Source organism: Quercus suber, unplaced genomic scaffold (genome assembly GCF_002906115.3).
Source record: "Quercus suber isolate HL8 unplaced genomic scaffold, Cork oak 2.0 scaffold_232, whole genome shotgun sequence".
Classification (NCBI taxonomy): domain Eukaryota; kingdom Viridiplantae; phylum Streptophyta; class Magnoliopsida; order Fagales; family Fagaceae; genus Quercus; species Quercus suber.
In genome coordinates, this window is record NW_027069689.1 from 654,208 (window position 1) to 726,296 (window position 72,089).

A 72,089-nucleotide genomic window follows, 5' to 3' on the forward strand; every position below is an offset into this window, starting at 1 on the left:
TTGGAATATTCACTACATGCATTATGGCCATTAAATCCAACATCTTGCTTATGTATGGCAATATTTTTATTATTATTCTATTTTCACATATTCAAAACAATCTGATCTTATTCAAGTGAGAAAATCTAGTACTACAACTTATCTATCAACTTTTTTGCCACAACTGTTATGTAGTAGAGTGTGAGTGGTAAGAGGAAAAATGGTGGGTCTATGTGTAAATAATAGACAATCACGCAGCTGTCACATTAGAGTTGTGACAAAAATTGTGGAATAATGTGTGGTCTTATTGAAGTAGCCATGATAGAAATTATTATTTGATAATACTATGCTTCCTTGACAAGATGCTTCCTTGACAATGTTTGACCAAGTAAATATTTAAAATAGCTGATAAAACAGATATGCATTTTAAGAATCACTTATCATTAATTTATTAATGATGATGAGCTTTTAGATAGGTAAACAAGATTTATCAAAATGAATTTATACTGTCCATGAGCAAAGTGGTATGCATGACCTTATACATGCACAAATGGGTTTGGTTCAAAAACTCCATCTTGAGTTCTCTTGGTCCCTTTCTCCAAAGAAGGAAAAAAAAAAAAAAAAAAAAAAAACTCTTGGTCCGTATTGGTTAGTGTCTTCCATCTCAAATGATACACTTCAGCAGAACGTATATCTACAGGCAATAATTCTATCCCCATATCTTTGCAATTTATGTTTATTGTTTTCAATTTCTAAAATGCGCTTAATGTTATTTTAAAAATCTGATGAAGCCGAAATAAGATTATCAAAATACTCATAGTTAACCCATCCCAATTTTCAAACCTCCCAAAGGGGCAAAAACCCAGGATATTATTTCATGTATGCACATGTGGTTATATTTAAGGGATTCTCACAAATTTTGTTGTTGAAAATTTAGAGGTCTCAATAAATATCAAATGTTCACTTTGAAATTGAGCTTTCCACTTCAAATCAAGAGGTTTCTGTCTGCATCTTATACAAGTATGAGAAGAGCATTAAATATGTATGATACTTGCCCTTCGATTATATGATTAAAAAAAGTTCAGAAATCTTAATATTTATTCTAATTTAGAATGATTATATGATCAAAAAGTTTTGATTCACAAAAACAAATTCCACAATGTGCACGTATTTTTTACTTTTTGGGGCTAATTAAAAAAGTTAAATGGAAAAGCATACATGAGTTCATTTGAAATGGGTTAAATGTTTTTTCAATCTAACTTGACCTTGTTGGATTGAGAAATTCACACTAACCTTATACAACCCATCATATGTGTAGAAATCAACTCAACCCAACTCACATGAGTTGGGTTTTATTGGGTTGAATTGGTGAGTTAAACATTTGTGCTTCCATCTTTTCTAAAAATATTGGATTTTCATAAACTATTTAATATATATATTATTTTCAATAAATTATTATAATTCAAATTATATGTTTAAATTATATTTCAAATTTCCAAAATCATGAAAATTAACTCTCAAGCTACCAAAATAAAACTAATATAAATGATAAATTGGGTTGAGTTAGATGAATTGTAAAACCTATCAATCTGATGCTTAAAATAAAATTACAACCTAACCCAAGGTGTCGGGTTGGTTTTGGATTGATTGGGTTGGATGTCTATTAAATGCATGTGGTTCGGGCTAAGTAACGGGTCGGGCCGAAAATTGCCGCCCTTTAAAATGGTGAAAACAAAAATAAAGGCCGAGTGTGACAGAGAGTATAATAAGAGCGTGGGAGTGAGGTTTTTGGTTCATAAAAATTCATTTTATCTATCTGTTAACACAAAATGGAGAAGCTGAAGTTGAAGCTGAAATGAAGTTGAACCAATGCAAGCTAAGGCAGCAACAACAACAACAACAACAATAAAGATGTACTTGTAGTTGTTCAAAATTCAAATCCTTCTCCACTCACTAACTCAATCACAGTGAAGAGAAGCCACAATGGCTTTCGTCCAAACCTCTCCGTATAAGGTATCTCTATCTATATATATATATATATATATATTCTCTCTCTCACACACGCTTTGTCTGAGACTTGAAAGAAAATGAAAACTCAAAAAAGGTTAGGGTTGGAGTGTGTAAGAAATTAAGCTTGCGTGCTTTCCTTTCTGTTTTATTTTCCTACGGTTTCTCGGCAGGCAAACAGACAGACGGAGAATTTAAGTGTCGCTATGATTGCGATTTTCATTGTTAGGTTTTTTTAATTGCTTTGATGTGATTACTATGAGAGTGCTTGTTGTGAAATGAAATCAAATGGTTGAGGGTGTTTTGATAATGCGGTGAGTTCGGGCTACGTGTTTGTATTCCAAGATTTTTATAGGAATGAATGTTAGTTGCGTTTCAATGTTATTCGAATTGATTTTGTAAATTCAGTTCTGGATTTTCTCATGTGCTAAATAGTCTTTTGCTCGTGGCGGGCGCGAATTGTTCGATGAAATGTAACAGAGAGACTTGGATAGTATTTGCTTTGTTTGAAGTTTTAGTGTTTCATATTTATTTATTTATTATTTGGTTTGTGGATCGAATTCTTAAGAGTTGAATACAATAAAATAAAGTAACCGATTTTAACTACTTTGTTTTGGAATTTTACTTAGCCAAGGATTTGATTTGCTAGCTGACTTTGATGTTTGATAACTTAGCTGACATATACACATATTATATATATATATATAAAATTTTTATTGCTTTGCTTTATATAAGAGAGCTCTGCCGCTAGTTATTTGGGTTACTCTCTAATTGTGCCACAACAATTGGTATTTGTTTTGTTTGTGCCAGAACCTTTGGATTTGTGTTGGTGCTGCAAATTTGTTTCATAGTTCTCTCCTTAGTTTGTGCTTTGCAGAAATTTGTATTCTGAACCTTTGCTTCATTGGTTTGGTTAGAGATTGTATTTGGCATTTGTGAACCTGTAGAGAAATCTATTTGAGAGTTTTGTGCAAAGTGCAGCACCTAATTTTTTGTATTTGTGAGACTGCTTCTACACATATTTGTATTCTACAAAATTGTTAGTGAAATTTCTTCGTCAGCTGTGGAAGTAAGCTATTGCTGAACCACACAATTCTTGGTGTGTTTGTGTCTATTTTTATTTCTTTTGGGTTGATTTTATTTGTTCCTAATATTTATTTGGAGATCTTTTTATAGTCCAAAATATTTTCACAATCAATCTTGGTAATTTGAGTTTCCGCTATTTTTTAACAGAATTTAGTTAAATCTTCACTGGCCTTTCAAAATGTTCATTCCCTGCTTTTGCTTGTCAACAATACCCATATTTAAATAAAGTAAACTGCAATTAATAAAATAGCAGGAACAATTTTTTCAAACCCTAAGAGGTAGTATAATTGGTTGGGCCAAAACTCATCAAAGAAATAAAGGGAAATATTTTCATTTAATTTAAGTTTTTTAATTGCTCAATGTTTACTCATTGGGTTTCTATTACACTTAAATCAATTTACTATGAGGATAGTATTTTCTAAGTTGCAATTGATAAACTCTGTTGTATGTGTTCAGGTTTTATCGCAAAGAACTTGCTCATCTTTTAGGAAAAGCACTTCCATTAAGTTGTTTTATTTCAGAGGAAGCCCTTCGGCCAAAGCGTTCTCTCTCTTAAACCTGACACACTATACTACTGGTTCTGGTGAATTTTGTTCTTCCTCAAAGCGAAGATCTAGAGGACCTGTAATGGCAGCAAAGAAAGCTTCTGAAGGTGTATAATGCATTGATGATATTGGTGAAAATACATTATTTCAAGATATGCTATATGTCATGCAACTTCTATAAGGAGTTTCTTAATATGCTATTTTTCATTTTCTTTTGAAGGCCAAACATGCAATGCCATTTTCTGATTGTTTTGTTTGGTAAGTATAGGGGCAAAGCAAGAAGATGGCAAATACAAGCACACAGTTGATTTGCCCAAGACAACGTTTGGCATGAGAGCAAACTCATTGGTCAGGGAGCCTGAAATTCAGAAAATATGGGATGACAATCAGGTCTACAAGAGAGTTGTTGAAAGAAATAATAGGGTGAGTTTTGTAGGCCACCTTGGGCTTATATAGTTCTGAGGATGTATTAACTGACTTTTAGCTACTCTGTCAGGGAAATTTTATTCTTCATGATGGTCCTCCATATGCCAATGGCGATCTTCACATGGGGCATGCATTAAATAAGATTTTGAAGGATATAATCAATCGTTATAAGGTACTTCTCTCTCTATATTAAACATCCAATATGTGACCTTAAATTTAGTTGATATTCACTTTGATAATATTAATTCTAGACATGCACAAACACATAGAGAGTCTATTCTTTTCTATGATAATGCACTTGCATTATCTTCTTCTTCTTTTTTTTTTTTTTTTTTTTTTTTTTCTTATAAGAAAAAATTTATTAAAGAAAGGACTACTTCATTCAAAAAGGAAGAAGTAGCCTAAAAGATATGTACAGAAAAGAAAGGACTACTTGCATTATCACAACAACAACGATATTAAAAGAAGAAAAGAGAAGAAACTCAATTTCACAACTGGAACTGTACAAATTGTATAACTATTTATCTCTTCTCAGTGTTGGTAAAAGCATCAAGGGGTGCAAAGCAGAAGTGTGTTCCTGATTGAAGTAAAGTAAAACACACATTTTTCAAATATAATATACGCAGCATATAATTAAAAAAAAAAAAAAAAAAACTCAAAATAGTAATGCATTTTTCCTAATTAGCTAAAATGGATGGTGCAATTGCACAATTACTAAGTTCAAATTTTATATAAGTTATTTCAATTTCTTAAAATTTTTATATAATAAAATTAAGAATAATTATTAATGGACAACAATATGATAATAATCTACCATAGAATGTTTAAACATAGCGATAAAAAAATAGTTAAACATAACATTTTGTATAATTTTCTTGTTCTTTATAAAAAAACATAAATGGGTTTAGCTGTGATCAAATGAAGTATATGGTTCAATGAAAATAAATCCAAAAGGTAGAGATGAAAAACCACAAAAATAATAAATTATCCTTGTTTATGTCTTTTGATATGTAAACAAAAGATTGTTTCTGTACTACAACAACTTAAGAACAATGTTTGTGTGATAAATCAATGTCCATGTCATCTTCTTGAAGACCAAGGAGTTAATTTTAATGATTCATATATATTTTAGCAAAAAAAAAAAAAACTGCACCTAAGCATGCTTTTTTTCTTCTTCAAAAAGTGCTAGAAAAGTGTGTCTAAGGTGTGCTTCATTAAATGAGCTTTGCTTTGACCAAGCGAAGTGCTTAGGCCTTGGTGCTTTGAACTTTGAGCATTAAGCGCACTTTTAACAACACCGTCTCTCCTCCTCTCCTCCTCTCCCCTTAAGTGCTTACGTGATAAGCTACTCTTAGCATGGCTTATCCAAAACAGGTTAGGACCAACTGGTGGATTGCTTTGATTGGAAAGCCACCATCAAGCTTTTAGTGAGGATGTGTGAATGTAAATTGCATTACATCAAAGAGATTTGCTTACATAATGAGAATGGTTGGATCACTTGAACCAGAGTTCAAAAATCTGATTTTAGAGCACATTTGCTATTCTGTTAATAATTCTAATACATTTTCCTGATTAGAGTCCTCTAATCTGGCTGTTTAAGTAACCAAAAAATACAGCCATGTAACAGATATAATGTCATCTTTAAATAATGTAAAATCTGCAGAAGAATGTCCTTTATGATCAACATCCTTGTTTCAGCTTAAGAAAATAGTAATTTATAAGCTTTCAAATTAGGCCTATATTATGCTCATTTGGTATTAAATACCAGAGCTTTGAAGATGTTTTTAAAATTTTTTAAGGTTAAAATTTGTTGTTTTTTCCAGCATTAGGGTGTGTGCTTACTTGTTTGTTCTTACCAGTATTACAAGCTCATAACTAATTGAAATAGAAAAAAAACATTTTTTAATTGACAAATTGAGATCCTATTTTAGTTTATTTTTTATGAACCTCAGAGCTAGGTGCACTAAGCAAAATAAAATTAAGTTCATTCTTCTCATTTTATTCTTTTGTTCTTGAGCAGCTTCTTCAAAACTACAAAGTTCATTATGTGCCAGGGTGGGATTGTCATGGGCTACCTATTGAATTGAAAGGCAAGTGTGTTATGATGGTTAATTTTGTTAGTTTTGGCCCGATGGAATTTCTTGGGACTTGCTTTATTTAGTATGGTTGGTTTGTCAGTTTGAGAATTGGGCTTCAACATATCAGAACCCCTCTCTTTGAATCTTGTTAATATATCTTTTTCTGGCCCTGTTAAATGTGCAGTCTCAGTTGATAATTATAATCTAATAATCACTTAAGTGGCATTACTTTTATTAAATTATATTCATTATGTGTATTTTTTAGTACCTTAATGCAACTTGCTGGTTAAAAGACAAAAGGGTAATTGTTAGTCGCACACCTTGTTGCACACACTGTACACAATTTATTTTTTGAACTTAAATGTGTGTGCGTTGTGTGTAATAGGCAGTGTGTAATAGACACTGCCCAAAGACCAAAAAAAAAAAAAAAAAAATCATGGCCCATATTTGAAGTTTGTAAAATTTGTATTAAGTTGTAAACTCTGGTCTTGGTTGCTGTGAAAGTGACCTTAGCTTGGGGATGTCTAGAAATGTAACATTAAGCAGGTACTTATCAAAAGAAAAAAAATTTAACATTGAGTATGGGTGCCTTTTATTTTGGGTAAAGGACAACTTTATTACTGGTGTTTGCGGAAACCTCATGGAGGGTCGAATCATGCTTGAGAATTTACTGTCACTTTCTAGTATTTCAGTTCTGCAGTCACTGGATCAAGATGCCAGAAAGGATCTCACACCATTAAAATTGAGAGCAAAGGCGGCTAAATTTGCCAAAAAAACTGTGCAAAATCAGATGGCATCATTTAAGGTCACCGCCCCTTTATTGTCTCACACTTCATTGCTTGTATTTTGGTCCATATTGTCATAAAAAGTGATTTTTTATCGGACATATCTACTCTTTAAGAAATTCCTTAATTACCTAAATACTTTATCCATCTTTTCAGAATGTTAATATTTAGTTTTAGTTGGACGAGGACCCTCAACTAGGGAAATACTTTAACTTCAAATATGTTATTTGATGTTTGCAGCGGTTTGGAGTATGGGCAGACTGGAATAATCCCTATCTAACTCTCGATCCAGAATATGAAGCTGCCCAGGTAGCTGTTTCAGCTTTTCTCATGTTGATTTTATGTTGTGTTGAACTGAATGTAACTTTTTTTGATAAGCAAATAAGAACTTTATTGAAAAAGAAAGGTCACCTCCAGTACACAAGAAGCATACTGGAAGTGCAGAGTTTACAACTTGCTAATTGAGTTGAACCCTTTAGATAAGCACATCTTCTTTTACCCTGCCAATCTCTTTTCCATCTTATCAGGAATAGGATTCCAAATATATGTGGATTTAAATTTTGCTCCCAACGGCTAACCCATGGGAACAATCTCTTAGTCAAATTTCTTTTTAAGCCTGACACAACTTCAAAATAAAGTAGCACACTCAAGATGTAAATTTTCAACCAGCTCAGTGCCGCAAAATATTAGTGTATCATCAGTGAAGAGCAGGCGGGAGACAATCGTAGGATCAGAGGTAGTACCAGCCACTGTAAAACCTGTCAAATACTGAGCTCCAATGGCTTTATCTACATTTTACTAAGGGCCTCCATCACAATCAGAAATAGGAGTAATTTGCACTGAATGTAACTTTTAGCACTCCATATACTCTGTCTCTCATGTACAGATTATAAATAAGGTGAAGCACTGACTAAGGGTAAACTGTGGCTGCTTATACAGACTTAAATTCAGTAATAAGCATGAAGTTCACATTTAGTATGAATGGTGTGTATGTATCTTAAAAAAGTAATCTTTCTATTTATACAGAATTTGAAGTTCTCCCAGTAGTTGGTCCAGTTTTGTGTTACTTTTGAGGCTGCTTAAACTTATTCTGTCCCTTCATACAGGTCGTAATTGATGTTAACGTTAGATGATAATTTATAGCAAGGTACAAATCCATGATTTCGGAAATTTGTATAAGTGTTAAGCTAACCACAAGTGTTGCATCCATACATCAAGAAGATAGATATCAGATGACACTTGGAAAAAAAAAAAAAAAAAAAAAACCCTTACCATTTAATGTTACTTGAACACTTTTTTTAGGGGGAGTGTGTTTACCATATATGTTGTTGAGTCCCTAAGAATTTGTTTCATGCATGTTGTATCATCTGCTAGATTGATGTGTTTGGCCAGATGGCCATTCAAGGTTATATCTACAGAGGCAGGAAACCTGTTCACTGGAGTCCCTCGTCACGAACTGCTCTTGCAGAAGCTGAATTGGAGGTATTTTGATACATTTTATCTCTCTTGTATTAACCACATGATGAACATGTTACCAATGTAAGGTTTCTGAAGTATGGAATTTTTGTAACTATAATGTCTTGTATTGAGGTGATCTTAAGAAGATTTGGTTAATCTTAGACTGTATTCAAATATAGGTTTTTTTTCATTGGTCCACTCTGTTGATACCGTTGTCATGTATGACTTGAAACTTATAATAACAAGCCTAAAACCTGTGCGGGCACCTTTATTTATTGATAAAAGTATGGTTAAATTCAATTAGTTTTTCATTACTTAAATAGGAATGTTTGGGTTAAATATGTAAAAATATCATTAAATTCTGTACAGATTAGGGGTTCTAAAAATATTGAAAAAAGTCTATTAGGACTATGAGTAAAAAAACCATCAGTAAGGTTACTCCAATTAGAATCGTGTACCAATAAAAGAGAAGAATATAATTTAATAATCAATTTCTACAAAGATGCTGAAAGGAAAATGGTATACTCATAGGATGATTATGCCTTCAAGGAAAAAGCCAACTTTCAGGTTGGGGTTTGTATTTGTTTGCGGTTTTCTGCGTAATTCTTGTACAGGTGCTCCAGTTATTTTTTGGTCAAGTAAAAGCTCTTTTTCATACCAAAAAATGTGGCTGCTTTGCTGGTATTTGAATCCCTTGGACCTTATACTATCATTTTCAATTCTTTTCTTTGATTTATTCCCTGTGTGAGAGTTAGAACACAAAAGAGTGTCTTTGGCATATGAAGTTATTTAGCTGTAGGATTATAGATTTTCACCTATTATATAGAGAGATTAAATTCTGTAAGGATGTGGTGTAAAATCCATGTTTTACCCCTCCAATCCCAACATGCTACATCATTTTATCACACATTTAAGAATAAGCACAACCACACTTAATCAATTCTAATACCCATATATAAATCGAACTGAATTGGGAGTTTATTGAGATATTATTAGGTGTGGTAGGATGTATTGAATTTTAAGTAAAATGATGATGTGGCAATTTCTTATTGGATGGGGTGTAAAAGATGATGTAAAATATAGGTTTTACACCCTATCCTTACCAAATTCGGACTCTTATATAGAAGTCTTTTAGTTGTTGGACTAAGATTTGAATAAGATTTATGCAAAGTTGGCTATGCCACTTGGCGTAACATGAGACACCTAGGTATCATTCTCTCAGCTTTAATGAGGCACTATGATCAAACCTTGGTATCATGTTGCTTGCTTATGTTATCTTGCAAGATTGACATGGTTCCTATTCGGTAATTAACCAGAAATTTTTGTACAGTATCCTGAGGGGCATGTTTCAAGAAGCATATACGCCATTTTCAAAATAGTGGACACACCTCCTACTTCAAGTGGCTTTTTAAAGGAATTTTTCCCAGATTTGTGCTTGGCAATATGGACTACAACTCCCTGGACTATTCCGGCCAATGCTGGTGAGTTTTCCATTATGTTGACATTTTACTAATTCTGGTGAGAATTAGTATATAGTTTTTTTTTTTTTTTTTGATAAGTAACGATATTGTATTAATCAAAAAAAGAGAAAACCCGGGTACATCGGAGGTGTACTTGAGTAGCAGTACATCAACCACTCAAATTACGAAACTCAATTAAATCTAAAAGAGAAGAGCAGGGGAGAGAATAGAAAGCAATACTCCAATCCAGCAAGGAATGAAGAAGGAGGGATTTAATCTCATGTATAAACCATTCACTTCCCTCAAAACATCTTGCATTCTATTCTCTCCAAATGCTCCATAGAACACAGTGTGGCATGGCCCTCCAAAAGATGATATTTCTATATTTACCAAAGTGGGCTGCCAAACTGAGAAAAGATCATAGACACTTTGTGGCGAAACCCATAGAAGTTCAAACAAATTCCACATCATGGTCTACAACTCAAAAGCTATGGGACAATGAAGAAGAAGATGATCCACTGACTTCCCATTCCTTTTGCACATGTAGCACCAATCCACAATAGTAACACCTTTATTCCATAAGTAATCAGTAGTTGGAATCTTTCCTGAGGCTGCAGTCCATGAAAAGAAAGCTACCTTAGGCGGAATCTTTGAACGCCACATAGAGTTCCAAGGAAAAAGATTGCCAAATCTGAGGAAAGGGAAGAATAGTACTCACAAACCATGAAACCTTTACTCTTGGCTGGCTTCCAACAAAGTTTATCTTCTCACACAGAGTTCCAAGGAAAAAGATTGCCAAACCTGAGGAAAGGGAAGAATAGTACTAACGCATCTTGAAACCTTTACTCTTGGCTGGCTTCCAACAAAGTTTATCTCGTCCTCATCCTTGAGTGGCAAAGAATAAAGAAAATCCATAAAGGCAGTCAAAGGTTCCAACACCCACATATGGTCTACAACTCAAAAGCTATGGGACAATGAAGAAGAAGATGATCCACTGACTCCCCATTCCTTTTGCACATGTAGCACCAATCCACAATAGTAACACCTTTATTCCATAAGTAATCAGTAGTTGGAATCTTTCCTGAGGCTGCAGTCCATGAAAAGAAAGCTACCTTAGGAGGAATCTTTGAACGCCACATAGAGTTCCAAGGAAAAAGATTGCCAAATCTGAGGAAAGGGAAGAATAGTACTCACGCACCATGAAACCTTTACTCTTGGCTGGCTTCCAACAAAGTTTATCTTGTCACACAGAGTTCCAAGGAAAAAGATTGCCAAACCTGAGGAAAGGGAAGAATAGTACTAACGCACCTTGAAACCTTTACTCTTGGCTGGCTTCCAACAAAGTTTATCTCGTCCTCATCCTTGAGTGGCAAAGAATAAAGAAAATCCATAAAGGCAGTCAGAGGTTCCAACACCCACTCTTGGATTGGTCTAGAAAACTGGATATCCCGATGTAGCAACAAGTTAGGGAAACTCTTGACTTTTGCTATAGAATATCCCTTATTACAACTAATGCTATAAAGTTCCGGGAAAGCCTCTTTGAGAGTACTATCACCACGCCACAAATTGTGCCAAAATTTTACTCTTACCAACACCCACATCAAAAAGTATGAATTTCGAGAAAGTTGGCCAACCTTGTCGTATGGATCTCCAAAGACTAACACCGTAAGGGTCTGACACCCCTTTAGTACACCAGCCACCCCCATTCATTGCCATATTTCACCTTTATGACCCTCCTCTAAAGGTGATCTACCTCAGCCCCATATCGCCACAACCATTTTCCTAACAAAGCTTGATTGAATCTTCACAAATTCCGAATACCCAATCCCCCAAACTTCAACAGTTTACAAATATCAGCCCACTTAACCAAATGGAGTTTAGAGGCCTCACCAATCCCACCCCGTAAGAAATCCCTTTGAAGCTTTTCAATACGGTTAGCTATTTCAGCTGGGATAGGGAAGAAAGAAAAAAAATAAGTAGGCAAACTCGAAAAAGTTCTTTTAATTTAAGTGACCTTTCCCCCCTTTGATAAATATAGACGCTTCCAACCCACTAAACATCTATAATAAATAGAAAATAGTATATAGTCTATTTGAAGCTACCAATGGTATATATGATTAAATAAACAGGTAAAAGACATTGCTGGCTTGCAATCTGAATAAAGCTTATATATTAATTTCAATTTCTGATTAAAACACGAGAATAAATAATCATGTTTTCATGGTTCCTTCTATTATGAAGTGTTGATACAAAAAAGAGTTTTGATCATCCAGGGCATGGTTGTAAGCAAGTTAATAGCATGAGATACACTCACGCCCTAGTATAAAAGTTTGCTTATCATATTACATCTCTTTGGCTATTTAAAACTTCTGAATGTTTGTTTGTGAATGGATCCTCTATCACATAAATAGCAACGTTATTGTAGGAGAACAACTTTTTATCTACCATTAAAATGCAGATGCTATGTGTATTCTATAATCCCATGTTTATCCGTCACATATTTCTATGTTTAAATGCTAAACCGATCTGGTTAATTTATGCCACCTCTCCCTTGCTCTCACATGGATGTACACATCTCGTTGTATGAACTTCTGCAACAGGGTATGCAGTAATTTTTTTTTTTGGTTTTTTCCCTCTGTTATCCTATAATCAGCGGTTGCAGTGAATGCCAAGCTTCAATATGCCATAGTTGAAGTACAGTCACTCTCAGGAGATGTTTCTTTGTCTGCTGGAAATAAAAAACAAAGGCTTGGAAATATTCTTAAGGAGTCAAAGAAGCCTTTTCTTATTGTAGCATCAGATCTTGTGCCGACATTAGAAGCAAAATGGGGAGTGAAGCTTATCATTAAGAAAATACTATCGGGTTCAGATCTTGAAAATTGCAGGTTTGAGTGAATTTAAGAACTTAAAACTAAACAATACCTGCATTATCTCATTATACATTAAGTTATTTATAGAAATGAAATAGTTTATTGCGCACATTAACTTGTATATGTAACTACTTGTCTTAGTAAAATACATTTTCTATTTGGTTGATGTAATGAATAATATATCCTTTAAGGTTTCAATTTTGGTGTCAGGTATATCCATCCAATAGATAACAGAGAATGTCCGGTTGTGACTGGAGGAGATTATATTACAACAGAGTCAGGAACTGGACTGGTCCATACTGCTCCTGGACATGGTCAGGAGGATTATGTGACTGGCCTGAAGTATGGACTGCCTATACTTTCTCCTGTTGGTGATGATGGAAAGTTTACTGAAGAAGCTGGACAGTTCAGTGGGCTTGATGTACTTGGGGATGGTAATATTGCTGTTGTGAATTGCTTGGATGAACATTTGTCAATTATCATGGAAGAATCATATGGTATGTTGTCTTCTCCACACCCCCCCACCCCAAAAATCAGTTACAGTGAAAGTTCTTACCATTTCTCCTGATCATGTAACTAATTTTGTTGTTAATAGAATACCACCATTGATTCTTGTATGCAGAACACAAGTATCCTTATGATTGGCGAACCAAAAAACCTACTATATTCAGGGCAACGGAGCAGTGGTTTGCATCAGTGGAAGGGTTTCGCGAGGCTACTACGAATGCAATTAGTGATGTAAAATGGATTCCTCCTCAGGTAATGGTGTTAGACTAAGAGGCGTTCTAGCCTTTAATATATCTCTTTTCTAGACTCTGTTTTTAGGGAATGTATGGGTTATGTTTCACAATGTTAAATGTGACCTGTTCTTGTCTAATTCATGTTTTACCATCTGTTTCCTTATAGTTACAAGGCTATTTGATTCCAGCTCATATTGCTTTTGCATTGCATGACAGCAAGTTTCTTTTAGCTTCTAGTAATTGCTTGTCATAGGATGGTATTTGAATTCTTTTTTTGCTGTAGTATTGATTCCAGCTCTATTCCTTCTTGCTTAAAATGTTGGGGGTGCCATAGAGGGCATATAACAGACCTTTCAAATTCCTTTCATAAAACAATCATCTTCCCTGATGCATGGCATAAAAATAGATAAAACCTTGGAGTCAGCACCAAGTGATGGAAAAAGATAGAAAATCTAGGTTTTATTACCTAGAGTTGCTTAGAGTTGGCATCAAAACATTTATATTACTCAAGTCAAAATGTACCAATACTGAATTCTGGGACCTTTAAGTAGGGTTCTGAAATCACATCAAATAAGGAAAGGAAATAGCTCTTAATAAACATTAAAGAAAAAATTAAATCCTAAAAAATCAAGTAAAATCCACCAGGTCCAACAGAATCTATAAGCATCAATCTGGTCTGGTGTCCACACAAATTTCTGTTAGAAATTTCTTAAGGTAGATCATATGAATGGGGAATACTATTCCTTTGTAACAAACATAAGATCAGTTTGTCCCATGACATATGGAGCATATGTTGACCTTGTGTGTTGCATGTTTGTTATTTATGAGTGTTTTTCAGAATTAAGTGGAACAACAACTTGTGGAGCTTTAGCAATTTTATCTCCATTCTTGACTTTAGCAGTGCTACTATTGATGCATACCGTTAATTGATACAAAAGCTGATATAAGGCTTCTAATCAGGGCTCTTAACTTGTGCTTGTGTATATGAATATACTTGCAATGTTCATCTTTCGTATTAGCAAATGGTATGATGTCCCTCACTAGTGGTGTCTTGTGCATATGCATGACCATTGTTCAGTCAGAAAACAGAATTTCTGCAATGACTTCTAGCCGCTCTGATTGGTGTATTTCACGACAAAGGACATGGGGCTTGCCTATTCCAGCCTTTTATCATGTGCAGACAAAGGAACCTCTTATGAATGAAGAGACTATCAATCATATCAAGAGTAACAGCTATTTAGAACTTTGATTGTTTTCTCCTTTCATTATTAAATTAAATTCATGCTGTGTGTATTTTAAACATGTAAAAAGAAGGAATAGTATTTCTGAATGCATGTTTAATTTTAGTTGGCCCCAATGTGTTGGAACTATTAAAGGTTTATGTCCCACTAATGAATTTTGTTGCTGTTTCTATCATTTGTTTGAGCAGCTATAATAGCTCAAAAGGGTAGTGATGCATGGTGGTACATGACAGTAGAGGATCTTCTCCCAGAAAAGTATCGTGAAAAAGCATCTGATTATGAAAAGGGGACTGACACTATGGATGTATGGTTCGATTCAGGTATTATAACACAAAAATGTTAAAATTATTTCAACCTTTTTATTTGACAATATTAACAGTTGTATGGTATTCAAGTCAGACTTTACTTTAGTTTCACTGATAACTAGTAAGCACTAAGCACCTTTGTCTTAACAGTTCAATTAGAGTTAATTTCCGTTGGAATTGGAAATTGATCTAGAATCTTATTTGCAGAAAATATGGTTATAAACAGACATATTTGTTTTGACAGGGGTGCTTCAGGTTTAAACATAGTATTTTGAAGATCTATTGTTGATTGAAATCCTGCTTTATATTAACTTATAAAAAAAAATAATAATCCTGCTTCATATTAATTCTCCAGCCACCAACTGTGCCTTAAATTGGAATTTTATGGTACCTTTATAATATATATTGGAAATAATGTTGGATTGGAGTGGGGCAAGCTTGGAAGACTGAGGACAAAGCGAGTTTTATAAGCTGAAATTCTTGCTAGTTTACTGCAAGTCTCTTGGTAGCCTTTGGCATAGAGTTGTAATTAGTGTAGCTAGAAGTTAAATCTGCTGCATGCTATATATATTGGATATTAACTGCATGTCTTTGTCAGATTGTGCCTGGTTTTCCATTAACCACATCTTACACTTATTAAATATTTTTGAGTTTTTTTGGCATGCATGAGCATACCTACATTATCCTTCTCAATAAATGCCATTTGAAAATGGTCCATGATTTTATAGCTCATGTTGTTTGAAAAGGACTCTGGTTTCCCTTAGCTGCTTAGTTTATTTTTCAGGCTCTTCTTGGGCTGCGGTCTTGGGTAAAAGAAATGGCCTTAGTTTTCCTGCGGACTTGTACCTTGAAGGTACCGACCAGCATCGTGGGTGGTTCCAAAGTTCTCTATTAACAAGTATTGCTACAAAAGGTAATGAACATCTGAACATTTTTAGTAATTTTATGTGATTTTTTTTTCTTGAAGTGGAACATTATTTCATCCAGCTTGCATTAAGAACTCATTATTCTTAGTGTCAAAAGTTAAAATTGTGTGTGCATTAGTGTCTTGACCTTGGTTATTGATTCCTGGGAATTTCTGTCCCATTGGAAAAACTTTTCCTGATGATTCTAATTTATTTATTTCTGATGACTTACTTTATTTCTGATGATAGTGGTATATGCTTCTCTAAAAGAAGAAAATTGTGAGAATCTTAACTTTGCCATCTCTATAAATTTGGTTCTGATGCCCAAAGCACTACTAAAATTCAGCATACTGTGAAGTGCTTGAATGAGCCAAAAATCACACGGTTAATAAATGTGATTTTTATTAGGTGACGACAAATATTGCATAACTCTTGATCTGGGCATGACCTTTTCTTGATCTGTTACTGAATTAAAAATAATTACTGTAACCTAAATATTTAGATAGGCCATTTAAGTTTCCGGAACTTAAATGATCCATCCAAATATAATAAATCCTAAATGTGGATTTGAATTTCTGTAACAAAATATGTTGATTTGCCTTGTAGTTTAGAATGGGAGAGTTGCAATACGTTGGGCTTATAAGTTTAGTTTCTAGAACGCTATTTTTTCTGTTTGTTTGCTAGTGTAATCCTCTTTTCATATTCTAAGTCATCGATGATTTTAAATAAAATAATAGCTTGTTGAAGTTGGCTAGAGACTGATTTGACACTTTTCTTTTGGTACAGGGAAAGCTCCATATTCCAGTGTTGTAACACATGGATTTGTATTGGATGAGAAGGGTTTAAAGATGAGCAAATCTTTGGGTAATGTTGTAGATCCACGCACTGTGATCGAAGGAGGAAAAAATACAAAGGTCAGTTGACTGTAGATTGAAATCAAAGACCTACTCCATCTCTAACCCATCCCGCACCACTTGAGCCAAGGTGTGACACTGTGACAGCATTCAGATGTTTAATGGTTTTGTTTCTGTTTGCAGGAAGCACCTGGCTATGGAGCTGATGTCTTGCGACTTTGGGTTTCTAGTGTAGATTATACAGGTGATGTATTGATCGGCCCTCAAGTCCTCCGCCAAATGTCTGACATTTATAGAAAGCTGCGTGGAACATTGAGATATCTTTTGGCGAATCTGCATGACTGGAAAGTATGTCAACTTAAACAATCAGAGCTTTTGAGTTCAGACTTTCACTATAATTTTATTATTTTCTACATTTCTTTAGATTTTCACTTTTCTGATATTGTTATCCCTCTCTTTCTTTTTCTCTCTCCAAAGAAGCTTGTGATTGTTCCACACTTTAGTTTATTATCTTCCTTTTAATTTTCAATGTAGGGGCCAATATTTTGTTTCATTATTTTTTTTTTTGTAGTTTCATCTCTTTATTGATTTTTTCACTTAATCTTGGGTTATTTCTATTGCCAGGCTGACTATGCTGTTTCATACCACACCCTTCCCATGATTGATCAGCACGCACTGTTTCAACTCGAAAATGTTATAATGAACATTAGAGAGAACTATGAAAAATATCAATTCTTTAAAATATTTCAGGTAAATATTCTCTGATGTTGATTATATTTGTTTAAGTTACTACTTCGATTTTGCCAGTGAGCTCCCAGCTCAAATGGCACCTTACCCCTCATAAGAACAAGGTAAATGGTGAGGTTGTGGTTGAAGATCCATAAAGTGCGTGTGTAATTACCAATAAAAAAAATGGTAACTGCTTTGATTTTGGAGCTCACGCTTTAGTTTACAAGGTTGTTAGCTTTCTAAAGTAGAGTTATTTATGGCAATTATCAGTCACAGTTGAGCAGTATCAGATTTTGATTTCTACATATGGTTTTATAATGGTAGACAATCATAATTATTTTATAAAAAAAATAAAAAAAAAAAGGAAAAAAGATAATCATTGTTCCACTCAGAAGGAGGGAATGCAAGTTTTTTATAGTACGGATGGTTTTAGTGGGTGAAAGAGGGGAAAAAAGAGTGAGTAGAAACAGTCAATAAATTGAAAGAGTGTGGAAGTTTGATGGTATAATTATTGAGCGTTACAGAATAAGTTGAAGACAAGAGTGAACAGGGTTTGGCAGGGGTCATATCCTTGTAAAAGAACCAGTAAAATAAAGGACGAAAAGCAGACTACAAAGTTTATGATTCTTGGTTCCGCAGAAATCATACTAGGCAGGATCAAGTAGTAGAGACATCAGGTCAATGAGACTTGGCTCAAAGGTACTTCCTCCTCTCACAAGTGTGAGTGGGGGTGGGTTTGTGGGTTTAAAACCCATTGTTTATGTGGTGTAATTGACCAATAAAAAAAAGGTGGAGACATTGGACGGTCCACTAGAATGCATGAAATTGTTAGTTTCTCATTGATGGTTGATACTTAAGTTTGATTTTTCATGTCTGCATGCCTTATTTTAGCAGAAAACACTTCTCAATCTACTGTTTGATTTGCTTTTTCTGTGGAATTTTAAATGGTATATATGTTTTGTTTTTATTTTCAGATCATACAACGGTTTGTCATTGTTGACCTATCAAATTTCTATTTTGATGTTGCAAAAGATCGACTTTATGTTGGGTAATTCTTCCCCTACTCTTTATAATCTATAACTTTCCAACCAGGTGCCAAATCATATTTTTGTTTTTGCTGCTCCATCACACTGCAATACATGCTTTTGCAAAACACTTGCGCATCTCTGCAAGTTTGCATGTTTTCTGCAAATGTTGATTCTATAGCCAACTTGAGTGAAATTGTAAACTAATTTGATGCTATTCTTGCAAAATTTCCTGGATATGGGGATGGTTTCAGATAGTAATTCTGGAAGAATAATATATAGGCCTCTGTACAGGGCCAGCTCTTTAAGATTTGAGGCCTAAGGTGACAATTTTAAGTAGTTTTCTCTCATATTTAGATATCAATTAAATAATATTTATTTAAACTTCTATATTATAATTTTTTCTTAAAATTCTTTACTCGTTTTTTTAGATATAAAATTAATAATTAAAGTTTTGTATTCAAATTTTGCTAACATCTCATTTTTAATTGATAATATGGCTAATCCTCTTAATCTTTCTTGTGTAGTTGATTTTAGGCAAGAGAATAAGTTTAGGGGTAAGACAGAAAGAGTCTTTGATGGTGATTGATTATCAAGAAATGCTTTTAGAGAGAGGGAAAGTATATGTGGTTTGATGATGACTAGTTACAAGAATTATTTTTTGAAAGAGAGAGAGAGGAGACATTTGGTGGAAAGACTTATAAAAAAGGTGATGAAAGATTTTTTTAAGTGAGACAGAAAAAAAGTTGTATATGGGTCTCTTCAATTTTTAGCTAGGCATTACTGTTTCCCAAAAAAAAAAAAAGTAAAGAAGTATTTGATATATTTTATTTTAAATTGTTAAATAAATATAATACTGTACTATAGGACCTAAATTATGCAGTTGCCTCAATTGGCAAAGTGTAGAGCTGGCCCTGCTTCTACATATTGACTTTTGGAGTGAAAAGATTAATCACCTTGCAAGGAATCTTGATCATCATGGCTCAGGGCCATGTATTTTGGTTGCACAATTTTTTCTTTAGCAAATGCCAGTTATTTAAATTGAAGTCTTAAAATCACTTATCCGTGTTTTAAAAGTAGATAGTGAATTTTTTTTCTCTCTTCTGCTTGGTCTAAATTTTAGATATGACTGTCCCATGCAGACTCACTTTATGGTGCCATGCACCCTATACAAACAAATGGCTTGACACATTTATTGTAAAAGTTTAGGTTCAAAGCCCCTTTTGAGGTTTCTTTGCGCTAGTTGAGATTCTGTAGATTTATAAAACCCCATCCTGTTGAAATGTCTGTCATATTATGACTGATTTAAATTTAGTCTTCACTGCTCATCTTGAGTAGTCTAAGCATTGGATGTTCATTTGCTTGATGTTTGCGGCACATATCTTTTAGATGAATAGTCACGATATGTTTCTGTAATACATACTGTTGCCTAAATTTCAAAATATTAGTTTTTGGTGCTTATGCTAATCCCATAAAAAGGTGTAGTGAAAATATTTCTCATCCTAAGTTGGTAAATTTTAGGGGCACAACAAGTTTTACAAGGAGAAGTTGTCAAACGGTTCTTGCAGCACATCTGCTTTCCATTGCGAGAGCAATTGCTCCAATATTACCCCATTTGGCTGAGGATGTATGGCAAAACCTCCCCTTTCAGTATACCATGGAAGATGGTTCGATTGCTGAATTTGTTTTTGAATCAAGATGGCCAACCCTCAATGAAACTTGGCTTGCTTTTCCTACCAAAGAAATTGATTTCTGGGAAAAAATTCTTGAGGTGAGTATTGTTTTCATTTAATGACAACAAACTGAAATAATTGTGGGTTTGTGAATTTCAATTGCATGTTACTTACCAAAAAGAAAAATGCATTCCAAATGTATGATCTCATATCATTAAAAGATTGTTTTCCAAAAAAATCTTCTAAGAGATTTCAAACTTATCATTGTTGCCATCAAACTTTTGTTCTCATGAACCTCTGAAATACTTTTTCTTTCCCTCCCAAAATTCTATAGTAAAAAAAATTCAATTTTCGCACATTTTTGAAAGACCTTTTGGTAGTTTTGTAGTTCATAAAGAATCAGCTGATAAGTTTTTGGTGATATTTTTTGAAAAAAAGAAATTATTAGGTACTCTCCAAGAGTACAAGTGATGTACTCCAAACCTAAAAGCAAGCCACCTAATACAAAAATGAACTTTTTCACATGACTTTTTTAGATTTTTGTATTAGGTGGTTTGCTTTTATTAATGTGGATTGTGGGATACCATGTCACCCATACTTTTTAGATTTCCATTTCCTTCATAAAAAGTAATGTTGAAAGTTAATTCTGTAAAATTTGTAAAAGTGCTAGTGAGATCTTTCTGCAATCTACTTGTTTCTAATATGAAGCATTTTGACAGCTGAGAACTGAGGTGAATAGAGTCCTGGAGATTGCACGTACAGAGAAACTGATTGGTTCCAGTTTAGATGCAAAGGTTTACCTCCAGACTTCTGATGCCAGCCTGGCATCTAGATTGTGTGAGATGTGTGCAGCAAACAATGATGTAGACACATTGCGTCGCATATTCATTACATCTCAGGTATGCTGTGTTCTGTGTTGTTTACATCTATTGTTTGTACCAAAGCAACCCTATTTAGCGAAATAAAAGTAATATTCATTGCATTATCCCTTTTTATAGTTGGGAAGCACACTGATATGGTGCTATTAGCAACTTGTTTATCCTAAAAACTGAGGCTTATTAGAGGGATATACTTTATAGCAGTTATTATTATTATCTACATAGTAGTGCAACAATAGGGTTGTGTAAATCTATCTTGGCTATATATGAGGGAGTTCCTTAGGAATATGATTTACCATTATGTTATTTAGTTGCTTGAACCAATTAATAATTTACTGTTCTTACCTGGCAATATGCAGGCAGAGGTTCTTCCCTCTTTAGAAGATGAGCTGATTTCCCACATACCATTCAGTGGAGAGTGTCTCATTCAAGGAAAGAGCAAGGTTTGGATTGGTGTGTCTCGTGCTGAGGGTTTAAAGTGTGAAAGATGCTGGAATTTTTCACCCCAAGTTGGTTCTTTTTCAGAGCATCCCACCCTTTGCAACCGCTGCTATAATGTGGTTGATGCTCAACCACTTCCAGCTGTAGCAATGACAAGCTGAGATTCTGGGAACTGCAGTTTTTTACCAATTTAGCCCGGCACTAGATTTGATTTGGTTGATTCAAAAGATCAGAGCTGCAAATATTTCAATTTAGCCGACATTTTGATTTGGTCAGTACACAGCCTTTCTAGGTTAGTTCAGTTCTGCAGCATAATGTTTTGATTTCTAATTCTGTTAAGTGAAACCCAATTTTGGCACAATTGAATTCAAAAAATTTGTTCTATACATATAAAACCATTTTTAGATATTTATACCTACGATTTTAACCTTTTTGTTTCCTGGAAGGCATATACCTAGCTTTCCATTAATGCAAATTTCCCAAGATGTCTAGGGCCCGTTTGATACGTGTGTTTAAACAACAATTTTTAGTTTTTTTGAAAATACGTTTAGATGAAAAAGTGTGAAAATACGTATAATCTTGTTTAAAAACTGAAAATATGTGTTTGAACCCCGTACCAAACGGTACCCTATTATCCTCTTTTTTTTTTTTTTTTTGGTTACCCTACATGTTTCATGGAATTTCTAATATCCACAATTATTTCTTTTTTATAAATCATTTATTGGAAAAAGTGAGATGTAAACCTAAACATTTCCATTGGAAACACTTAGGGATGGCAATTTTTACCCGGCCCGCGAGTACCCAGTCCGGCCCGACCCTAATAGGCTGGTTTTTACCCGGTCCGATTAGGAATCGGGTCGGGTATGGGTTTAAAAAAAAAAAAACCGAAGTGGGTTCGGGTTTTATTAAAAAAACCCGAGACCCGACCTGAAACCCGGCCCGGTAAAAACCCGGTTAATTAAAATTACTAAAATACCCTAATATATATATACCTAAAATTTCTAACCCTAATTCCCATTTCAGCAGCCTCACTCACTCAGCAGCCTCCCTACACTCCCTCCCTCTCAATCCGACACAGTCCTACACTCCCTCACCCTCACTCCACCGTGAACACCACCAAAAACCCAGACGGCCTCACAACACCACCAAATCACAACACCGCCTCACAACACCACCGCCTCACCTCGAGCTGTCGCCGTTTTTCTTCGCCAAATCGGAGCATCAGTTTTTTCTTCAGGCTTGACCAAATTGGAGAGCATCAGATTCAGCTTCAGCCTTCAGCCAAATCGAAGAGGACCAGCTTCAGCCAAATTAGAGAGGATCAGATTTTCTTCAGGTATTTTCTTCAGTTTGATGGTGTTGGGTTTCTCAAATTTTAGAGACAGATAGAATGAGAGATGGTGTTGGTTTTTGATTTTTGATTTTTTGGGTGTAAATGTGTAATCCAGGACCATTTTGATTTTATGAATATTGGGCTTGCTTTGTAACAAAGTTGATTTTGAATCTGATCATTTCCATTGTAATCATTTCCATTGCAAATGGGGTTGATGAGCTGTGGAGTACAATGATAATGTATGAAGCTCTACTTTGTTTTTTTTCATTGCTTTTAATGTTAAGGTTAATTTTCTAAAATTGACTCTACCAGGAATTTTTTTGGTCTCCCATATGACTTCAATTTTTGGGGTAGGGGAAATGGAAATAATGTCCCTGTGAAATGATCAAAAATGAAATTCTTTGGAAGTCGCTCTTTTGTTTTGGTTCGAGTTGTGGAATTTTTTTTTTTTTTTTTTTAACTCTCTCTCTCTCCCCTATTTATTTTTTTTTTTTTTTTTTTTTTGGTTACCCTACATGTTTCATGGAATTTCTAATATCCACAATTATTTCTTTTTTATAAATCATTTATTGGAAAAAGTGAGATGTAAACCTAAACATTTCCATTGGAAACACTTAGGGATGGCAATTTTTACCCGGCCCGCGAGTACCCAGTCCGGCCCGACCCTAATAGGCTGGTTTTTACCCGGTCCGATTAGGAATCGGGTCGGGTATGGGTTTAAAAAAAAAAAAACCGAAGTGGGTTCGGGTTTTATTAAAAAAACCCGAGACCCGACCTGAAACCCGGCCCGGTAAAAACCCGGTTAATTAAAATTACTAAAATACCCTAATATATATATACCTAAAATTTCTAACCCTAATTCCCATTTCAGCAGCCTCACTCACTCAGCAGCCTCCCTACACTCCCTCCCTCTCAATCCGACACAGTCCTACACTCCCTCACCCTCACTCCACCGTGAACACCACCAAAAACCCAGACGGCCTCACAACACCACCAAATCACAACACCGCCTCACAACACCACCGCCTCACCTCGAGCTGTCGCCGTTTTTCTTCGCCAAATCGGAGCATCAGTTTTTTCTTCAGGCTTGACCAAATTGGAGAGCATCAGATTCAGCTTCAGCCTTCAGCCAAATCGAAGAGGACCAGCTTCAGCCAAATTAGAGAGGATCAGATTTTCTTCAGGTATTTTCTTCAGTTTGATGGTGTTGGGTTTCTCAAATTTTAGAGACAGATAGAATGAGAGATGGTGTTGGTTTTTGATTTTTGATTTTTTGGGTGTAAATGTGTAATCCAGGACCATTTTGATTTTATGAATATTGGGCTTGCTTTGTAACAAAGTTGATTTTGAATCTGATCATTTCCATTGTAATCATTTCCATTGCAAATGGGGTTGATGAGCTGTGGAGTACAATGATAATGTATGAAGCTCTACTTTGTTTTTTTTCATTGCTTTTAATGTTAAGGTTAATTTTCTAAAATTGACTCTACCAGGAATTTTTTTGGTCTCCCATATGACTTCAATTTTTGGGGTAGGGGAAATGGAAATAATGTCCCTGTGAAATGATCAAAAATGAAATTCTTTGGAAGTCGCTCTTTTGTTTTGGTTCGAGTTGTGGAATTTTTTTTTTTTTTTTTTTGAATAAGTAGAGTTTTGTTACTTGCTCAAAGATTAAACATTGACTAATTCTAATGTAAAGTTGGAAGCTTTTCTATGTGTACTGCGGTCTGGATAATAATAATAATAATACATTTCAATTGTAATGTATGAAAATTATATCTAAAAATAAAATCGAGATGTGTTTATATTCTATAACTTGTGACTGATGCAATTTTCGAAGGATCCAGTAGTATCTAAAACACTGGGGATTTAGAACTCAAGAATAATCATAAGTAACTAGCACTTTCTATCTGTCTAATTTTTTTTTCTTCCTTTTTGGGGAAAAAAATGCTAAACGTGGCTGAATTTATAAAATTATATTATTTGAAATAATACCAATTTAAATAAACTATTTAAAAAAAAAAAATTAATATTAGGCAAGAATAAACTTACAAGTTTGATACAGTATCATTTTAGTTTTACTAATATTAAAAGTTGTAATTTTAGTTCAATAACTTTGATGACTTGGTTACATGGTTTTAAAATCGGAACAATCAAATAACCAAAATTAGGTCTGATTCTCAATTTTTTTTTTTTTTTCTTGGTTGGGCTCCGTTTGGGCCCAATTCCTAAACGGGGCCTGCGGGGCCCGTGGGTCCGGGCCCCAAAAAAAACCCGGTACCCTAAATGGGCCGGGTTCAGGCTACGGGTCTTGCCCCGCGGGTCGGGTCCGAGTATGAAAAAACCCGGCCCGAATCCGACCCGTTGCCATCCCTAGAAACACTAGGATGTCAGTTGAGCTACAAGCTTGGTCTAGCACAAATGTGCACGTGCATGGATAATTGCACCCATAACCCCATATTGCTATAACCAACTTAAAAGTTCCAAGGCCAACAACTTTTCCAGAGATTACACAATATCACATGCGTGATACGTAAAACCTTAAGCACAAGAGGGGGGGCATAAGATCTATCAGCCACATACACCCATACAAATTCATCCCCTGTTAAAAGGGCTCTACAACACACAGCCACTTAATATGGCCGGGCAATGGGCCAATATGTACCATTGGCCCATTGCCGGTCTTTATGTATTGGCAATGTAATGTAAATTATTATCACCCAGGCAACAAGACACTTAGCTTGGCCCAAACCTGTTATTTTCAACTGGCCCTAGTGCCACCGCCACTAATATTTCCAGATATTTTGAACTTTTTTGCATTAAGGCCCTTCCACGTAGCAGTAGAATACCTTAAATTAGCACATCAATAAATCATGGTAAAAGCTAAAGATTTTGATTCTGCACCAACCGGTATTTTTATTACCTAAATGGTTAAATTATGATGTATTGTACAGGATCTGCACCACACAAACAATAAATAGTAAAACCATGTAGCCATAATCTACAGGGATCAGACCTAAAAGCAGGGCGGAAAAAAAAGGGGAGGGGGGGTGTTACAATAGAGTAGGACTGATACCTATTCCTTGCACTTGCAAGGGAAAAGCAGGTTTTATGATACAAACTGATGCCCGTGTTAAAAAAGTTCCTCGGGCACTTTTTAAATTTAATTATTTTCCGCCATGGAATTCATTTGAGCACCTGAATTTGGTGATGGATGCTGCATTAACTCAGCTTCTTCAAAATCTTGAGATTGAATTTGTATATCCTGTCAATAATAAACCAAAGTCACTCCTTTTTTGACACTGACAAGGACAAAATCAACAGCTATCACATATACAAATGCAAGAAAATGTGCAACTGAAAGCCACATGCATAATTAGTGGTTAAGGTTTTGCCCTATGCGCTCCAGGTTTTAAGCTAAAAAACTAATGAAATTTGCTAAAATTGAAATGTTGATATGAATAAACTCAAGCATATTACACAAACATTTGAGACTCAACAGTAGCACTTCAGGCCAGAACTAGTTAGCGGAAATTATTGATTTCCATTCTCCTCAATGCAAAGAACACTATAAGTGAGAATAAGTGCGCACAGGGAAAACACCTATGTGTGTTTTGGGGGGGGGGGGGGGGGGGTGGTTGTGTGCGGAAGAGACTACAAGGGCCTGGGTTCAGAACTTCTGAGGGAATAATTGCCAACTATGCCAATGAACTAAACTCATATAGTACCTATTCTTCCTATAAGAATAGGATGAAGGTTGGGTTCAAGTTGTGGGTACAAGTAATACCTGTGTGTTAATTAGTGGATGTGATTGCTGATCTTGGGCTAATGGATATGCTTGTGGTTGAGACATTCTGTAGTAGGGCTCCTTAAGATCAAGTTTGCATGATGATGCTTGAATTATTCCTCCTTGTTCAGCACCAGGGCCCACATTTTAGCTGTTGAACTATAACTTGTTAGATTACCAGAGAAACACATCAGCAGTATAACAAGACTGAAGACAGAAACATACCCATCAATGTAAGATATAATGTATAACTCTGAGCATTATGGGCAACCATGCGGAGTTGGCCAGTAATTTCTTGTCCCGCCATGACATAAATTGGCTGAGCAAGGACACAACGTAATTGGTACCAGTGCGTTGTTGGTGCACCAGGGGCAGTGGTAAGCCATCTTTGTACAGTACTGCAGATCAAAGCAGTTCCAAATAACAGATTAAACAGATGGAACCCACATACATGCATAGTGAAGAAAATCTGGAACGATGCTGGCCTGTGCAAATGTAAAAGTAGAGATTATTGAACAAGTTCAACAGATTACCTCCCATTAAACAATACGTCAAACCAGCAAGCCAACCCATGCACTCTAGCACCCACAGAAGCAGTGAATCTCAATGGAATCTCAATTTCATATAAATCCTCTTCCTGTAGGATGAAACAAAGAAAAAGTTCGGATGACTTGCATTCTGATTTAACAATAAGCATCAAAAGCAATACACTATTTTGATGAATAGAGAACTCTGATTAAACAAGGAAGAAGATACAGCTACTACGAGAAGAAACTTAGTACAACATAAGATCTTCTTTCTATGTTATGCTCTGCATTGTCAAAAACTTGGAAACATTTCTAAATGCTTTGAAAGCAAAATGCAGAACTCACTAGGGCACACTAAATTACACTATTTTGGCTGAAATTAAGTTTCATGATGAACAAAAAAATTCTATTTCTGATGGATCCCTTTTGAAGAAAAACTAGTATCTCAATGAGTCTGAAGGGTATTATTCTACATGGTAAATGTGACATGTCACATGTATAGCTAAAAAGCACAAGATCTCCAAAAAGGTAAGTCATACCTTAGATTTTGCGAAGTCTAACACATGACACGTTGGAGAAGAGACCAATAATCTTGGATCAAAAGCATCTACCACAGGCTGTGTGAAGAGCAAAACAGGACCCATCAAATACTAAAGCATCACCAGATTGTAGTAAATAGTTATTACAACAGAAGAATATTAACTTCAGAACAAACAATGAAATACTACATGCATGCATGCAAACAAGCAAAACACACCCCTAGCATTCAGGCATGTTAATTATCACTCACAAAGCATTCAAGAAGGTCAACAGTCCTCCACTCTATTTTAATCCCACTGGACTGATCAAGTTTTCTAGAGCTAATACTGAAAATGGAGCACCAATTTTTCGTAAGATTTCACAGGGTGAAGAAGCAAGCTAGCAGTTTGACAACCAGTTCTTACAAAGGTGTCACCGATCTTTCTACAAAGATATCTCATATAGTTCCCCAGAAAAACCATGCTTTAACCTCCAAAAAATGAATAAGACTGGATAAAAGAGACCTTTAGGTGCCCAAGTTTACTTTAACACAACCTCCCACGGTCCCACCCACACACATACAGAGCAATATAAATAAGATCATTCAGAATGCACTTTCATATTTTTAAAGATAGACAAAGTTTGTTGAAGGCAACCAAAACAGGAAACAATACTTTAATGTATTTCAGAAATATACAAGAATTATGGACCTGGGAAAAGTATCCCTGGAATGCAGATCCATACAGGGGTGTCAAATCAACACCATAATAATTCTGTTGCTGCCAAAAGAGGGCCTGCACCCAAAAAATAATAATAATACATTAGATTTTCTCAAATGAAAAATGATAGTAAGGCTTGGAAAAGATAAATAACAATATAATATGCCGAAGGCATGTATGTGGCTACCTTTACCGTGAATTTGTTTAAGGTTTTTTTTTTTTTTTGGTGGGGGGGGGGAGGGGGGTTGGTGGGACTCAACAATCACAGCCCAGAACCCAATTACTTTTTTTTTTCTTAAATTCTTCTTCCTTTTCACGTTTAACAGGGGGGAAAATGACACTGAGCATTGAAGAAGTAAACCTTCATGCCATNGCATGCAACAAGCAAAACACACCCCTAGCATTCAGGCATGTTAATTATCACTCACAAAGCATTCAAGAAGGTCAACAGTCCTCCACTCTATTTTAATCCCACTGGACTGATCAAGTTTTCTAGAGCTAATACTGAAAATGGAGCACCAATTTTTCGTAAGATTTCACAGGGTGAAGAAGCAAGCTAGCAGTTTGACAACCAGTTCTTACAAAGGTGTCACCGATCTTTCTACAAAGATATCTCATATAGTTCCCCAGAAAAACCATGCTTTAACCTCCAAAAAATGAATAAGACTGGATAAAAGAGACCTTTAGGTGCCAAGTTTACTTTAACACAACCTCCACGGTCCCACCCACACACATACAGAGCAATATAAATAAGATCATTCAGAATGCACTTTCATATTTTAAAGATAGACAAAGTTTGTTGAAGGCAACCAAAACAGGAAACAATACTTTAATGTATTTCAGAAATATACAAGAATTATGGACCTGGGAAAAGTATCCCTGGAATGCAGATCCATACAGGGGTGTCAAATCAACACCATAATAATTCTGTTGCTGCAAAAGAGGGCCTGCACCCAAAAATAATAATAATACATTAGATTTTCTCAAATGAAAAATGATAGTAAGGCTTGGAAAAGATAAATAACAATATAATATGCCGAAGGCATGTATGTGGCTACCTTTACCGTGAATTTGTTTAAGGTTTTTTTTTTTTTTGGTGGGGGGGGGGAGGGGGGTTGGTGGGACTCAACAATCACAGCCCAGAACCCAATTACTTTTTTTTTTCTTAAATTCTTCTTCCTTTTCACGTTTAACAGGGGGGAAAATGACACTGAGCATTGAAGAAGTAAACCTTCATGCCATTGGAACAGCATTCCCTTTCTTTTTGGTGAAAGGTAACAAAGGATTAGAAAAACCACATAAAGGGTAGCAGTTATATTCCTCAAAGAGCCCCTCTTAGAAAAAGATAAATCTCTTCCAATTTTACTGATACCAATTCTGAGTATTTAGCCCTAATTATTTTTGCTTCATTAAGTACAAAGAACATAGCAATGATAATTATAGCAAAATCACTTCAAATACGCACCTTATTTGCAATTTCAACAAACAAATATTCATCACTGAAAGGTGCCATATGTATCCTACATGAGTAATCAACATAAAATAATTAGAACCCAAAAGTAACAGATGTAAGAAATTATAAATCAAATTCAATCCACAATACTCTAAGAGGACATAAAAAAGTGCAAACCTAATGATCCTCATTTGACATAAACTAACAACATAATAATGAAATATTTAAAGTATTCATGGTCTTGAACATTTTTCACTACCTCCAAATTTTCAGAGTTAGTTTTATGGGACTCATTAGCAAACACAAAAAGATAAGGACAGGAATTAAAAAACCAGACTATGAGAGTTACGTTAGATGTTGCTGTTATGATGTTACAGAAAAGGACAAATAGAAGCAACATACATTTATCAGTATCAAGAATTAAATTGAAAAATCTTCTAAGAGGACACAGAATGTCAGTATGATGGTCAGCCAAATCTGCAAGTGCTAATTTCATAATTGCGTAAAAATACAACAATGAATCACAAACAACCATAGCAATTGCAAGTAAATAAAATTCCCATTCACAAACTACACATTCAGTAGTCCATATCAAAATAGATAGGAGTTTGCAAATGGTACACATTTTAATGAAACAAACTAATTATAACAATCTTCCTAAAATGACCTTAGTTGGGCAAAGAATGGTGTTTTCGAAGGGTAACATGGAAAGTCATATGGATAATCTTTCATTTTTTTTGGAAACTCATACATATTGAAACAATCCAAAGAGAAAAGCATCCCCATCTATTTTGGAAAGGAGGGAGCATATTATTTTTGAATAAGAAATCATTTTTCTAATTTCAAGAGAATAGTATAAATTTGAGGCAGACATGATAAAACTAGCAGCAATTAAGTAAAAAGAAGCCCAGACAAACAGAAGATAAGAGGCCATTTAAAGGGTTGGATTTACCTTCCAACTGAAGGAAACATTTTCCCATTAGGAACAAGAAACCGATCTCTTGCAATCACATAGGACTCTAGCATTCTTTCATTAACCAACAATGTTCCTATAATCATATAAATGAAAATTCTATATCAGAAAAACACACAGTAACCACTAAATTTTGAGAACACTCTAAGCTGATTCTGTTGTTAATTATAAGCTTACCCATTGGCTCTGAGATCAGAATATCTGCTTTCTCTGGCAATTCAACTTCCTCAACTTTACCTTTAATTACCTATATTTAGGTGACATAGTGCCATGAACTGAATGAGATAACCGACAAATATTCACATTGGCAGAAAGTTAAAAGTGACATGATAACATCTTACAGTAATCCGTTGACCCAATGATGGATTCCCAACAATAAGCTTTCGTGCGTATTCTGCCATTTCAGATGCTTCCACAGCATAAACATGTTTTGCACCAGCCTAGTTGGGGCAGAAAAGAGAAATAACATCAACCAAAATGGGGAAAATAAATCACCACAGATATATATCCACACACAAGACACAAAGATGCATCACTGCACATGGCAGAATAAACTTAGTTGGCTAAATAGCTAGGTTTACCTGAGCAGCAAATAATGACAAAATACCACTGCCGGCGCCAACATCAACCACTACACGACCAATAAAATCTGCCCGGTTCTCAATAACAGCAGCATAATAGGTTCCTGAGACAAAGATTATTAATATTCAATAACATATCCACTATGCCATTTTTTTCTGGCATATTCATGTACAAGCTGATAATATACATGTAGAATATGAATTTGCAGCATAAAGGATTATCTCAAGTGGAAATTTAAAAGTGAATGTAATGTAAGATAATTCAGTGAACAGATCATAGCCTGGTGAAATTACCTGTTCTCACATAATCCTGTAACATATTTTGCTGATGCAACAACTGTCCATAATAATGGAAATACATTTTAGCAGAAGATGCCTCTATTTTGTCATCAAACTTGCTTTTAGTAGCTGAAATTGTTCCATTTGGTAATGCTTTGCCTGAAAAAGGGGAGAAAAACACACAATTAGAAGATAGGTATAGAACGTAATGTGCAAGTACATTAAAAACACAACTTCACAGAACAAGCAGAACTCTGAAAAAAGTATAAATAGCATAAGAATATGCATTGATTTTTTTATTCCTTTTTTTTATGCCATTATATATGAACTGTTTGCTGCAGATACCCAAAAACACATTTCTGTCTCTCACACAACCAACAGGGTCACAGCTTAGATTTAAGAGGCATCAGATGCACAATCAGAATTTAACCTAAATGACATTAGTGTATCAAATCTAACCGCATAAAATTTCTCTTACAAATTAGCAAATTACCATGATACTCAGATTCTTTTTTTCCAAACTAGCTCCTCCACAGATTAATGACCATTGTAAGTTGTATAATCTAATTAAATGCTAAGTTCTCCCCATTTTCATTAAAGAGCATATCCACCAGATGGGGAAAAAAAGGTATTGTAATGCATAAAGATATCGGAATAAGATATAACATTGAGGCATTTCATTTTTCCCATATCTCATAAATCTAAATAATAAGCATCCTGCCTGCAAACTTCAACCAACTTACGAAGAAATAACTGGAGTTATAAAACAAACTAAGTTTTCGCAACTCCTTTCTTTATTGTTTATCTATTCATTTTATCTGATCATCTATTTCAAACCAGTGGAAAGGGGGCAGGGGAGAGCAAATTTTCAAAGCAGCACCTTCAAGAACTTCCTCTTTCCATTGCTTAAATGCACAATGGAAGGCTCTGCTCTCCTCTTCATTTCTAAATTGGACAGTGACTCCCCTTGAATATGATGTCTTCTGCTTCAAAAGTAATACTGTTAAGAGACGTGAGCATTTCACAATGCTTCAACAATCTTACATTACAAGTATACATCAAACATAACCTTAATCATCATCAATTTGCATATTTTAAAAAGTAAAATGCAGCAGAAATGCACTGGTTAGATCACAGTTTTCCAAGCAAAGACCCAAATAAAGTTAAGATACTTATCTTCACGCACACGCAAGGATATTTCTAGTGCACCACATTCTCACTCAGCAATATTAAGTACAAATCTATCTATCTATATAAACTATAACATTTATAAATTCAAATTGTATTCCGTACCTCCTCAGTGGAATCAGACCCTTCAGTAAGGCAAACTGATTGAACAGAGCTTAATTTGAATATCTGAAACACAAAATAAATAAATAAATAAAAATACTCCTCTTATGCACAACGTCACTGATTTAAAATAAATAAATAAAAAACAAAAATGTATACATATAGCCAAAATAATAAAATAAGAAATTCTTGAATTTATTTGGCTCAATAAACTTATTTTATTCACTAAATAACAAAAAATAACAATAATGCTCAAAATAATTAATCTATTTTCTCTTCCATTTCTTTCTTTTCCTCCACTTTCTCAGCAACCAAACGAACAATCAAACCAAAACAAAGCTAAAACCAAAAGAAAAGAGTAAAGAGTATTCGCTCTTAAAAACACACACACGCACACAAACACCACATTGATTAACACAACACTTGAATTTATTTGGCTCATTCAAGTATAAAATAAAAACATCGATAATGCTCTAAATTTTAATCTATTTCCTTTTCCATTCCTTTCTTTTCCTCCACTTTCTCAGCAACCAAACGAACAATAAATTAAAAAACTGAAACAGATAACAAAATCGTAAAGAGCAAAGCCAAACCTGAGCAGTTCGAAGATCAACATTGATAGCAGCAGCCGATTCAGACTCCTTGTGAAATCGAAGCTCGGCGAGTCCAGAATCGTCGGAGAACCGAGCCACCACTGGCTTAGACTGAGATTCCGAAGAACACGAAGCGAGGTCCGAGACTGAAACCAAAGTGAACTCTTGCTGTTTCTCCTTTTGCCCTACCGGACCCTCCATTATCGTTCTCTTCAAGCTTCAGGTCCAAAAATTTCCAATTTTCAATGCAAAGAAAATCAAAATCTCTCAAAGATAAACAAATATATATGAAATTATAGCTTTATATTTGTCTCTACGAGTCTCTTTGTGTGAAAAAAAATTATCTTCTGCGAGAGAAAATTAGGGTTTCAGTGAGAGAGCAAAGCAAAAGCTTCGAAAAATTTTTGAGAGCCGCCAAAGCCAAAGAGAGACAGAAAACAAAGAAACACTAAAGCCTTTGGCTTTTATACTCTGTGTGTATTTCTATTTTCTATTGTGCCATTGGGTTTTAGACGCGCTCTTCTTTTGTGTTGTCGTTGATTTTTGGGTGCAATATGCTCACACGTGGGTTTTGGTATATTCGATGACGTTTCGAGTTGTGATTGGGTGGAGATGGATTGAGTTGTGAATAAAAGTATCTTATGCGTTTGATTTTGAAGATTGATTTAATTGTGGGGCCCAAAAGCGTGATGGGATTGGTTGCTTGAAGTGGGAGTTAGATGTGTATAGCACTGTTGGCTGACACGTGAGTCTGAAGTGGGAAGGGTTTTGTGACTTTAGTGGTGTACCACTCTGTACATGGAATTTGAAATAGTACTCTTTTTTTTTTTTTTTTTTGGGGGGGGCTCTTTTTGTTCCTTCTGGTAATGATTTTGTTTGGGAATCTGTACATGGAATTTGAAATAGTACTCTTTTTTTTTTTTTTTTTTGGGGGGGGCTCTTTTTGTTCCTTCTGGTAATGATTTTGTTTGGGAAAATAGATAGTTTGAATTTGGCTTTTGATAATTGAAAAGGTTGCAATCTAATTTTTATTAATTTTAAAAATTAAAATTAAATCATTTCATTACCTCAATCAATAGAAAAATTATGACAAATTAGTGTAATTTTATGTGACTTTTTTTTTAATAATTTGACTGAGGTAAAATTGCCTACTAATTACCTCTTTTAAATTATGTAAATATGAGATTTTATGAAATTTGTATAACTTTTTTTGATTTTGTAGTTATTATTTAATTGTTAAGGGAGATGATTTAAAATTTTAAACCATGAATATTTATGTTAGAAATAGCAAAAAATGACAATTATGCTACAAAATTTTTGACGTCTTACTTACCTTTTTGAGAAGAATAATAAGTAATGGCATCTCATTTTGTCACTACGAGTCTACGATAGAGTGCTATAATGATAAACTATAATCAAGGTGTTATGAAATTCTTTTCTTTTTTAAGGGCAACAAACTACTATCTTTATACATTTTAAAAGTGCCAATTGTTTTAACTGAAAACAGGAAACTAGCCGTAATGGTAGGTGAAACATTTTCCTAATTTTGCTGTGGATTGTAAGTTGTAACCTTATCAGGTATCCAATAAAACAAGAATAATGCTAGAAGAATAAACCATTTTACAAAAGATTTTACAAATTTTCGATGTGGTGAGTGATTATTAGTAAATGAAAAAGTGATATTAATGGTGGACTTAGATGAAAACCATTAAGAGGTTGGTCATATCAACATTTTTTAAAAATTTTGTAAAATAGTTTGTAATTGTAATATTACTCATAAAACAATACATCCCATCAAAAATAAAATAAAATAAAACAATACTTATTTCAATATGGGAGTAAAACATTATCTTGATACATTTTAAAAATGCTAAATGTAATTTTAACTGAAAACAGGAAACTAGCCAAGATGGCAGTGAAATAATTTCCTAATTTTGCAATGTTGTAACTATTCAAGATTTATTTGCCCAAAAAATTAATTAATTACTATAAAATAATAAAAATAAAGTATGTAGGGTTTGTTTTTGTTGCCCAAGGCCAAAGGATATGGGTTAAAGGCCCAACGAATCCAGAACAATGAATTTGTAGAGAGTGGATTGAAAGAGTTGGGCTGGATATAAAGCACAGAACAGTTGGCTAGGTTACATGCAGTGATGATAACATGAACTGAAGCTTAGATAACTCTGTGATTGAATGTCCGAAGAGGCGTCTTATTGAATAAACTGTGATTACAATATTTTAGAGCTACAGTGAAGCTTTTCTCTCTCTTTCTTTCTCTTTTTCCCCCTATTATCAGGGACCCTTCTTCTTTATATAGCATCCCTTCCTATCATCTCCATCGTCCACTTGTTCTTCATCCACGCATCCACTCGAGTACATGTCACGTCGTGTGTTTACTTTAGTTCTTTGTGAGTGGCGGTAGCTGAGGTTGCACTGTTCAGGGGTCTTCTCCACATAAATGCGGCCAGAAAAGCTGTTGCAGCGCATTAAATGCGGTGGTACCAGCTTTTCCTTCAGATATTTTTTAGTTCTACATCCACGCATCCACTCGAGTACATGTCACGTCGTGTGTTTACTTTAGTTCTTTGTGAGTGGCGGTAGCTGAGGTTGCACTGTTCAGGGGTCTTCTCCACATAAATGCGGCCAGAAAAGCTGTTGCAGCGCATTAAATGCGGTGGTACCAGCTTTTCCTTCAGATATTTTTTAGTTCTGATCATTTCTGGATCCACCTAGGATCTGCCATGGCCGTTGGGACCGTTGGGAAGATTAGTCGGACCCTCCACACGTTCGTTTGATCAAAGCTCATCATAGTCGAGGAGCAAGACATCCTCGGACAAATGGTGAGCTCTTCGGACAACACTCCCCTTCTGCTTCTGGGCTTCCCGCTTTAGATGGGCCGCCCCAACCACCTATTAATCCTCGAAAATGTAATAGTCCTTAACAGGCGGTTCCGGGCCCGTTAGGTAGCTTTGGGCTTTTTTCCCCCACAAAGTAAATGTAATATATATATATATATATATATATGTGCGCGTGTGTGTGTGATTATACTAATGTGTGCCCTAAGGGCATATATTAGTAAATTATTTTAGAAATTTTTTTATACGAAAATGAAAAAATTATCAATTTTTTGACAACTTTTTTAATTTCTCATAAAATGTTTCTAAAAATGAATGATTAATATATATTTTAAGGATATATATTAATGTAAACCAATTTAAGAGACTTTTTTTAATTTTTCATTAAAAAAATTCTTAATATATATATATATATACACACTACATTGTGTCGCATGTTTGTAAATGTGTTGGACAATTTGTACATCCTTTTTACGTCTAAACAAAAACACGTACAAAACTGCCTTTTGTTAGCTGTATGCCCCGTATTTTAACATCACTCAATTGTACTAGAGTATATAAGAAAAGAAACGCGATACATCATCAGATTTAGGTGATCGGATTGACATGACAGCATGTGTTATCTATGACTTCTTTTTTATTTACTGAGAATTTTTAGTTACTACTTTTTCAGTTTCCAAAATCATATGAGAAAAATACATTTTTCAAAAATCAAAATAATTGTTTGCCCACTTTTTTTTAGCGATATTCGTTTGCCTACTTGTTTCTGTGTAGTATTAGTACTTTTTTTTTTTTTTTGCTGAAAAACAAAAGCTTTTACAAAAATTTGCCCAGCCAGCTTCAAAAGCTTTTATGGGGGAAAAAATGATTAGAACTTCAAAACACACTAATTTTTAAAGCCTCCATGCCAAGCCAATGGGTAGCTCTGTTAGCAAATCTACTTGCCCAAACAAAAATTAAATTCAATTGAAAGAAACTTATGACATGTTTGGATGGAGGGGGAAAGAAGGGAGAGTAGAGTAGAGTAAGCTAAAAATAAGCTAATTTTGTGCTAAATTTACTCTACTCTACTTTACTCTCCCTCAATTCAAACAGACCATTAATGTTCTCCATATCCATAATGCTCTATTGTTTTGTTTGTTTATAAGGTTGCATTAGTGCCGGCTTAAAACTAAATGCAATTGATGCAATCACCTAAGACACCAAGTATAAAAAAGGCCCCAAATTTTAATTTAATTAAGCCAAATATTAGCTAGTAAATTAAATAATATTTTTTATCAAACGAAAAATAAGATAAAAAAAGATAAAAATACTACTTCTACAAAAAATTTCACAAAATTTTTATAAAAAATTCTAAGTAGTAGGTTGTTACAGGCTATTATTGATAGCAAAAAAATAATTTCAGTGATGGGTTCTATTGTGAATGTAGCACTTCTAAAAAAAAAATAGTAATAAAAAAAATACAATATTTTTCACAATAATTGAGTTGACAAATTTTTACTAGTTCTCACCTAGGTTCACTACTAAAATCATTCTTTTACTTACCACTATCATTCTATCACATTAACAGGTATGAAAAGTTTTGTCAAATTTTTTGTATCTATAGACTTTCTATAATAATAATAAAAAAAATCTACATGATTCATGTTAATTAGTAATTATTTTGCATCTAAAACAAGATAATAGAGTTTAGATAATATTTATTTGTTTTAAGTCATATTTAAATATATAAAAAGCCTTAATTTCATTTTTTGCCTTAAGCCCTCAAATGTATTAAGCCGCCCTCTGCTGCATCACAATTTAATTTATAAATTCCCATAGGTGGCTTCAGCCATTTTGTATTAGGTTTCACTGACTTTGTCTAAGTATTAATCTTTGATACCTTTACGTATTCTTGCTAAGCCTTACTAGATTTGGCCCAAATCTCCAAAGGGTTTAAGCATTTGATGTTTCATACTTTTTATACAATGACCTCCCATAATTCACTAAGCTTTGGCTAGATATCCATAGCAATTATACATAACAAAACTTTGAAGTTTTCGTGGATTATTACTTTCCATAGCTTCCTCCATAAGTGTAGACCATCACTCATGCCCATCTTGGTTAAATCAATGCACTTGATTCATTCACTCCACATGCTGGTTTATCAAGTCAGGGTAAAGTAAGTCTAAGCATGGCCTGAATAGATTCCTCGTTAAACACCACTTTGAGCTTCACTTTATTCCATAATTTTGATGTTGGATTAATCAGGATTTGCCACAAATTAATATTGAATTTCTTTCTACCAATCCCTGCTTCAGTTTTGGTTTAAAAATCCTAAGCCAAGGTACCCAAGGCTCCTCCCAAGCATTAATGCTTAACCCATCTCCAACTAGAAAACAAGTTCCCTACTTTAAATTGAATTTTTAGCTTTCTCTATTCAGAGGCATTTTTGGACTTATCCCTTCAAGCAAGTTGTCCCTGATTTGATAATTGCTTCGTCATAACTTTAAAAAAGAAAAAGAAAAAGAAAAAGAAAAAAAAAAAAATATATATATATATATTAAAAGTTAGAATTGCTTCTTAATAACCTAACTCATAGGCCATTGTGATTTGTGGCAACTTTCCAAACTACCTTTGTAAATATTGCTTTGCATCTACAAAAGCCGAGTCTTCCATGTTTTATTAGTAGACAAAGCATGTCCCAATGTTTAAAAGCAAAATGCTTACATTTTTGGACTTGCCATCCACCAAAATTTTCTATTTGTTGCATTAATGCTATTAAACACCATTGGAATGCTTTACGGCTGCAAGGTTTATAAGAGAGGAATAAGGGTCAAAACATATTGAAATTTGCTATTGTTTTCTCTTGTTTACAAGTTTTAATTGAAATAACACCCCCTTCCCCCCACCCCCCCCCCCCCCCGGCGCACAAATTAAGAAAAAATGGAATGGTATTTATTTATAATTTAAAGAGTTTTATGTTTGAAACTTGAAAGAATTTTTTATTTTTTTGGTGAAAAAAACTTGAAAGAAAGTTAACAGACTTTGATTAAGTAGATATAGAATGAGATATGCTAAACCTTTTCCTCACAATATAAAGAGTTAGATATACATATTGAATATATACTATTCACATTTGACAATTTCTAAATTCATAGCAATCTCCTCCTATATGATTCGAAGATAATAAATTTAGAAATACAGAATTTCACAACTATTGAGGTAATAAGTTATTAATTGTAGGTTAAAAATGTGACGTTAAAAGTGGATCCGAATGAAAACAAATAAAAATTAGTCTAGTCTACTCAACTATTTTAAAAATTGTTATAAAATAGTTGTACTTGCAGCATTACTTATTTGAAACCATTCTCCTTATTGTTGAAATCTTAACCTCAAATCACTAGCAGAGCTACTTCCACTCATTTTAACCTTCGCGAGTCTATTCTTCAATTAGTTCTAATTAAATTCGCATTTGACCAAATCACTAGCCCTTCACTCCTATCACACTAACCTTCCACTCACCCGCACATTCATTTTCATTGTTCTACACACCTCTTTCCTCCTCACAGTTTGCACCTTCATGACATCAACTTTGTCAAGTCACACCAATCTTAATCTCATCAACCTACACTTTCTTTATCTTGTATAGACATCAACTTTGCCAATCACATCAATTTTACTCAACATAATCTCCTAGAGGTTCATGTGGACTGATAAATGTGTAATTGAAAATTTTGACCAATATTCTTATCCACATTTAATAAATATAATGGACACTAGCGGGCACCACTTAACAGATTAAATTTGTTGTCATTGGATGTACTAAAAAAGAATCATTGATTTATTGATTTGATGGTAAATATTAAAGGTTAATCACCATATTATCATGAAATGAACCCATAGGCCACACGTCTAAATACATTATAAATTCAAATGTTATTGTATCTTATTGCTTTGGAGGTATTTGGATTGCAAGAGAACTTTTATATACTATCAGATTGCTTTCGAGGTGCAGGTATTTAAATTACAAGAAAACTCCTAAATAGTGCTTTGGAGATTCTAGTGACAATGATTGATGATCATCCAATGCCTCGATTTTAGTCGTAGATACAGATAGTGCTGTCTCAATAGGCTTGGTTGCGAAATTGAAAGATAGAATCATATTTGCAATAGGAATTTGTTGAAAGTCTCGATCTAAACTTGCATAGAGGGCCATTCGAATCCTATGCCATTCGATTTTTCTTGTCGGTTTCTTTCTGCAGCCAGCATTTTTGCCTATACATGTGTTCTTACACCGGATCTCAGTGATCTGTTCCCGTGTTCGAAACAAAGCCATCCCAAAAGAAAAAAAAATTAATAACGATAATGTTACCATTATCATTATGTCAATTTTGAGACTTGATTGTTGTTGTATGATTTTGCCAATTCAATTCTGAGTCTTTTGACATCATTTCTCACATTCTAGCTACTTTAGAGACCCGTCTTAGTTTACAACTGTTTCCACCTTAAAATATATTTTGGGCATTGTTTGATAAAATGCTCCCTATCAACTTTAATTTAGCCCGCTTAATGACAAAAGCTGCTTCGAGAAAACAATAGACTATCTGTATAAGTTTATCACAGGATTTTTCTAGAGGATCAATACGAAATATAAATTATATAAAATTTAAAATAAAAGAGAATTTGCATATAATGACTTAAAAAAAAAAGTACTCAAATACAAGAAGTTTTATAATTGCCTTTTAAGGTTTTATATTTTAAAATTATTGCATAATAGTTTTATTATCAATCTTACTAGTTACATTTTTTTTTTAATGTACACAACCAAACAATCATTATTANTTTGCCTATACATGTGTTCTTACACCGGATCTCAGTGATCTGTTCCCGTGTTCGAAACAAAGCCATCCCAAAAGAAAAAAAAATTAATAACGATAATGTTACCATTATCATTATGTCAATTTTGAGACTTGATTGTTGTTGTATGATTTTGCCAATTCAATTCTGAGTCTTTTGACATCATTTCTCACATTCTAGCTACTTTAGAGACCCGTCTTAGTTTACAACTGTTTCCACCTTAAAATATATTTTGGGCATTGTTTGATAAAATGCTCCCTATCAACTTTAATTTAGCCCGCTTAATGACAAAAGCTGCTTCGAGAAAACAATAGACTATCTGTATAAGTTTATCACAGGATTTTTCTAGAGGATCAATACGAAATATAAATTATATAAAATTTAAAATAAAAGAGAATTTGCATATAATGACTTAAAAAAAAAAGTACTCAAATACAAGAAGTTTTATAATTGCCTTTTAAGGTTTTATATTTTAAAATTATTGCATAATAGTTTTATTATCAATCTTACTAGTTACATTTTTTTTTTAATGTACACAACCAAACAATCATTCATTTACTGATCTCTCATTCGTTATTACAAATTTGTCAATAGTACTAACGAAAGAATAAAAAATAAACTATAAAGTTCATTTGACATATTTTTTCCTAATACAATGAACATTCTAATTGCTATTACTAAAATTAAAATTTAAAAATCATCTATTACTTCTAAATATAATAAACATATTAATTATTATTGTTTAGAATACTTTAATTTATTAGTTTATGTCTTTTACTCTTTACAATTCTTTTATTTAATTTACAAGGCATTTTTGAGCAATTTTTTTTGTATTTTCTTTACTATTCTTTAATTTAATTTATTAGTTTATGTCCCACGTCCACACTGACTAAGTGACTAAGGGGTTGTTTGGATTTGCTGTTTCCATAATTCATAATTCAAAAATGGTGGGACCCATGGCTGAGAAATCTGTTTGGATTTTGTTTCCAATTTTTGTTTCCATCACTTAATTCTCTGATTTTTGAGCGATGAGTTATGGAAACTGAAAACACATTTTAGGTGTTTTCAGTTTCCATAACTCTGTTTTCAATGGCATTTCCGTAATTAAACATACACCAAGGGACCTACCAGTCGCAACTTTTGACTCACTCTTTTTATTTTTTTTATTTTTTTCTTTCTTCTCCACTTTTCTTTCTTCTTTCTCTATTCTTCCGTTCAGTCTTTCTTTCTTTTTTTTCTTTCTTTTTTTTCTTCCTTTTCGCCTTTCTCATCTCAGTTCATTCATTCTTTCTTTCTTTCTTTTTTCCTTCCTTTTCGCCTTTCTCATCTCAGTTCGTTCCTTTTTTTTTGGGGGGGGGGGGGGTTCCTTTTCGCCTTTCTCATCTCAAACCCATAAAAAATATAAAAAAATATAAAAAATCAAGAAACAGGGCTGAAGGGGTGGGTTGCTTGAATCGGTCTAAGTTCGGTGTTAAAGGACAGTTTGAATTTCGATCTTGAATCGGTGGGTTGCTTGCTATTTTGGTTGTGGGTTTTTTTCTAGGTTTGGTGAGTGATGGAGGCCTTTTTTTTTGGGATATTTTTTTTTGTAGTGGATGGTGATGGTGACTATGGATATCTGATCAGTAGGCTTAACAGAAGAGTCTGACCCATTTACAGGTATGTGGCCCACAAATAGTTGAAAATTTTGAGTGATGACAAGTTGAGTGATGGTACCAAACAGGTGGGGTGTAGATGGAGGGCTTTTTTTTTGGGATTTGTTTTTTATAGTGGATGGTGATGGTGAGTATGGATATCTGATCAGTAGGCATAACAGAAGGGTCTGACCCATTTACAGGTACGGGGCCCACAAATAGTTGAAAAATTTGAGTGATGACAAGTTGAGTGATGGTACCAAACGGGTGGGGTGTAGGGAGTTGGGGTATTTTAAGTGATGAGTGATGAGTGATGAAAATTAAGTGAGGAGTGATGAGTGATGAAAATTAAGTGAGGAGTGATGAGTGATGGGTGATGAAAAAAAAATCCAAACAGGGCCTAATTGTTTAATTGCTTCATACTTTTGTTGTCTTTTAGTGTTAATGCTCCCAACTAACTGACCCACTCAAAAAACACTTAACAATACAAACAGTAAACACACACACATTGAAACTGACAGCCAAAGACTCAAAAGACAAAAAACAAAAACTCAAAACTCAAAAGCTTTTTATCAAAACACTATGACCATAGTTAACGGGAAAAATTGGAAAATAATAACAAATTTCAAACAATTTTGTTAGTTAGCACTGTTTCCAAACTATTTAGGAAACTAATATCTCTAGTTCAATGGACTCAATTTTGGTGTAGTAAATCGAGTTTTAGGGACTTGATTTCAATGACTGGAACTCAAGTTTTAAAGAGTCAAGTTCCACAAAGAGATTTCAAACGAGAAAACCACGAAGAACAAATCAGAAAAACAAATCACGAACAACAAATTAGAAAACCCAAATTAAAAAACCACGAAGAGGTTCCACAAACCCAGATCAAACCCAGGAGCGACAGCGAAGGTTGGAGGAGGCAGTGGTGGCGAAGCAACCCCACGATTCGGACTGAACCCAGGCAACGACCTCTGCTTTCTGAACCCGAACAATGGGTTTTATGCATTTTTCTGAATCTTTGATTTGGTCCTTAAAGAAAGAAAAATGAAAGAAGAAGAAGAACTTGTAGAACGCAGAAAAATGAATGAAGAAGAAGAACTCGTAGAATGCAGAAATCGTCTCTCTTAGGCTTAAGTTCTCAAAGAAATCGAGTCTATTAGGGTCAAGTTCTAAGAGCAAAATTGAGTTCCTTAGACTTGAGATGTTAGTTTCCTAAATAGTTTGGAAACATTGGTAACTAACGAAATTGTTTCAGAATTTGTGTTATTTTCCAATTTTTCCCCAGTTAACTACACAAGTACACATATGGTGAAACAGAGGCTCGTTTGGTAAAATATTTCTAATAATATTGTTTAAGTTTTGTAATATTGGTAAAACATTGGTAACTACCTTATTTATAGTATTTTCAGTAAAAAATTTTCAATTTCAGCAAAATAGGTGGATTCCAAACAGACCTTAGAGTGTGCAAATTTCTCCCAAGTCAATTGAACCCCTGCCTTCAACGTAGCGCCGCAACCTGATTTAACAGTAATTTAGCAACAAAGGATGTAATATCCAACTGTTAAAATTGAAAGCAGCTACACACTTGAGTAATTTATTTCCACATTCTCCAAATGGAAGCATAGACACAGTAAGTTAATTATAATTTTAAGTGCTGACTGTACAAACTTGAGTGTGCAAATTTCTCCCAACTCAATTGAACCCCTGCCTTCAACGTAGCGCCACAACCTGATTTAACAGTAATTTAGTAACAAAGGATGTAAAATCCAACTGTTAAAGTTGAAAGCAGCTACAAACTTGAGTAATTTATTTCCACATTCTCCAAATGGAAGCATAGACACAGTAAGTTAATTATAATTTTAAGTGCTGACTGTACCATCTCTAGCTATACCTAACCAATATTCATCAACATATTATAAGAAAAATAGGGCATATGGCTCCATGAGCTTTCAATTCCTTTATCACGTTCATTCCATGCAGCACTGATAAGATTTCGAAAGCAGCAGCAACAAATACAGCTGAACTACAATGATGTGTTCACGTTGCAATTTCGCTAACCAAACTTAAATGTTGTTTGCAACTTTGTGTTATGAGTTACAAATTTACAATGACTAGAAGAAAGTCCTTTTTCCATTAGATGAAATGCAAAGGTGATACTGATAAATCCCCCAAAGAACAAATCTTTAGATTTGGTAATTACATTTCATTCCTAGAAATTATACGCAAATACATATCTTGAATTAGAGAAAACTGGAAAGCTATCGACTACTATTTTACCATGATCTAAAAATCAATTCAAGATTTTCCAAGTAAAGCAAGGGAAAGCATGTTAGCTCAGAAGTCACATCTTCTCACTATCAATATTCTCTGATGCTGATAACTCAAAAATTCATCATCATCATCATCATGTGTATCTATAAATGCTGCTAACTCAAAAATTCTTTATCATCATTATGTGTATCTATAAAGGCAATCTCATGTCCTGGTGGGTGACTTTAGTATCATTAATTTCTCATCTTTGTAACATATACACGCCCTTATTCAACGCCCTTCATCATTTTATACCAAAACACGTTGACTTACCTCTTGTTTGATTACAAATCAGATTTTATGTAGCTCGAGGTGATTAAGAATCGCTCAAGAATATTTATTCAACTTTGCAAAAAAGGATATATGGGTTCGGTAATGCCTAACTTAACAGGACCTCATTGCGAAATACACAAGTTAGTGATAAGAATGAGAAAATTCAAGTGCACAAATGATCAAGCAAGAAATATAAATGATTACAACTCACTTGATTAATAAGAACATATAAGAACAATAGAACTTACAAACCTAAAAACTACAAAAACCTTCTCGTAGTTCATATGCCTACAAGCATGAATCGATTTGCCTACAGGACTACTTGCCTACATTGATTTACTATTATTTGAAAATACAAATTTGTCTTGGATGTTAGATGGTCAATGACTCTTTTCATGTGCATTTGGGTGTTGATGAAAAATAAAAATTATTTCACCATTTAGCTTATTTTTGCTATTATTCATCAAGGTTTTGAAACCCAGACCGTTCATTGAACCGTAAAAGGGAGAGGTTCAAGGTTTTTAAAGTCGAACCGAGGTTAAACTGGGATCGAACCGTGATGATGTCATAATTAATTTAATAATTATTTTAAATATATATAAAAATATAAAATTAATAAAACTTGAAAAATTAACTAAAATAGTCAAATTAAAATAAAAATCCAAATTTCAAATGTATTTTTCATATCATAATTTTTACAAAATAAATAAAAAAATATCAAATCTTAAGCAAATATAGATGTAGTATTTATTTATTTATATGTTATTTAGTAAAACCTTGATAATAATAATAATTATTATTATAATTATTATTATAATATAAGAACTTGTGGGCTTGTGGCAAATTGGCAATGCATGTATATTATGTCACGTCACATCATGTTAGGCTCAAGGTTGCTCAAAGCTGAAAGAGAAGTCATGACTGAAACATTCAACTCATTTTTTTTTCAAAAATTCAAAGTCTTCAACATTTCCAATGCAAGTGCTAGTCAATAGTCACGTGGAGGCTTAGGAAACTTCAAAAAGAAATTCAAAACAAAGAAAGAGAAACCACATATAACAAAAGTTACATAGCAGTGTTCAGCAAAAATAGAGACTCGGAGAGGAGACTAATTATTGCAGAGTAGTGGAGACGGACGGACAAAAGAAGAAGAAGAAAAAGAAGAAAGAAGAAGAAGCTACTGCTTCGTGGCGCCGCCCTTGCTTCGTTGTCTTTTTGTTCCTATTCTCTTTTATTTATTTATTTATTTATTTTTATTAAAAAATTATTTGATTCTAGATCTGAAAAAAATAGAACTGTGTAAACCAGTTACGGTTCAGAGAACCGTACGATCTGGCCGCGGTTCAAACGGTTTCGTGCTTTTTTTGCATTGAGAGGTTCTTTAAGTTAAAAGAACCGCAATAGGTAGAGGTTCACCGTTAACCGGGTCGGACTGTACTGTCCGATCTGGATTTGAAAACTTTGCTATTCATGGGCCTCACTGCACTTTTTGGGACTATTCATGAGCCTCACTGTACTATTTCAACTAATTTTTACTTTTATCTACAGTACTTTCAGTAATAATTTTTCAGTTTTAACAAAATAAGCAGTATCCAAACACACTATTCTTGTCAAATGAAGCCTTCAATTTACAGGCAATAGTAAACAATTTAAGCTAATTAAACTCATAATCATGATCAAGAAGACGTTGATACCTTAGAAGTGTGAAGCAAGCCAAGATCATCTTTCACTTCCAAGTGGATTGCTAGCCTCATTCCTCACTCTCTTCACTCTAATACTACCCAAATTCTTGTGCTCAAGCCCATACATTTTCAAAATCTAATTATCCCCAAAATTAAAAGCTCTATCCATTTGTCTCAAACAACTCTCCATTGGATAATCTGCAAACTTCACACAAGGTTTACACCCCACAAAATGAGTGACCAAAGGCCACCTATGGTCAACCAATCCAGGATGATAATTCTTCATCATCCCCTCATACCCATCCACCAAAATTGCCCAATAACTGTGAAGATAATACACGCTTTCTAAGTACACTTTGCTCCCCCATTCTCTCTTTCTTTCACTAACAAATACACCATTGCCGACTGATCATTCGCTTCGAAAACCGGCCGATCTCTTAGTTCTCGAGCCAAGACTTTACCTGCTTCGTCTCGGATCTTCCCCTTGGGACCCATTGGAGCCCAAGCATCAAGAATATCCAACACCCATTGCAAATTCCGCAACAAAAACAAACCGGTATTCAACCCGATCCAGTTTTTGTGATGGTAAACCATTTTGTTCCAACCGTGCATCACAAAGTCGTGATATTTGTATCTCTCCTATGGAATTTCAAAAGCCATGTCTGTAAACATCGCATCATTGTCCATCCACCCAGTGGCGGAGCTAGGAATTTTATCTAGGAGGCAAGCTAAATAGTAAAATTTCAAGATCCCATTCTAAGAAAATGATGTCTATTTACTTTGGTTCACATCTTTGAGCCTTTATAAGGATTCACTATCTAAAACTATAGCATTTTTTTGGGAATAGTGGGTTGAAGTGTAACTTGAATCTTGAACATTTTTTCCTTTATAATATGCATGATTTGAATTGTGAATGTTTTTTTTCCATAATTTAATCACACTTTAAAACATTAATATTGAATTTTGTAAACTAGTTATTTAGTCTAAACAGTCAAGTATGAACAACTAACAATTAACCAAATTTCAAAACCAAATATAATACTCCCTCCGTCCCAATTTGTTTGTCTTATTTGAAAAGTCAAATTTTTTAAAGAAACATCATTTATTGTCTTGTCTACCTTATAAAAATATATAAGTTTACAAAACTACCCTTAAATAAATTTATTAGTTTTTTTTTTTTTTAAAAGAGTTATTCTTAATGAGGCAACTAAAAAGATGCCTCAATTAGATTGATTTTTTAAATGAGAGATGCTACGTCTACAACAATTTTACAACAATTTTACAACAAATCACAGGTGGTTAGTTGTTATTGGTTCAAAATTTGAAACTAACACTGAGATTACTTTTTTGCCCTAACAATAATAACCAGTAACAACCTGCCACTTAGGATTTGTTGTAGAAATGTTGTAAAAATGTTGTAGACGTATCATTTCTCTTTTTAAATATTTGTTAGTTTTCTTTTCAATAGTTTTGAAAATAAAGTAGGGGTATAATAGGAGCATTAGTAAATTAATGACTTTTATTTTTAGAAACAGAACAATATTTTGGGACATTCCAAAATAGAATAGAGGATAAACAAACTAGGACGGAGGGAGTATATATTAACATACAATATGCAACACTATTATATATTTTTATTATATAACATTCACTTTGCATAATTTATACATTCACCCATTACTCAACACAACAATAATAAGTCAATGACACGATGATATATAAACAAAATGTAAAGAAATTACAGCCACAAGATTTGCTTCTTCTTTTTTTAATTGAAAATCGCCAGAACCATAAATGAAACTTAGGCTGCATTTGGCAACATGTAAAATATTTTTCGAGTGTAAAATATTTTCAGGTGAAAATATTTTTGGGAAAGGAAAATATTTCAGGTGAAAATATTGATTGCATTCTGAAAATGCTATTTTTCTACTGGTTTCTCATATTTTCTCAGCTTCTAAACAAATTTTATAATAGAAAATTTCAAGAAATAAACTTAAAGAAACAAAAATCAAAACAAAACCATTCGTTAAACTTAAAAATTCAGTCAAATTGAAAGAGGGAGGAAGAGAGAGTGATCGTAAATTGAGGGAAAGGTAGATCGAGAAAGAGAGAGATTGGTCATGGGTGGGTCATGAGCGATGAGATCGGTCAAGTTGCGGTAGGCTTCAGGCGGTGCCGAGATTGAGACGACGAGAGTTTGATATAGAGGGCGACAGCGACGCGATCTCGGCAGAGTTGGGGTGTGATCTCGACGGTGCAATCTGGGGTTGGGGCGGTGGTCTGATGGCTTGTGTGTGCTACTAGCTCACACTCTCTACTCTCTCTTCTTGCTTTTTTTGTCTCTCTCTCTTTGGGTGTCTGAATCCAGAAAATCATTTGAAGGTAAATGAGATGTGTAAATGATTTTCCAAGTCAATAGGCTTATTTTACAGCCAAAGTTTAAGATTTTCTATTTGACTTTATTTTACATGTGCAACCAAAAACGCTGCTGAGTTTAAAATATTTTTTGAATTTCATTTACACCCAAAACAAACACAGCCTAAGACTAGAGTACATCAAATCAGCAATACAGTTGTACAACACACAGTATAACAATACAACAAAATCAGTAAACAAACTACATAGTTTAGTATCTCTTTAGTGTGCGTTTGGATAGCAAACGCGTCTAGCGTTTATGTCTAAACCTGGGTCTCGTGCATTGTTCATGGGACCCACAAACCTCTTTTTTCAGCAAAATTTTCCTTAAAAATTGGTCTCACGAAACTATTTATACATTTAAAAATTATTTTGTTATAGTGTTTTCAGTTTTCAGTAATAAGCGATATCCAAACAGACATTTTGTGTTCACAGGTTAAACAGAGAGAGATACATGTCAGGTTAAACGGAGAGAAAGAGATGCAATGAAGCTTGGAGTTGACAAACGACCACGGATTCATGGCAAAGCAACTGGCGGCGTGAGGGGCTAAGTGCAAAGCACACGAATAGTAACTTAGATTTGTTTTGGGTTTTTAAAAAATAAATTAATATATGGAGTGTTTTTGAAGGAATTGTGGTGATTTTGAATGTATTAAAAATAAGAATTTGGGGTTTTTATTTTCTTGGTACTTGGAGGGCCATGGGCTATAAAATGGGCTATATGATGGTATTTTTTTGAATCTTTTTTGTATCATTTTTTTTTTCTGATTGTTTACACCAATTACATTTTTTTTTTTTGGCTTCTTCTAAACCAATTTTTAAAATTAGAGGGATCAAATTGAACTTGGATAGGGATTATTCTGTATTGAAAATTTTGTCAAAATTTTAGGGGGGGGGGGGCCAGCAAGTAATTTCAAAGACTAATTAGGATTTTGTTATGACTATTAATGAAAATTTTGAAAAGCTACGGGGGCCATGGCCCCCCTTGGCCTCAACGTGGCTCCGTCACTGCAATCACCATAGGAACTCGATTTCCGGGTGAGAAAGCAAAAGTTTCCGAATCAATGGAAGTTTCGCCCAAAAACCGGCCATCTCGGCGTTGAAAAGCTCCATGTTGTAGAAGACCTCAATCCCATGTAACCTACAGTAATCGATCTTGTTCTTGATCGATTTCAAAAGTTAATGGTCACCGATTGGGTTTTTGCAAGGTTTCGGAGACGAACTAGTAACGAGCAAGACTTGGGGTTTATTTGGCTCGATAAAACTCAGGAAATGCGGGTTGTTTTTCCACCATTTGGATCTTTGCTCGTCCCAATCGGAGATTTTGGGGCCTAGACTGTAGGGTTTGTTCGGGTCGGGTTTTCCTTCAGGTTATTCAGCTACCAATATTTTGGAGATTTTGGATTCAGATTTGGGTTGGGCCTTTTGGAGGATGCGATGGGGCTCCATGCGACGTCCGCGTATCTCGTTGAAATTTTGCTCTAGGGTGGTTTCGAATTTAGCGGCTCCAATAGTGCCCCGTAGGACAACGACTGCAATGAATAATAAGCAGAGGAACCTAACGGCGCCGTTTCTAGCTGCGCGTTGGATCTGATGGACTCGTCTTGGTCCCAAAAACCGGTCCAGCATTATTTATAGGAGCTGAAACTAGAAGCTTTTTACGTTGAAATTGAAAACAATGGTTGGTGCCACCTCTAGCTGGGTACAAAGATTGTAAATAAGAAGGAACATGCAGAGAGGGAGTGTTCATGTTTCGACAATTTCTTTTCGTTCTTGATTTTTGATTTCCTTTTTTATGTGTTGTGTGTTGTTGATATCTGGTTTTGCATTTTTTTTTTTTTTTTTGCATTATTTAAACACAGCTTTGTCCTCCTCTTCTGTTATTTTATTATATTTCTCGTCTTTGTTATTTCTCCTTGTCAATTTTTACATATAATTTAATATCATTCCTTCTTGTTTGTTACCTCACTTTATCTTTCTATGCTAGTTTATAGTTCTGTGTAGTGTAGGTGTAGCCCTCCTCTGTATTATCCATTTTGATACTTTCCAATTTGTCCTTTCTTTTGTATATTGCATTGGTTTCTTTCTGGGTGATTGCTTATCAATGGCGCCGCTTCTGAGTTCATGGGTGATGGAAGGGCCGGTTAGAGAACATATGGCATAAGTTTTCTTTTTCTACTACTGAAGGATTGGTTGTTGAATTTTCCGATCAATCCTCGCCGGAAAAGGAAATCTATTTCTAGAATGGATGTGAGATTTATATGAGGCCATGATGAGTCTTATAAGTTATAACCCAAAGAAATGGTAATGATATTTCAGAAAGGTACAAAACTTTTTTTTTTTTTTAATTTATTCATAACATTTGTAATCTATAATTTATAGGTTATATAATTATCATAAAAAAAAAAAATTATACAGTACTATATATAAAACTGGTCCTATAATTTTATGTGTTACGGTTTTAATATATACTGTATTTTTTAATATTGAATTTAAATTCTATTATATATTAAACCCTCTATTAGAATCTTATAGTTTGATATATCAAAATATAATTGAAATCCAGTTTTTCTTAAAAGGAAAAAAAAAATCATATTTATTCTCTTCCTGATTTGGGAGATTAATTAAATGAAAACATAATGGGATGCCCCGATAGATAGCCAGCCATTGCGACCCAGACACTCATACGTACTGTGTGGCGCTTGGTGCTAAAGTTTAATTATATAGACTGCATTTATTCAAATCACATGGCTTGCTGGTTGTCTGTGTGAATTTGTGATGTTTAAGAGTTAACAACTAAATATCTCTTTACCGTGAATCGTGATGAAGGGTGGCTAACATTACATTTACTATAAAGACAAAATTAGTGTTTGACTGCTTTTTTTTTTTTTTGAAGGAATGACTGCAATTCCTGCAACGAGTCCATTTCTAAGACCTTACCTAATTAAATTGTAAATTCCAATCGAAGCTTCTTATATAAATTTTCCAAACTGGCCTTCAAAAGGATCGAGAAATTAAAGCTTCTTTATTAGTCAAATCAACACTAACTCTTTACTTATCCCAAAAAAACAAAAACACTTAGGAGTGTTTGGTAGAGTAGTTTGAGATAAGATTTTTGTAGTTTTTTGAAATATGCGTGGGTGAAAAAGTATGTAATATTGTTTAAAATGTAAAAATGTGAGTTTGAACTAAGAGACCAAACAGGCCCAACTCTTTAACCCATAAGAGTATCAAGTTTTGTTTTTCTATGAAAGCACGAGCATCTTCTATCACTAGTACTCATTAATTAAATTTAAACCATTCATTTAGAAATTGGAGTTTCACGATGGGCAGTTCTGACAAAGAGATTATCATCAACTCATTGAATGATGAAGAAAACTCACTAGCTTTCTTAAAGAAAAAATAATAATAAAGAATCTCTTGCTCCCTACGAAAAATTGATTTTTGAAACTAAGTCAATTGTAGAATCCTTCGGTAAGATTAGTTTTTCATACTATAAAGACAATTTTGTAACTTATAACCTTACTATACATGTTAAACATGTCATAAGTTTTTTTGTGTGGATAGATGATATTCCTCCACAGCTCAATGTTGTAATCCTAGCCGTTTTGGCTTCTCATTAATGGAATCTACAATTTACTTCTCAAAAAAAAAAAAAAAACATAACTTAGAGATAAAAGATAGCTTTATATCCTCTTCGAAATAAACACATTAACCAAAGATAGTCATAGAAGGTGGTGGACTAGTAATCATTGAGTTTACTCCTAAGTGTTTTGAATAGTGAAGGTCTCAAGGTTGAATTGCACAATTTTGGGAAACATCAATACCCCCCCCCAAAAATCTTCGACTCAATGCCCACTAATACTTTCGTGGGACTGGAATAACCACTATGACACATTGGTTCTCCTGTTTGCAAGCCAAGACCTAATGGATAGTATGCTATTGTAATCACACTCATGTAAGAAAACCATTTGATTTCTTTGTTCAACCCATTCATTTTTAGCAAATTACCGAATAGTTATTATACATTAATAAGCATTCCATTACATAATCTATTGTAGCATACCAAAGTTTGTCTTAATAGTGGTGGCTTTAAGAATTTTTTTCTAGGATAGACATTAAGAAACTTAAATTATATAAAATCTAATAAAAAGAGAACTTCAATATATTGACATTAAAAAAAAAAAATGTAAAAACATGAAATTTTATAACTTCATTCTACTAACAAAATGAAAAGGCAAAAAAGTACAAATGAGAGATAAAGTGGAAACAGAAAATTCTGAGATGAAAGTAATAAAGTGAGAGGAAGTTTGAAATGATGGTAGAGAATAGAAAAATGGAAAAAGTGAACAAATAATGCAGCCCCCATGTTCGGATATGACAATACCATACCATAGGAGAAATTAGCACTACATGGTGAAATAGGTTCAGAGAAAGAGAGCGGGGCTACTACGATTGCAAAGTAGAAGAGAGTAGAGCTACCAATGCCACCAATTCACTGCCACAATATCTCTCTAGGGCCGTTTTTATAAGAAAATTGAAATTATGAATTATTTTTATAGAATGTGTTGAATGGTTGCAAATTTCAATGGTTAGGAGTGTTTTTTTTTTCAATGGGATTTTTGTTGAATACTTTGTTCATTTGTTGTCGTTTGGCCTAATATTATTGTTGTTCAAGTTATTTTTGTTGTTATTTAAGCTTATTTTTATTGTTGTCATTTGGGCTTTTATTTATTTATTTGGCTATCTTAACTCTAATCATGAGCGTAACTACTTCCAGCAAATAAGTAATGATATGGAGAGAACAAATTTCATAACTTCTTAAGTTGATATAATATGATAGGTGGCTACATCATTTTTATCTAGGTCTATCACTATCATGATTTTATAGCACACTAATTACAGACAACCACCTTAACAATATATGTGAAATTAGTAGTAAAATGCTATATATACTTATATTTTCTCTCACCAAATCAAGTAACCGATCATTTTAACCTTCGCTAGTTCATTCTCCAATTTAATTTTAGGAAAAACTTAGGTAATTTCAAAGCATTGCTCTGAGTTCTTACAAAATGAGTGAACCCCACACGTGAACCCTACCATGAGGCCTACACACTTTGCGAGAGCTCAGAGCAATGCTATGAAACAAACTAAATATTTGCCCTTTTGTGCTAATCTATTGGCATTTGACTAAATCACTTGCCCTTCACTCGTACCACACTAACCTTCCACTCACCTGCACGTTCATTTCCATTGTCACAGTTTCATGACATCAACTTTTTCAAATCACTCCTTCTCAAAAAACAAAAAAACAAAAAACAAAAACATTGTCAAATCACACCCTTCTCAATCTCACCAAGCTACTGCCCACATGTTCTTAATCTTGAATGTCTACTTTGCCAATCACTCCCTTTTTTACGCTCATCATTATCTCCTATAGAGATCATGTGTGACTGACCGCTTAAATGTATAATTGACTTTTTTTAATTATAAATATTCCACAGTTAATAATGAGGTCACCAGTGAATTCTACTTAACTAATTATTTAATTGATTGTCATCAAGCCTGCGTTTAGATAGCAATTTTTCGTATTTAAAGTAAAGTTGCGTTTTGTGTATTTTTTTTTTGGCCGGCTTTTTTGATTTTGGGAGACAAAATTTACTGTGCATGTACTGTGCGTATACTGTTTACGCACTGTTTATGCACTGCTTATACATTAAAAATATTAAAAATGAGTCCCACGATACTATTCATATATTTAAAAATTATTTTGCTATTTTCAGTAACAATCAGTTTTTAGCAACTTTCAGCAACAATAAGTGCTATCTAAACAGACCTCAAATATACTTAAGTGATATATTTGTTTTGACATTAATAATTTTTGAAAATTATTTTCTATAAAGTATTTTTTTTAAAAGTTATCTCATTTTTTAATATTTAATAACAACCTTAAAATGAATTAAAAAATTATATTTTAACTTCTTTTATTTAACTTAACGTGAGTTAGAATTGTTTTCTGCTAAAACAATTTTTCTATGGACTACTTTTTCCCAATACTTTCAAACATAAGAAAATGTGAAAAATATCTTCAGAAATTATGTTAGCTCAGAATCTCAGGGTATCAAATTTCTTTCGTGCTCCATTTGTGGTTATGGACCGTTCAACTGCTGTGCGAATGGAGATGTTAATAAATTCATAAATTGCCAATACTATTACCTCTGACACTTCGCTTGTAATTAAACAAAAAGGACAAGAATAGTGAATTGCGTTAGCTTTCCGCATATTTGATTGCTATTTTCCTATAATAAAATGTAAACCGGTTTCAGTTCATGGCTAAAATCCATCTCTCCCTTTGAGATGCTTTTTGCTAAGGAAGCGATCTTGGCTGTGAAATTGATAGCTGGAATCATATTTGTATTAGGAATTTGTTGAAAATCTTGACCTCAACTTTGTATGCAGAGAAGGCCATTCAAAATTTCAAATCCTATCCCATAAAATATTTCTTGTGAGCTTCTTTCTATGGCCTTCAAGTTCCAGCATTTTTGCCAACACATGTATTCAGACACCAGATCTAAGTGATCCATCGCCATGATCAAAACAAAGACATACCACATGAAAGAATTCAAGTTCCAGCATTTTTGCCAACACATACACATATTCAGACACCACATCTCAGTGATCCATTACCATGATCGAAACAAAGACATCCCACATGAAAGAATTTTATTTAACGATAATGTTACCATTATTACTTATTAAATTTTTTTTTATCATTATCATGATGTCAATTTTGGGACTAAAGCTTGATTGCTGTTCTATCCTTTTGCCAATTCAAACTTCATGGTTCCTATGGGGTCTTTTGACATCATTTCTCACATTCTAGTTACTTGAGAGACCCACCTTAGTTTACACCTTAAAATAAGTTTTGGGCATTGTTTAATAAATGCTCCCTATATCGTGTTAATTTAGCCTGCTGCCTGCTTAAAGACAAAAGCTGCTTGTGTGTGTAAATTGACAATAGACAGTCTGTATAAGCTTAACAAAGGATGTGAAGAAAACAACTCCTGATGAAACCATAATTTTTTTTTTTTGATAAGTAACTCCTGATGAAACCATAATTCTCAACCATATGGCAATTGTTTTAGGTCTCTTAAGCTCCACGACATTGACTTTTATTGTTATAGGAAACTATCTATATGCAATTATGAAATAATAAAAAATCAACATGAAGAAAGAGATAAAGAATAAGAGGCAAAAGCAATCAAGATCACTCGTCTTGGTGATTATCTACAGCCATTGGAGAGATGCAAGTACTCTCCATAGTCTCCAAATGGAAGTATAGCTGATTATGATTTCAGTGGTGATTGCACTATCTGTGTCTATACCAAACCATCAGTCGACAGTCATCAACATTTTACAAGAAAAATTAAGGCAAAATATGGCTCCATGAGCTTTCAATAATTAATCACGTTCATTCCCTGCAGCACTGATGAGATTTCTAAAGCAACAACAACAACAGCCGAACTCCATTGATGTGTTCATGTTGCAATTTCCCTAAACAAACTTGAATGTGATGTTTAAATGTTGTTTGCAACTTTGTGTTATGACTTACAATGACAAGAAGGCTGTCCTTTTCCATTAGATTAAATTGAAAGGTGATAAATCCCCAAAGAACAAATCTTAAGATTTGGTAATTGCCTTTCATTACCCAGAAATAATATGCAAATTCATATCTAGAATTAGATAAACCCAGAAAGCTATCAATTACTATTTCTATAATCTGAAAATCAATTTAAGATTTACCAAGTGAAGCAAGGGAACGGGGAAAAAGGCTTGTTAGCTCACAAGTCACATCTCACTAGTCACCACCCATCATTCTTTGCTAATGCTAACTCCTCAAAATTATTTATCATCATCATGTGTATCTAAAAGTCAAAGTCTTTAGTATCATTATTTTTTCATCTTTGTAACATATATGCACCCTCATTCCATTATAAGCCTTTTATACCAAAACACAATAAATTAGCTCTCCCCCACAAAAAGAAAAAGAATTAGAAAACAAAATTTTCATCTTTATCTTATGTCTTAAGTTTTGACATAAGTTTCAGTTAGCTCAATTAGTAAGATCTCTTGTTGTCAAATAAGAGACTTGTGATTGAATCCCACCTACACCAAATTGAATCTCATTAGTGTTTTCATCATTTATCAACCAAATGTCTATTTAATTTTATATATAAGATCAAGTACATCCAACATTCCAACTATACCTTAAAGCAAAATACTCCGTCAGTAACAAAAGGAAAAACTAAAATCCTCATGGACATTTGCAACATGCTAATAATAACAAAAAGTAACCAACACTAGCCAAAGGCAAAGATACATAATCAAGACTGTGATATCTTCCAAAAATCAATACAATTTTGAGTTTTAATTCACTACAACCACAAAAAAGATTACTCAAAAGAACAAAAAAAATAGTAATAAATATCCAGAAATTAACATACAACATTGGCTTACTCGTATCAACAACAACGCAGTACATAATTGAAGCTAATTAGAACACATCCATCATCATCATTAAGAAGATGTTGATACCTTAACAGCCTTGAATGCAGGGTGAAGCAAACCAAGTTCATCTTTCACTTCAAGTGGATTGCCAGTCTCATTCCTCACTCTCTTCACTCTCCTACTACCCAAATTCTTGTGCTCAAACCCATACATTTGCAAAATCTGATTGTCCCCAAAATTGTAAGCTCTATCCATTTGTCTCAAACACCTCTCCACTGGATAATCCCCAAATTTCCCACAAGGCTTACACCCCACAAAATGAGTGACCAAAGGCCACCTATGGTCACCCAATCCAGGATGATAATTCTCCATCATCTCCTCATACCTATCCACCAAAATCCCCCAATAACCGTGAAGATAATACGCGCTTTCTAAGTACACTTTGCTCCCCCATTTCTCTCTTTCTTTCATCAACAAATACACCATTGCAGACTGGTCATCGGCTTCGAAAACTGGCCGATCTTTCAATTCTCGGGTCAAGATTTTACCGGCTTCGTCTCGGACCTTTCCTTTCGGGCCCATCGGAGCCCAAGCATCAAGAATATCCAAAGCCCATTGCGAATTCCTCAACAAGAACGAACCGGTATTCAACCCGATCCAGTTTTTCTGATCGTAAACCATCTCGTTCCAGCCATGCAACACAAAGTTGTGATCTTTGTACCTCTCCCATGGAACCTCAAAAGCCATGTCTGTAAACATCGCATCACTGTCCATCCACCATAGAAACTCGATTTCCGGGTGAGAAAGCAAAAGTTTCCGAATCAATGGAAGCTTCGCCCAAAACCCTGCCATCTCAGCGTCGAGGAGCGCCATGTTGTAGAAGACCTCGATCCCGTGCAACCTACAGTAATCGATCTTGTTCTTGATAGCTTTCAACAGGTAGTGATCTCCGACCGGGTTTTCGCAAGGTTTCGGAGACGAACCGGTAACGAGCAAGACTCGGGGTTTATTCGGCCCGATAAAGTTGGGGAATTGCGGGTTGTTTTTCAGCCACTCGGATCTTTGCTCGTCCCAATCGGAGATTTTGGGGCCGAGAGAGTAGGGCTTGTTCGGGTCGGGTTTCTCTTCGGGTTCATCGTCGTGGAGGATCTTGGTGATGTCGAAAGTGGCGTAGTTGTTGGACTGGCTATCGGACTCGGTTTCGGGTTGAGCTTCTTCGAGGACGCGGTGGGGCTCCACGCGCCGCCCACGCGAGTAGAGGTGTTCACGGAGCTCGTTGAAGTCTTGCTCCGGGGTTCCGAATTTACCAGCTCCGATCGTGCCACGTAGGACGACGACCGTCAAGAAGAGGCAGAGGAACGTGACGGTGCCGTTTCGAGCCGCGCGGTGGATCTGGCGGACTCGTCTTGGTCCCAAAAAGCGTTCCAGCATTTTTATTTATTTGTTTTTTTTTACTCGGCCGAGTTAAACCGGCGGACGATTCAGGTAAAGACAAAGGAATTGGAAAGACAGGGTTTTTCTTTTTTATAGGAGCCTGGCTGAAACTAAAAGCTCGGGTTGGAATTGGAAACCATTAGAGCTTAGCTGGAGGCTAGGATTGTAAATAAAAAGAAGATTAAAGGGTAGTTTTGGGATTACGAGATAGATAAGTCGGTGGGTAGCTGAAGAAGGAAGAAGGAACAAGGAAGATCCTCAGAGAGAAAAAAAGAATAAAGAAAGAGGGAGAGAGTGCCCTTCCGACAATTTATTCTTTTATTTTTTATTTATATAATATTGTAATAATAATATAATTGCACGTAATCACGTTGATAATAATTAATATTTGTCTGTCTAAAGCTACGTCCTTAAGTGTGGGTCTGACTTGTTGAGACAAATCACAAATGGACTGGAATCCATTTGTATTTTTACATTGGTGGGTCCCTTCTTCCAACTTTTTTTTTTAATTTATTTAAATGAAAACGATAGAAATATTATCACAGTTTGTGAAAAATATTATGATATTTTTGTTGGATTTTAAGTTCTTACAAATTTTTGTAGTAATTTGATTTCTTTAATGCTACTAAAATATTTATGTATATTAAATTACATGAGAAATTATATAACTATTTTTTTATCTCAAATTAAATAACTATTTAATAAATAATGTGAATTTTTTTTTATATAGAATAAGTAATATACTTTTTTTGGGGGGGGGGTGTGGGGGATAGAATAAGAAATATAATTGGTTAAAATTATATATATTGATGCTCATTTAACTTCCATATAATGATATATTTTTAAGTAAGTCATATAAGTAAACATACATAATATATATATATATATATATATGGATAGGAATAAGTAATATACTTGGTTAAAAGTATATATATATATTGATGCTCATTTAACTTACCATATAATGATACATTTTTAAGAAAGTCATATTATACTTTCTAAAAAAGATAAGTAATGTGACTAAAATTAGATGTGAATGTTGTCAATAATCTTATAATTCAATTGGTACAAACTTTTTGGTATTTTCAATAAAACCATATCTACCTATTAAAAAAAATTTGAAGACATCTATGATTTAAAAAAAAAAAAAAAAAAAGAGATAGAAGTTCTACTTTAGTTTAATTTAAGTGTATATATGTGTGAAACTTCCTCTTGGAAACTTGAATTCCGACTCTTACTCCCTTCATCTCACAAGAGTTTTGTACTTACAAAGTAACCACCATACTAAGGTTGCACAATGATACATCTAAGATTTAAACCCATTTCTCCCATTGTAACTATTGAATTATCTATACCCAAGGGGTTGGCTTAATAATTCCTAAAATCTCATGATATTTATGAGATCATAAGTTAGAAATCTCTTGTATGCCAACTTCTTAGGGCCACTGCTAAGGGATTCTTCCATGTAATAATCTAGTGTGCGTGGGATGAGAGAATTATATACACCCGAGGAAATAGTCAAATACTTAAAGAGATTTGAATACTCTCATTCCTCCAAAAAAAAAAAAAATCGAATTATCAAAAAATATTTATATTATTAGCTCATTTGGGAGGAGGAAGAGACAATGGAAATAAATGAAAAAAATTAATTTTAGAATATTTATTCTCTTATTTCAACGTTTTAATTGGAGACAATGAAATGAGTATGAGAAAATACTCATTCCTCTTTATTCATTTAAAATCTAAAAATTTTCATTCCCCAAAAAATTGAGAGGAATTTAAGAGAATTAAATTAGATTTAATAATTTTTTTTTACTAAAACTCTCAAAGAACTCTCATATATTCAGTCATTTATTTAAAAATAGAGGTCTAATAATAATATTTTTATAAAATAATTTTATTCATTTTCCTCTATGTTACTTTCAGACAAGATTACCTATTATGCATTCATTTATTAAAAAACATAAAAAAAAAAAATTACTTAATTTGATTCTATTCCTTATTTTCCTTCCTTATGATCATTTCATTCCATTTTTTTATGAACTCCCATGAGAAGGCTATATGGCTATATGCGGATGTTCATATTTTTAGATCTATACGTGGATATTTAGTTAAATTTTTGCTATTTAATAGATTAGGGAAACTTTTCTTTAAAGAAAATTCTGCTTATTTACTTATATATATATTATAATATATATATATATATATATAGAGAAATACGAGGTTGACTCTTTTTCCTTTCTAAGAGCCAATCAAGCAGGAATGGTATTTATATATAGGAATAGTGAGTTTATTTAAATAATACTAATGATTCAGTGAATACCGATTTTCGTAACGTTTAAATACTGATTAATTGTTGAAGTCTTTCTTCTAAAAAAAAAAAAAAACTGTTGAAGTACGAATTTGTGATTATGATTGCATAAGCAGATCATTTCTCATTTAATTTAGGTAAATTACTACCCCCCAAAAAAGTTAAGCATATTACTAATGTAAAGATTAAATGGGCAATTGGAAGAAAGAATAAAACAAACTTACGAAGGAAATGTTCTGTTATTGCTATACCGAGTTGAAAAGGCCAAAAGAGAAACAATCTCAGTCAAATTTGAAACTTGACGCGGAAAGAGGGAAAAAATGTAAATTTTTTTCTTTAAATTAAAAAAAAAAAAAAAAATTAACATACAATACTTGCCGACTTGACTTTGTTTATAATTTTTTTTTTAAAATTAACGTTACGTTACAGGAGCATGGGTGATCATTAATCATTAATAACTTTAGGAATCAATTGATTGTTGTTAAGTGTGCTAATAGCGTAGTGATAATCTCAGAAGCATAAACAATAGCCATGTGATTGGCATGTTAATATGGCCACAACATAGTGAAATACTGCTTCGTTTCTTCTTTATATATATATATATATGAGTTGAGTTCAAGTTATATCTGGTATAATCCTAAATAATGTTACACTACCCAATAATCATGTCATCTATTAATTGTATAAATTCAAGTTTTCGTAATTTAAAATAATGTATAAAAGATGAGTTTATGAATCGAATGGTAAATAACATCCGATTAAAATGAAAATTGATATGCATCATGCATGTTTAGAACATATGCATCATACTTTTTATACTTTTTTAATGGGTTTAAAGGAAATATTAATGTTCATTGTGAGTTAGTATTTTAGCTAATGCAAATTATTAATGTACCATATTTTAGGCATATTATAGCTTTTATTAGTTTGTAAAAGTTAAAAGAAAATTGAGACCAAATAAAAGCAGTATAAGATTCTCAAAAAATAAATAAATAAATAAATAAAGGCATATAAAACTATAGATATATTTCTCCTTTATAAAAAAAAGAAAAAGTAGAAATTTAGTATGGCCTTGGGTACTTCAGGATGGCCTAGAACTAGCACAAAGTTGGAAAATTTGAAAGCCCATTATAATATTTGATGAAAAGTTTGTCGTAGAAGTGCTTGATAGTAATAATTTGGTTTCCTTTCACTCAAAAATGTCAAAATGTATCAATTGGGTTATAAGTTTTTTTGATAAACATTTTATAAGTTGATTTATTTTTAATTGAATTTTAGTTTACCAAAAATAGAATTTTCACATTGCGATCCAGAGCATGTGCTGTGTGGCGCTTGGTGCTAAAGTTTTATATGGACTGCATTTATTCAAATCACATGGGGTCTTGCTAGTTGTCTATGTGAATTGTGTGATGTTAACAACTAATATTATCTTTCCCCGTGACGAAGGGTGCCCAATATTTATGTTTACTATAAGGACAAAATTAGTGTTTGACCGACTAATAGTCCCACGTGGCACACATTGCATACTACATTTCTACGAGTCACTTTCTAATAAGACCTTCCCTAATTCAATTGATAAATTCTAATCGAAGCTTCTCTTATGCTTTTTGCAAGCTGGCCTTCAAAAGGATCCAGAAATTATTAAAGCTTCTTTATTACTCAAATCAACAACACCAATTCTTTTTCGGTTTTTCTTTTTCCACATTAAAAAAATATCAAGATTTCCCACTCCTCTCTATGGAACCACATAATAAGTAAGGCTATAGTTGCAAATTATTTTACAACATTTTTATAAACGGCTGATATTACAAATTATTACTAGTTATAATATGGGTTCACCGATAATATTACATTTTTACTTCCTAATAATTATTTGAAAAATACTAAAGCGACATCAGCAGTTTGTAAAAATATTGTAAAATAGTTTGTGCCTATAGCATTATTGTTAATTTAAACCACAATTAGAATCAAAACATACTCTTGTGGTTATCCATTTATGTGAAAATAGTTTTTTGCATTTATCAATGATTAATAGCATAAGGAAAAAAGGGGTTAGATAAAACTTATTTATTGACTTCCCTTATTTAGTTCAGTGTAAAATAGAGTTGTTTTTCATTAAAATTTAATGAAAAACAATTCTATCTCATGCTAACCTAAAAAAGGGAAGTAAAAAACAATTTTCCAACATATTCTAATGTTGCTATCAAATATAAGAAAATAAGATAAGTTAAAAAAATGTTTTATAAAAAATGAATTCATTTTACAAAAAATATTAATATCAAAATAAATGGAGTGTTACCCTTAAGTGGTTTGGGGTTTGAAGTCCCAAGGTCAAATCCTCAATAAGAAGCACATGATAAAACCTCCATGTCATGACTCAATAATAAAAGGTTAGAACAACATTCAATCTGTAATCTAAGAAAAACGAGAACACCAAATATAAAAATGCACCAAAAAAATAAAAAAATACTGTAATTAATAGCTATTCATGGACTTTATAAACAATCACTTACAGTATTATTAAACCATTCCAATTTTTTTTTTATTAGGGAAATGAATTAGTAGTACTTCATAAATCATTTCGGTTCTAAAAGTCATTGTATATCACGTGTAATGTTTACTGGGTAATTATTCAATATTTCCATAAAATAATGTATTATATTATTAAATTAAGGGTATGGTTAACGGGTTCTTTTAAGACATTTGTTAATAGATCATCTTAAAAAAATTTGATACCACTATATCTTAAAAAAAATTTGATATCACTACCATAGAAAATATAAAAACTGTTAAAAAAACTAGTTGTGCACTTTTCATTTTCCCATAAAAAAAGTTTTAAAAAATATTTTCCAAACTATATCCTTATGGCATTCGGTTAAATTTTCCCTTAAATTAATTGTGGATTTATTATATATTGGGCAAAGTTTGGGTTCTACTTTTGATCATGTGTCATTATCCTAACAACTTCAGTCCATTAAAGTGACACAAGCCAAATCTCTATAAATAATCTGTAATCTATAATATATAAATAACCGAAATCTTTGACTACTTATTTACTTCTTCTAATGACGCCACGTAAACTTTTTTATTTATTTTTAATACAAGATAGAAATTTTACTCTAACATAATCTAAGTGTATATGTGTGTGAATGTCTCTTTTGGAAATTTGAACCCCAGCCCGATTCCTTCCTCACCTCACAAACACTTATACATGTAAAGTGATCATCATGTCAAGAGTGCGCGGTGGTACACCACGTAAACTTTTGAAAACTAGCAAAAATTACACACTAGTATTCCCATCACCATTAAATATTTATTACTTACCAACCATATTTTCATAATTAAAACTGTATTGTCTTGTCATGACAAATATCATAGATGCAATGAATAAAGGAGAGAGGGAAAAGATTCTACTAATAAATTATGTGAGTGCAGTTAGAAAGCAATTCATGTTTAATTAATGGTGATATGGAAACTCTAATGCTAAAGTCATGATTTATTTTACAAACAGTTGACATTTTGGGTAGTTATTGATAAAGAAAAATATGATATTAGTGGTAGGCTCAAAATAGAATTAGTAAAAATTTGTCACATCAATAATTTATAAAAATATTGTATAATATTTTGTGCCTATAACATTATTCAATATTGTCATATTGTATATATTTTTGAGTTTGGCTTACCTCTAGTACTTTTTTAACTGGAATATTTTTTTGTTTTAATGAGAAACTGTCACATCACTAACTAACTAAATAATAGGTGAAGATTAAAACTCACTATCACTTACTATTGTGTATTTAAAACAAAATGAGATCTCTAGTTAAAAAAAGGAGGTAAGGCAAATCCTATATTTTTTTTAATGGTAGAATAGATAAAAGAACACAACAAAAAGTCACAACATTTTTAAATTATCCTACCACGTCATATACGGGCCCATTATAATTTGAAATGGTAGGTTAGTTTTGGATTGTTGTGAAACTGTTCTGAATTTTTGTTGTGCCCTTAGCATGCTTGATCAAAATATATTTGAAAATAATAAATGTTTATTAACAACCATAATTAGCAAATCCTTTTTTTAGAAAAAAATTTAAAACAAAGGAAGAAGATCATATATATATATATATATGAAATAGTCTGACTTTTAATTGACCTCATAATATTTTGTCACATAAGTTTTTGTCACTCATTATTATTCTAATATAAAATTTTAATCGATTTTAAATTATACTCAATATCTAAACCTTTTATTAGAATCATGCCACTTCATATTTCCTTTAAAAATAGAATAGATAGTTACATATACAAACACAATCATAAAAATACTTATTAATAATGATTAATTACCATAAATATCAAATTTCATATTTAAACAAAAAAAAAAAGAATTTTTTTTGTTAAAATGTTCATGAATTTCATCAATTATTGACTAGTTCATGTGAAAGAGGGAACATTGGTCCCAAAGTAGTGGATAATTTTTCATGTGTATATACATAAGATGCTCGTAAGATTAATGACTAAATGGTCACAAACTTGCCAAGAGTCTTATAGTTCAATTAGTACCTTTTGGTGATTTTACCAAAAATATCTAGAACTTAAATCCCTCCGCCCTCTCACTGTAACTATTAAATTATCAAACTTGTCACGAAAGCATTATTTTTAGGTAAAAAGTTAAACCTTTTTTTAAAGAGAAATGTTACGTCTACAACATTTTTACAACATTTTTACAACAAATCTTAAGTGGCAGGTTGTTACTGGTTATTATTATTAGGGCAAAAAAGTAATCTCAGTGTTAGTTTCAAATTTGAACCAATAATAACTAACCACCTGTGATTTGTTTTAAAATTATTGTAAAATTGTTGTAGACGTAGCATCTCTCTTTTTTAAATGTTTGGATGGTGTATTTGCATACAATGCCTTCTTAACTATACATTTGAACATTCCCCCTAAAAAAAAACTATACATTTGAACAACCTCAAGAAAAAAAACCATACATTAGAGGGAAATTATTGTGTATTACTAGAGTACCATAAATGCGTACTCCCTCCTCTCACATGAATGGTGGGTCCCACTAATTAAATTCATGGTGAGACCCACCATTCATGTGAGAGGAGAGAGTATACATTTGTGGTACTCTGGGAGTACTTAATAATTTTCCTACATTAGAAATGTTGATTCTAGTTAGCTCAATTAGATTGCACAATAAAGGAAAAGAGTTTGAATCTCTCCAACAGAAAAAATAAATTCGTTGGTGTTTTAGCCGGATGGTTAAGAGTAACCAAATGGATTGGGGATAATAGATTTCTAATTATATTGTATTTGTAAAAAGAAAAAACACTATATTGAAAAGGAAAGAAAGGAAAATATATATATGACTACCATCTTCATGTCATTTGCAGCTATATTCATATACTATCTCCAAGGTTGGTATATATTTTTTTCTTACAATATGTGAGAGGAGAATTTGTACTCAGATTTTCCTTTCGAGAAAACCGGGCAAAGCCAATGGGTCACTACACTAGGCTCTGGACTCGTATACACCATTCAAATTGAAAGCCTTTTACCTCAAACAATTGTATTGGGTTCGGCAATTTTTAATAGGTAAAATCAGAGGCATCACTTTTCATCTAACATAAAATGAAAATCAATAACCAAACAAGTATTATAGTCTGCAAAAACACTTGTTATCTGCCCAAAAGGCACAAACATCTACAAGTTTCAATTTGGATATGTCCTAAGCGAAATTTATGCAAAACCAAACTCTAAATAAAAATAAGCTTAAAACTAACAATAGTAAGATATCCAGTCCATGCCAAACAGGGACAGGGTTTAACAAGATCTTTTGCAAATGGATTTACCTTGCGAAAATAATAGTAACATGCGACAAGAGTTCCAAAGTTGACAACACAAAACAAAAGCCCAAGAAATCTAGCACCAATCACGAGCACAAGAGGATCCCACACTATGCTTAGTGAAACTAGAGCAGTGTAGAGTGGTAATGCATCAGGATGTGTATGAAATCCACCATGAGCACACACAAGCCAAGCTGCAAAACCCATGAGGAAAGATGATCCTAAAGAGGCTGTGTGTATGAACCAAAGAGGTGGGAACCAAAATGGTTTGTCCAGTGCTTGGTACTTGTGGCCCGAGCCAAACATAAAAATGATGGTCATGGTTAGAGAGACAGGGACAACAATGGCTAGGGTTAGGGACTGTATAGCCCTTTTGGACCCGGTTTTCTTGGTTTCTTGCTTGGCCATGGTGGTGTTGGTAGGTTCATTCTTGGACCAGTGTTGGAGGGTTTGCATAGCCATTTTAATGGGATTTGTGCTTTGTGGTGTGGATAGAATTAGGAAATTGGGTATGAATTGAAGAGACAAAAGATTAGGAGACAAATGGTGGAGACATTGGAGGGGTAAGATGGAACGTTACGAATCAAAATTTCTTAAAAAGGATATGCGATAAATTTTATACCCATTTATAACATCATCATCTCAGAAGACTCATATCTTAAATGGATTGAAGAATTAAATTGCATTTAAACAAATATTTACTCTGTCCCTTTTTTTGGTTGGTTGGCCGTCCTTACAAGTTAGAAAATCAAACTTCTTAACAAAAATAAATATATTTTCCCAATACTTTTTTTAGTTTCCTTTCCTCTTTTATATATAATTATTTTGAGATTAAATTCTATAAGAATGGAGTGTAAAACTTATGTTTTACACTATCTAATAAGTGATTGTCATATTAGCATTTTATTTAAAATTTATTAAAATTCAATGCATCCTACCACACCTAATAACATCTCAATAAATTCTCAATTTGGTTGGATTTATATATAGGTATTAGAATTGATTGAGTGTGATTGTGTTTATTCTTAAATATGTGATAAGACGATGTGGCATGTTGGGATTAGAGGGGTAAAACATTGGTTTTACACCACGTCCTTATAGAATTTAATCTCAATTATTTTTATGGTACTATTTTTGTTATTGTTTAATACAAAGATTCGTCTTGGTCTTTGGTTAGACACTCAGGCTTTTTCATTCTTTACTAATGAGTCATGATATCTTGAAAATCTTTTGAATCGATAGTGTGGTAAACTAAATATGAGACTTCCAAATTTACATTATTTCACGGACAAATAAACCCACTATTGGGTATCTTGTGGGTTATTTTATTTTATTTATTATCGTATTTATTTATTTTATTTTTTAAAATATTTCGATAATTAGGATAGGAAGATTTGAATTATGGGCATTTCCATTGAAAATATTGATGTACTAGTTGACTGGCAAGGCTCATGGCATATCTCGTGAGGTTTTTAGTTCTCTATTTTATTTTGAAATCTTTGAAAACATTGTCAACAAAATGTCAATCCACATAATATTAACAATTTTATTGACTTATCTTTATTTTCAGTAGCCATTATTATTAGTTTTAAATTTTAAAGAGATTAAATTAAGAGTAATGGTTTTAAAAGCTTTTTTTTATTTTTTTTATTTTAAATTTGGAAAAACCTTAAATAATGAAATGTGAACTCCATGGCTTTGGTGGTGTAAATTCCACGGGCACGCTAAGAAGAATAATTTCTTCCATTGGTTATCCAAACCCGCTGGTTTAAAACCCAAAAAAAAAAAAAAAAGGAAGAAAAGGAAAAAAGAAGAAGATAATAACATAGCAACTAGAAGGAGGGCAAATACAAAAGAAAACAACATACAAATAACTTGTCAATGAATTTACTATTGAACAATGAGACAGGAAATGTACAACCATGTTTGCACTTGTAGGAACCCAATTAAAACCTAAGCTTTGAATTGAGGCTACAACCAGCACTACTGCAAGAAAGTTTCACAGTTTTGTTGTGCATTTCATTGGTTTACATTTCACACTATGTTTGTCGTTAATATATCAATTGGTTTATGTTCATTTTTTTAAATCCAATTTAATCGTTCACCTAAAAATGAGTAGGCAAGTATACAAAGTGACTTTTTTAACTTAGGATAGTCTTTTGCAGTTGATATATTTATCATTTGCAAATTGCAATAAAAAAAAAAAAAAAAAAAAAAAAAAAAAGGAAGAAAAGGAAAAAAGAAGAAGATAATAACATAGCAACTAGAAGGAGGGCAAATACAAAAGAAAACAACATACAAATAACTTGTCAATGAATTTACTATTGAACAATGAGACAGGAAATGTACAGCCATGTTTGCACTTGTAGGAACCCAATTAAAACCTAAGCTTTGAATTGAGGCTACAACCAGCACTACTGCAAGAAAGTTTCACAGTTTTGTTGTGCATTTCATTGGTTTTACATTTCCCACTATGTTTGTCGTTAATATATCAATTGGTTTATGTTCATTTTTTTAAATCCAATTTAATCGTTCACCTAAAAATGAGTAGGCAAGTATACAAAGTGACTTTTTTAACTTAGGATAGTCTTTTGCAGTTGATATATTTATCATTTGCAAATTGCAATAATCTGGTTCAAAGGAACACGCACAGCCACACAAGTGCTAGAATAATTACTAATGAGGACCACAATATATTAATCAAGTGCAGCAAATCTTATTTCAATGTTTCTTGTAATTTTGTACTTAAAGCAATAAAGATTCTACATTTTAGTTCAATAAAAAGAAAAACCTCGAATGAAAAGTTTTTTATAGTCACCACATTTCCTATATGTTCCTCTGTTTTGTGGCAATTAACCAAACAGATCAAAGATACAAACTTCCCTTCATTTTTAGCAACCAAACGAAAAATGGAACAAAACCCAGAAAAAGAGAAGGACAATAAGGCAAAGAGAGATCAACTAATTGTCAATTAGCCAAATGAATGCATTATAAAGAGAACAAACAAATTAAAGAGAGAAAAAAATAACATAACAGAAATGAGAGAAAGAGTGTTTACCTATTAGAGTGAAATAGGGGAAATTCTGAATCAGACCCAACAAGGCAGCAACTCTAAATCGAACTCTACCAAACTCAGTCTTTTCATCTTCCCCGCTTCCCTGTTCTCTGTTTTGTTTCAAGTATTCAACTTTTTTTTATTTTTTTATTTATTTTTTTTACTTCAAGTTAACGTTAGGTTAGAGGGAATTCTCACACAAAATAAAAGTTAAATACTCAGGAACTAAGAATATTTATTATTGAATACAAGTAAATAATAAAAATTAAATAATCCATTAAAACCTTTGCTTTGGTGGAAGGTTAAATAAATCAATTTATTCAAACCTTCCCCACACACAATTCATGATCTATATAAACACTCTTATCATATCTCTCTAGATACCTCCTCTCGCTGTGTATGTTCATCTGTAAGCCATGGAAAATTTCACAATTAATAACAAGTTAATACTCTCACTACTCATCTTTGTTCACTTCATCATCATCAGTACTCCAGGTAAGCTCTAGTTGTGATTTCTGAGCAATGCTCCAATTCAATCTCTCTCTCTCTCTCTCTCTCTCTCTCTCTCTCGAGTTAAATTACGTGTACGCAGGATTTCACGCTGAGCTGAAACTAGTTGAGACATCAAACGAAACATTACATCCCATAAGCCCAACAGAGTACCCAATGTTCAAGGCTGGTCCTAATGATGAAGGGAAGCTGGTTTGTTTACCATGCCAGCTTTGCTGCAGCAATGCTGTTACCAACAAAACCTGCTACGCCCTGCCTTGCTACTATCGTACTGACTGCAACCTTCCCGGCAAGCCTGCCCGAAATTGTGGTTAATTTATTCTTGCATTGCGGCTGTCACCCTTGTCCGTAGTCTAACCTTTCCATCTTCACCTTCCATGCAAGTTACAACTCTTCCACATATGTAAGCCAAACTAGTGTCCTAAACAAAAAATAAAAATAAAGAGATTCTCCCTTATGCATCGATATTGCTATATATGTGCAGAGACACAGAGAAACCTTTCCAAGCATTGTACAAGTTTTTCAGAGTTTACATTCTTCGCCTATGTGCTATATATGTGAAGGTGTAAACATAATTTCTTGAACAGTTGGTCATGGTGCTGTTGCTAAATATCACCACCCTCGTACTGTTATTAATTGCTAAATTAATGAAGATGAATCTCTGTTGTCTTGCGTTGATCATCTATATATTACAGTGTCATCTCTGAGCTCTCCTTTGTATGTATGTGCAATTACTATGAAGCCTTCGGAGTTTGTATAATAAGCTGTTCACATCTTCCCATTACTCTACAGATACAATTGACATAGCTTTATGCTCTATAAGACTATAACAACTATTCGAGCAAGAAAGTCTTATATAAAGATTTTTTTAT

General features: G+C 33.5%; 4 protein-coding genes and 1 pseudogene across 6 annotated transcripts; 1 reads left to right on the forward strand and 4 right to left on the reverse strand.

The window, feature by feature from the left end:
- The first annotated feature begins 1,728 nt into the window (after positions 1 to 1,728).
- LOC111988501 (isoleucine--tRNA ligase, chloroplastic/mitochondrial) lies at positions 1,729 to 23,043 on the forward strand. 3 transcript variants are annotated; one of them, XR_002880425.2, is made up of 23 exons: positions 1,729 to 1,992; positions 3,529 to 3,724; positions 3,886 to 4,040; positions 4,114 to 4,215; positions 6,064 to 6,133; positions 6,814 to 6,926; positions 7,147 to 7,215; positions 8,281 to 8,388; positions 9,695 to 9,845; positions 12,478 to 12,709; positions 12,905 to 13,191; positions 13,317 to 13,453; positions 14,513 to 14,660; positions 14,864 to 14,995; positions 15,765 to 15,893; positions 16,672 to 16,799; positions 16,923 to 17,087; positions 17,364 to 17,489; positions 18,443 to 18,516; positions 20,015 to 20,264; positions 20,886 to 21,065; positions 21,404 to 21,777; positions 22,509 to 23,043. XR_002880425.2 is itself a non-coding variant. In XM_024020305.2 (22 exons), the coding sequence occupies exons 1-22, from the start codon at positions 1,963 to 1,965 to the stop codon at positions 21,644 to 21,646; spliced, it is 3,225 nt and encodes a 1,074-aa protein (XP_023876073.1). In that variant the 5' UTR covers positions 1,729 to 1,962; the 3' UTR covers positions 21,647 to 21,923. The 3 variants fall into 3 exon arrangements, 1 of the variants encoding a protein (XP_023876073.1); XR_002880424.2 differs by having other exon boundaries at positions 22,512 to 23,043; XM_024020305.2 differs by lacking the exon at positions 22,509 to 23,043 and having other exon boundaries at positions 21,404 to 21,923.
- A 2,665-nt stretch (positions 23,044 to 25,708) lies between these two features.
- On the reverse strand, positions 25,709 to 33,991 carry LOC111988502 (probable histone-arginine methyltransferase 1.3). The gene is given in 16 exon segments (XM_024020306.2): positions 25,709 to 26,083; positions 26,606 to 26,745; positions 26,748 to 26,756; positions 26,831 to 27,003; positions 27,139 to 27,242; positions 27,672 to 27,749; positions 28,362 to 28,445; positions 29,836 to 29,890; positions 30,776 to 30,872; positions 30,974 to 31,043; positions 31,138 to 31,236; positions 31,378 to 31,481; positions 31,672 to 31,815; positions 32,537 to 32,639; positions 32,950 to 33,012; positions 33,540 to 33,991. Coding segments are annotated over 16 exon segments (1,626 nt in total). The 5' UTR covers positions 33,741 to 33,991; the 3' UTR covers positions 25,709 to 25,981.
- Positions 33,992 to 47,126: 13,135 nt separating this feature from the next.
- Positions 47,127 to 51,176, reverse strand: LOC111988503 (xyloglucan 6-xylosyltransferase 2-like; annotated as a pseudogene).
- Positions 51,177 to 57,888: 6,712 nt separating this feature from the next.
- On the reverse strand, positions 57,889 to 59,753 carry LOC111988466 (xyloglucan 6-xylosyltransferase 2). The gene has a single exon (XM_024020266.2). It carries the CDS (start codon positions 59,487 to 59,489, stop codon positions 58,128 to 58,130), a length of 1,362 nt encoding a protein of 453 aa, XP_023876034.1. The 5' UTR covers positions 59,490 to 59,753; the 3' UTR covers positions 57,889 to 58,127.
- Positions 59,754 to 67,562: 7,809 nt separating this feature from the next.
- LOC111988483 (translocator protein homolog) lies at positions 67,563 to 68,198 on the reverse strand. Its single transcript, XM_024020282.2, has one exon. It carries the CDS (start codon positions 68,112 to 68,114, stop codon positions 67,563 to 67,565), a length of 552 nt encoding a protein of 183 aa, XP_023876050.1. The 5' UTR covers positions 68,115 to 68,198.
- Positions 68,199 to 72,089: the final 3,891 nt, after the last annotated feature.

Coding starts and splice junctions, on each gene's coding strand:
- LOC111988501 (XM_024020305.2), top strand. CDS start 1,963: ATGGCTTTCGTCCAAACCTCTCCGTATAAG. Junction 6,927..7,146: donor ATCAGATGGCATCATTTAAG/GTCACCGCCCCT, acceptor TGATGTTTGCAG/CGGTTTGGAGTATGGGCAGA. Junction 15,894..16,671: donor AACAAGTATTGCTACAAAAG/GTAATGAACATC, acceptor CTTTTGGTACAG/GGAAAGCTCCATATTCCAGT.
- LOC111988466 (XM_024020266.2), bottom strand. CDS start 59,489: ATGCTGGAACGCTTTTTGGGACCAAGACGAGTCCGCCAGATCCACCGC.
- LOC111988483 (XM_024020282.2), bottom strand. CDS start 68,114: ATGGCTATGCAAACCCTCCAACACTGGTCCAAGAATGAACCTACCAAC.